The sequence below is a fragment of the Malus sylvestris genome, chromosome 1, assembly GCF_916048215.2.
Source record: "Malus sylvestris chromosome 1, drMalSylv7.2, whole genome shotgun sequence".
NCBI classification, from domain to species: domain Eukaryota; kingdom Viridiplantae; phylum Streptophyta; class Magnoliopsida; order Rosales; family Rosaceae; genus Malus; species Malus sylvestris.
Genome location: NC_062260.1, coordinates 7,484,451 through 7,556,539, shown reverse-complemented (window position 1 = coordinate 7,556,539; position 72,089 = coordinate 7,484,451). Strand labels below are relative to the sequence as shown.

At 39.9% G+C, this 72,089-nt stretch overlaps 4 protein-coding genes and 2 long non-coding RNA genes across 7 annotated transcripts; 1 reads left to right on the top strand and 5 right to left on the bottom strand.

Moving 5' to 3' along the window:
* Nucleotides 1-2,748: 2,748 nt before the first annotated feature.
* LOC126620749 (uncharacterized) lies at nt 2,749-3,648 on the bottom strand. The gene is made up of 2 exons (XR_007622647.1): nt 3,563-3,648; nt 2,749-2,868 (listed from the first exon to the last, which is right to left on the bottom strand). It is a non-coding gene; the product is annotated as an uncharacterized LOC126620749 (long non-coding RNA).
* A 5,357-nt stretch (nt 3,649-9,005) lies between these two features.
* On the bottom strand, nt 9,006-11,595 carry LOC126620742 (uncharacterized). Of its 2 annotated transcripts, none has more exons than XM_050289026.1 (5): nt 11,393-11,595; nt 10,248-11,185; nt 10,088-10,141; nt 9,659-9,843; nt 9,006-9,331 (listed from the first exon to the last, which is right to left on the bottom strand). In XM_050289026.1, exons 2-5 carry the CDS (start codon nt 11,053-11,055, stop codon nt 9,242-9,244), a joined length of 1,137 nt encoding a protein of 378 aa, XP_050144983.1. In that variant the 5' UTR covers nt 11,056-11,185; nt 11,393-11,595; the 3' UTR covers nt 9,006-9,241. The 2 variants fall into 2 exon arrangements, with proteins under 2 accessions (XP_050144983.1, XP_050144974.1); XM_050289017.1 differs by having other exon boundaries at nt 10,248-11,187; nt 11,397-11,595.
* An 18,960-nt stretch (nt 11,596-30,555) lies between these two features.
* LOC126631394 (uncharacterized) lies at nt 30,556-52,985 on the bottom strand. Its single transcript, XR_007626366.1, has 4 exons — nt 52,911-52,985; nt 40,466-40,713; nt 37,804-38,373; nt 30,556-30,841 (listed from the first exon to the last, which is right to left on the bottom strand). It is a non-coding gene; the product is annotated as an uncharacterized LOC126631394 (long non-coding RNA).
* On the top strand, nt 45,613-47,984 carry LOC126631386 (uncharacterized). Its single transcript, XM_050301533.1, has one exon. It carries the CDS (start codon nt 45,675-45,677, stop codon nt 46,317-46,319), a length of 645 nt encoding a protein of 214 aa, XP_050157490.1. The 5' UTR covers nt 45,613-45,674; the 3' UTR covers nt 46,320-47,984.
* A 9,490-nt stretch (nt 52,986-62,475) lies between the features above and the next one.
* On the bottom strand, nt 62,476-63,128 carry LOC126632704 (uncharacterized). Its single transcript, XM_050303168.1, has 2 exons — nt 62,873-63,128; nt 62,476-62,784 (listed from the first exon to the last, which is right to left on the bottom strand). Exons 1-2 carry the CDS (start codon nt 63,050-63,052, stop codon nt 62,659-62,661), a joined length of 306 nt encoding a protein of 101 aa, XP_050159125.1. The 5' UTR covers nt 63,053-63,128; the 3' UTR covers nt 62,476-62,658.
* A 3,842-nt stretch (nt 63,129-66,970) lies between these two features.
* On the bottom strand, nt 66,971-67,801 carry LOC126616150 (E3 ubiquitin-protein ligase SPL2-like). Its single transcript, XM_050284477.1, has 3 exons — nt 67,423-67,801; nt 67,179-67,317; nt 66,971-67,052 (listed from the first exon to the last, which is right to left on the bottom strand). The coding sequence occupies exons 1-3, from the start codon at nt 67,762-67,764 to the stop codon at nt 67,033-67,035; spliced, it is 501 nt and encodes a 166-aa protein (XP_050140434.1). The 5' UTR covers nt 67,765-67,801; the 3' UTR covers nt 66,971-67,032.
* Between the last annotated feature and the right edge of the window lie 4,288 nt (nt 67,802-72,089).

Below are 72,089 nucleotides of genomic sequence, written 5' to 3'. Positions count from 1 at the left end.
ATACTTCTCGACGAGACGAAGAGAATGGTATCTATTTAGATGGCTAACTCACTGTGGTTTTCCCGGAAAGTGGCTAACTCGAGACCAAGATAGCCACTTTCAAGCTGTTTTCCGGTCAAAACACGGCTATTTAGCCATCTAAAAAGATATCATTCTCTTCGTCTCATCGAGAAGTATGATTTTCGTTTTTGAATCACTTGATTTCGTTGAGTATTGAAGAAGTTATGAACGTTTAAAGTTTACCCAGTTTCCTGTGAGTTTTCAAGTTTTCACTCGGACCAGTCAACTTTGAGGCTATTTTCTGGCAATCTCCAACAACCAACCATTGGGCTTTGAAATAGGTATAATCTTATTCTATACCTTCCTATCTTCATTTTGATATATTATGAGTTGAATTTGGTTAAGAAACGATTAAGTTACGAAGTTTTGAAAATTACCCAAACTTTCCGCCAAGAGCTCTGGCACTTTAACGGAGTTTTTAACGGAATGACCAAAATGATGGATGGTAAACAATCTCAGAGACCAATTTTATTGATTTGGAATCTCAGGGACCAAAGTGATGAGTTATGCAAATCTCAGAGACTATTTTAACGATTTACCACCACAACAACAACAACAACAACAAAGCCTTTTCCCACTAAGTGGGGTCGGCTATATGAATCCTAGAACGCCATTGCGCTCGGTTTTGTGTCATGTCCTCCGTTAGATCCAAGTACTCTAAGCCTTTTCTTAGAGTCTCTTCCAAAGTTTTCCTAGGTCTTCCTCTACCCCTTCGGCCCTGAACCTCTGTCCCGTAGTCACATCTTTGAACCGGAGCGTCAGTCGGCCTTCTTTGCACATGTCCAAATCACCGGAACCGATTTTCTCTCATCTTTCCTTCAATTTCGGCTACTCCTACTTTACCTCGGATATCCTCATTCTCAATCTTATCCTTTCTCGTGTGCCCACACATCCCACGAAGCATCCTCATCTCTGCTACACCCATTTTGTGTACGTGTTGATGTTTCACCGCCCAACATTCTGTGCCATACAACATCGCTGGCCTTATTGCCGTCTTATAAAATTTTCCCTTGAGCTTCAGTGGCCTACGACGGTCACACAACATGCTGGATGCACTCTTACACTTCATCCATCCAGCTCGTATTCTATGGTTGAGATCTCCATCTAATTCTCCGTTCTCTTGTAAGATAGATCCTAGGTAGCGAAAACGGTCGCTTTTTGTGATCTTCGCTAAATTGCTCCGGTCATTAGTGTGGATAAGTATATAAATGGATAGAGATAGGAAAGCAAACACAAGATGTACGTGGTTCACCCAGATTGGCTATGTCCACGGAATAGAAGAGTTCTCATTAATTGTGAAGGGTTTACACAAGTACATAGGTTCAAGCTCTCCTTTAGTGAGTATAAGTGAATGATTTAGTACAAATGACATTAGAGTACAAATGACATTAGGAAATATTGTGGGAGAATGATCTCGTAATCACGAAACTTCTAAGTATCGGAGTGTGGTATCATCTTGACTTGCCTTATCTGTCTCATAGGTAGATGTGGCAGCTTCTCTGGAAGTACTCTTCCTCCATCCAGGGGTGGTATCTTTAACTGGTGGAGATACACAAGGTAATGTATCAATTTCACTTGAAGCTTACTTGTAGTTTCAGGCTTGGTCAAGCGCGATACAAACCATGTAGTAGGAGTCCCCCAAGTCGCCGAGCTAGGGGATTTGCTGAAAGAGGTGACAGACAAGGTAAGCAATCAGAGCTCCGGCTGATTGTTCACCTTCTCCCCATCTTGCAGCAGCATGAAGGATAAAGAGAAGAAAAATGAGAAGAGATGATATGGGATACTTTTGCTTTTGAAGAAGTAACTTTCCACAGGCTTATTCTTGAACTGAGCTGGAGGGTTTTCTGGTTTCCTCCAGAGTATAAGGCCGACTGAAGAATTTGAGGGTCAAAACAAGTCCATCAAATCTAGAGTACGTTCGACCCTGCTGATATGGGATACTTTTGCTTTTGACAAAGTAATGGATGGATCGGCACGTGTGCTGTTACGCTTGTCTCCACATGCTTCCTTGTATCCTTCGCACTTGCCCTATCTGTTCCTCAAGCAGATGTGGTATCTTCCCTGGCAACATAAGATGTTGAAGATGAGTACTCGAGAGCAATGCCAGGTAAGTAATCAGGTAAGGGGTTCCAGGTTATCAGTTCCTAGCTGGGAGCTTGATTTCAAGTGCTGACTGATTGCTCTCTTTCTCCTTGTCTTGCAGGTAAAAACAAGGCCAAAGGAAAAGACAGGGAAAAAGCATGATATGGGATACTCTTGCTTTTAACCCTGATGATATGAGATATTCTTGCTCTAGTATAGCTTGTTTGCAGAGGTATTATCGGGGGGAAAGAAAGCTGAATATTTCGAAAGGCTTCGTTGGGAGTGCCCTCTCAGATATGAGGAAGGGTTGAGCATTTTTGCAGGTCTGCCTGTCCGTTGGGGATGGAGGTCGACATATATAGGAGTCTCCCTAACAACAAGTAGTAATGTTATTCCTTTACCCTGCTTGGTCATAGCACGGTAGTGGGAGCTGCCAGCTTCACATGTTTTAACTCTGTCAGAGCACTTTGAAAAAGTGGTATGTGGTATCTGGCTCTCGAGATTCGGAGAACGATGCTTCTTCGATTTTTGAGAAAGCAATCATGGTGGGGGTCTGGCTCTCGAGATTCGGGGAGCAGTGTCTCTTCGATTTTTGAGAAAGTAATCATGTTGGGAGTCTGGCTCTCGAGATTCGGAAGGCGGTGCCTCTTCGATTTTGGAGTAAGCAATCTTGTTGGGAGTGTTTTCTCGGATGTGAGTAAAGGTTGGGCATGTTTGCTAGTCTACCTTGCCACGAAGCACGGAGGTTGACATACAGGGACTTTCCAATTATCCAGCAGTGGTACTGTTCCTTTACCCTTGTGGGTAATAATATGGTAGCTAGACCTTCAAAATTTATGTGTCTAACTTTGTTAGTGCTGTTTCTTTGCTATTCTTTTACCTTTCTTGGTCAGAGCGATGTAGTGGGAGCTGCAAGCTTCACGTGCTCAACTTTGGCAGAGACTTTGACAAAGTTATCTGTGGTACCCATGAGCTATTGTTGCGTGTGGGAAGTGGGTGATTGAACAGTAAGATTCATGTGCTTTCTACTTCACCAGAAGTCTTCGACAGAATGCCCATAATTTCCGCAAAGCTGAGTGTGCGTGTGACAGGTGCTGACAAGGCTAGAAAAGAAGGTGCCTCTTCGATTTCTGAGATCGGCCCTCGTGGTCTCTGAGCAGCCCAGCTTTTGAGAAAGCGAGCGCCTCTTCGATTGATTCGGAGAACGATGCCTCTTCGATTTTTGAGAAAGCAATCATGCTGGGGGTCTGGCTCTCGAGATTCGGGGAGCAGTGTCTCTTCGATTTTTGAGAAAGTAATCATGTTGGGAGTCTGGCTCTTGAGATTCGGAGGGCGGTGCCTCTTCGATTTTGGAGCAAGCAATCTTGTTGGGAGTGTTTTCTCGAATGTGAGTAAAGGTTGGGCATGTTTGCTAGTCTACCTTGCCACGAAGCACAGAGGTTGACACACAGGGACTTTCCAATTATCCAGCAATGGTACTGTTCCTTTACCCTCTCTTCGATTTTTGAGAAAGTAGTCATGTTGGGAGTCTGGCTCTCGAGATTCGGAGGACGGTGCCTCTTCGATTTTGGAGCAAGCAATCTTATTGGGAGTGTTTTCTCGAATGTGAGTAAAGGTTGGGCATGTTTGCTAGTCTACCTTGCCACGAGGCACAGAGGTTGACACACAGGGACTTTCCAATTATCCAACAGTGGTACTGTTCCTTTACCCTTGTGGGTAATAATATGGTAGCTAGACCTTCAAAATTTATGGGTCTAAACTTTGTTAGTGCTGTTTCTTTGCTATTCTTTTACCCTTCTTGGTCAGAGCGATGTAGTGGGAGCTGCAAGCTTCACGTGCTCAACTTTGGCAGAGAACTTTGGCAAAGTTATCTGTGGTACCCATGAGCTATTGCTGCGTGTGGGAAGTGGGTGATTGGACAGTAAGATTCATGTGTTTTCTACTTCCCCAGAAGTCTTCGACAGAATACCCATAATTTCCGCAAAGCTGAGTGTGCGTGTGACAGGTGCTGACAAGGCTGGAAAAGTAGGTGCCTCTTCGATTTCTGAGATCGGCCCTCGTGGTCTCTGAGGAGCCCAGCTTTTGAGGAAGCGAGCGCCTCTTCGATTTCTGAGATCGGCTTTCGTGGTCTTTGAGCAGCCCAACTTTTGAGAAAGCAAACACCTCTTCGATTTATGAGATCAACTCTCGTGGTCTCTAAGCAGCCCGGCTTTTGAGAAAGCAAACGCCTCTTCGATTTCTGAGCAGGCGCCTCTTCGATGTCTGAAGCTCCGTCGAGTGCAGCTTTTTATAGGGCTGGCATTAAGTTCCAAAGCACACTTGAATCTCCACCAGTAGAAGCTCCATTCTTGCACTTCTAAGATCTTGATTTGTCCGACCTCTTCTCTCTTCAATACCTTTGAAAATGTCTGGCCCCTCCGACCGTCGTTTTGACTTGAACCTTGTTGAAGAGGCAGCCCCGCCTTCTCCAGACAACATATGGCGCCCATCCTTCGTCTCCCCTACTGGTCCTCTTACCGTTGGGGATTCCGTGATGAAGAATGATATGACCGCTGCGGTGGTGGCCAGGAACCTTCTCACTCCCAAAGATAACAGACTACTTTCCAAACGGTCTGATGAGTTAGCTGTTAAGGATTCACTGGCTCTCAGTGTTCAGTGTGCAGGTTCTGTGTCTAATATGGCCCAACGCCTATTTGCTCGAACCCGCCAAGTTGAATCATTGGCGGCCGAAGTGATGAGTCTTAAACAGGAGATTAGAGGGCTCAAGCATGAGAATAAACAGTTGCACCGACTCGCACATGACTATGCTACAAACATGAAGAGGAAGCTTGACCAGATGAAGGAAACTGATGGTCAGGTTTTACTTGATCATCAGAGATTTGTGGGTTTGTTCCAAAGGCATTTATTGCCTTCGTCTTCTGGGGCTGTACCGCGTAATGAAGCTCCAAATGATCAACCTCTGATGCCTCCTCCTTCTAGGGTTCTGTCCAGTACTGAGGCTCCGAATGATCCCCCTCCAATGCCTTCTCTTTCTGGGGCTCTACCGACTGCTGAGACTTCTCCTAAGCAACCTTTGTGAAGGCTCCATCTTGTTTGTTTATTTTGACTCATGTATATGTACATATTTGTAGCTTATCGGGGATATCAATAAATAAGTTTTCCTTCATTTCAACGTATTTTGTTAAATACACCAAAGCCTTCTTCGCTAAGTTCTTTGAATTTTCTTTTGTTGAAGCTTGTATGTTGAAGCTTTCTGAGTGGAGCATGTAGGTTGGGGTAGTGTTCCCTTAATTTTTCGAGTGAGGAAAACTTCTCGGTTGGAGACTTGGAAAATCCAAGTCACTGAGTGGGATCGGCTATATGAATCTTAGAACGCCATTGTGCTCGGTCCTGTGTCATGTCCTTCGTTAGATCCAAGTACTCTAAGTCTTTTCTTAGAGTCTCTTCCAAAGTTTTCCTAGGTCTTCCTCTACCCCTTCGGCCCTGAACCTCTGTCCCATAGTCGCATCTTCTAATCGGAGCGTCAGTAGGCCTTCTTTGCACATGTCCAAACCACCGTAACCGATTTTCTCTCATCTTTCCTTCAATTTCGGCTACTCCTACTTTACCCCGGATATCCTCATTCCTAATCTTATCCTTTCTCGTGTGCCCACACATCCAACGAAGCATCCTCATCTCCGCTACACCCATTTTGTGTACGTGTTGATGCTTCACCGCCCAACATTCTGTGCCATACAGCATCGCCGGCCTTATTGCCGTCCTATAAAATTTTCCCTTGAGCTTCAGTGGCATACGGCGGTCACACAACACGCCAGATGCACTCTTCCACTTCATCCATCCAGCTTGTATTCTATGGTTGAGATCTCCATCTAATTCTCCGTTCTTTTGCAAGATAGATCCTAGGTAACGAAAACGGTCGCTCTTTGGTATTTCTTGATCTCCGATCCTCACCCCTAACTCGTTTTGGCCTCCATCTGCACTGAACTTGCACTCCATATATTCTGTCTTTGATCGGCTTAGGCGAAGACCTTTAGATTCCAACACTTCTCTCCAAAGGTTAAGCTTTGCATTTACCCCTTCCTGAGTTTCATCTATCAACACTATATCGTCTGCGAAAAGCATACACCAAGGAATATCATCTTGAATATGTCCTGTTAACTCATCCATTACCAACGCAAAAAGGTAAGGACTTAAGGATGAGCCTTGATGTAATCCTACAGTTATGGGAAAGCTTTCGGTTTGTCCTTCATGAGTTCTTACGGCAGTCTTTGCTCCTTCATACATATCCTTTATAGCTTGGATATATGCTACTCGTACTCCTTTCTTCTCTAAGATCCTCCAAAGAATGTCTCTTGGGGACCCTATCATACGCTTTTTCCAAATCTATAAAGACCATGTGTAAATCCTTTTTCCCATCTCTATATCTTTCCATCAATCTTCGTAAGAGATAGATTGCCTCCATGGTTGAGCGCCCTGGCATGAACCCGAATTGGTTGTCCGAAACCCGTGTCTCTTGCCTCAATCTATGCTCAATGACTCTCTCCCAGAGCTTCATTGTATGACTCATTAACTTAATACCCCTATAGTTCATGCAATTTTGTACGTCGCCCTTATTCTTGTAGATAGGCACCAAAGTGCTCGTTCGCCACTCATTTGGCATCTTCTTCGTTTTCAAAATCCTATTGAAAAGGTCAGTGAGCCATGTTATACCTGTCTCTCCCAAAACTTTCCACACTTCGATTGGTATATCGTTTGGGCCTATTGCTTTTCTATGCTTCATCTTCTTCAAAGCTACAACCACTTCTTCCTTCCGGATTCGACGATAAAAAGAGTAGTTTCTACACTCTTCTGAGTTACTCAACTCCCCTAAAGAAGCACTCCTTTCATATCCTTCATTGAAAAGATTATGAAAATAACCTCTCCATCTGTCTTTAACCGCGTTCTCTGTAGCAAGAACCTTTCCATCCTCATCCTTGATGCACCTCACTTGGTTTAGGTCCCTTGTCTTCTTTTCCCTTGCTCTAGCTAGTTTATAGATATCAAACTCTCCTTCTTTGGTATCTAGTCGTTTATACATATCGTCGTAAGCCGCTAACTTAGCTTCTCTGACCGCTTTCTTCGCCTCTTGCTTCGCTTTTCTATACTTTTCACCATTTTCATCGGTCCTCTCCTTGTATAAGGCTTTACAACATTCCTTCTTAGCCTTCACCTTTGTTTGTACCTCCTCATTCCACCACCAAGATTCCTTTTGGTGTGGGGCAAAACCCTTGGACTCTCCTAATACCTCTTTTGCTACTTTTCGGATACAACTAGCCATGGAATCCCACATTTGGCTAGCTTCCCCCTCTCTATCCCACACACATTGGGTGATTACCTTCTCTTTGAAAATGGCTTGTTTTTCTTCTTTTAGATTCCACCATCTAGTCCTTGGGCACTTCCAAGTCTTGTTCTTTTGTCTCCCTCTTTTGATATGTACATCCATCACCAACAAGCGATGTTAATTAGCCACGCTCTCTCCTGGTATAACTTTGCAATCCTTACAAGTTATACGATCCCCTTTCCTCATTAGAAGAAAATCTATTTGTGTTTTTGACGACCCACTCTTGTAAGTGATCACATGTTCTTCTCTCTTCTTAAAGAAGGTGTTGGCTAAGAAGAGATCATATGCCATTGCAAAATCCAAGATAGCTTCCCCATCCTCGTTTCTCTCCCCAAAACCATGGCCACCATGAAAACCTCCATAGTTGCCTGTCTCCCTGCCCACGTGTCCATTTAGATCTCCTCCTATAAATAACTTCTCCGTCTGAGCAATTCCTTGCACCAAGTCTCCAAGGTCTTCCCAAAATTTCTCCTTCGAACTCGTATCCAACCCTACTTGAGGTGCGTACGCACTAATCACATTGATAAGTTCTTGTCCTATTACAATCTTGATTGCCATGATTCTATCTCCTACCCTCTTGACATCTACAACATCTTGTGTCAAGGTCTTGTCCACGATGATGCCAACACCGTTTCTCGTTCTATTTGTGCCCGAATACCAAAATTTAAACCCTGAGTTTTCTAGATCCTTTGCCTTACTACCAACCCACTTAGTTTCTTGTAGGCACATAATATTTATCCTTCTCCTCACCATAACTTCCACTACTTCCATAGATTTTCCCGTTAAGGTTCCTATATTCCACGTTCCTAAACGCATTTTGCTCTCTTGAACTCTACCCTTCTGTCCTAGCTTCTTTACCCTCCCCCGTCTAATAGGATCAAAGTACTTCTTTTGTGTGTCCCGTGTAAAGTTGATAGGAGCATATGCTCCCAAACAACTTTGAGTGGAGTCGTTCGAAAAGAAGTTTCTACGGCCCCCTTGCTCATTTAACACTGCATCCGGGTGCCGATGGAGATACAGCGACCCTTGCTCACTTATCACTGTGCTCGGGCCACACAGCGCGCCACTTACGGGTGACGCCCTAGCTTTAGCGCGATTTTGTTCTGGATTCATTTTCATAAGGATTCGACGTGATCATGGAGTGCCGGCTGTCGACTACCTGACGCCCTCCCCCTCCTCCTTTATCCGGGCTTGGGACCGGCAATGTAAAATTACATAGGCGGAGTTATTTTAACGATTTACCCCATTATTTATTTCATTGCAGCAGACAAGACATCGCTGTTAACCGATAGCAGCATCTCTTTCATTTGACGTTGCCAACAGTAACAGATATTCAAATCTCTCGAATTCTTTCAAGTTTTTTTAATCACTCGTTCATTTATAAGCATAAGAAAAAATCTTCAATCAATAAAAATGAAAACCAGTGAATAAGAAAACTCACTACCAAGGCTTGTTCAAATGACAATTCTGAGACAAATAAGGGTCGAGGGTAGAAAATGGCAAAGTTATCATGCTTCATGACAGGTTCGTCCAAGCAAGGAGTAATCTAAATGATATTACACGAATTTGATGAACGTTTACAGTTTATTAAGAAAAATGGTAAGACAAAGAAAACAGGCTTCCTAGGTTTTGAAGTCGAGGAAGAAGCAGTCTTCCAAACAACATTACATGAACTAATGTGACGAACAATCTTACAATAACACAAGAACCCGAAACAGACTATTGTTTCTCGTAAGGCATTCCACTGGTAACTTCAAGCTCTGTCTTGCAGTTGTCCCTCAATTTTTTTAGCGTGACATAACTGTCTTGCTGCCAAACAGAAACCAGAGAATTAATCACATTAAGACCTCCAAAAGGAAAAGTCAGCAGTTAATAAAAAAAATTAGTCTCCAATATAATGATTTTACAAAATTAGGTTTACTATAGGAACTACTAACAGAGGTATACACCAAACTAATTAGTCACGTAAATCTGGGTTTTCCTCCACTGCCTTATGGCCAACAATAGGATGTGGTGAAAAGTCTATGGATCATTAGCATAAGAAAGATTCTCCAAATTAGGAAAAATAAAAACGATAAGAAAGTTTCTTCCCAAAGAAAGTGCAAGCCAGGCCATAGTAAACAAAGTTATACTCACAAGATGGTTGCTTTCATGAACAAGCACATCCTCCATGTTAAGAAAGAGTGATCTCCACTGACTTGAGAGATCATTCTCAAGTTTTGACACTTTGTTTGGGTGTAGTCGTCCCTTGGTATCACTCTCTTTTCCCTTGACACTTTTCTCAACCAATATGTTCGCTTCTTTTTTACTCTTCTTCAGTGCTAAAGATAAAATGTAGAATTAATGAACAATAAATATTTCAAAGTAAAAGGGAAAAACAACAATATCTCTCTTCCCACCACAGTTACATTTCACACAGTCTACACAAACGTACCAACAATTGAAAGGCTAAAATTGAATTACTGAACAGTAAAATATTGAAGAATGGAAAGAATAGTCGATGTCGAAAACAACTTAAGATGTTTCACCATAGCAACAATTCCTACACATTCTGCACAAACTCACCAGCAATTCGACCCTTGATATCCTGGTATTGGAGGTCCGACAAGATGTGAGCAGCTGATAATCAGATTCCAAAAGAACCAAACTTACGTTAGTCTACATTTTAACGTCCATATCACACACAATCAGGTATAAAAACTAACATAACCAAGAGTTGTAATACCTTTTAAGCAAAACGAACAAGAACAATCTTTGAGCAAGTCATCACCTACACTCAAATCAGCACTGCCACCACCCTTAAGAGCAGTGCATCTTTCCAACTTCTCAAATTCATGGACTTTCGAGCAACTTTGCGACCTAGGCAACATCGACCACTCATTAGAACCATATTTGGTTGCTCCCACTTTACCAACACCAAGACCCTTTTCGTCATTACCATGAACAACAGTGACTAATCCTTCATATGGAGGAACGCTTTGATTAATTTCTGAAATATGTCCCGCTTTCTTGTATTGACATTTCTCCCCACCACCACAACAGTCATTCTTGCACATGCCTGAGCATTTTGTAATTGAAGCAATGGACGAGGCATTATCCATCAATGCATCGCCGACTTCTAAAACACTGCTAGCATTAGCTCCACTGTCACTGGACTTTTCCCCGATATCATTAGACATAGTCAACGTAACAGAATCATTGTTGTCATTTGGGGAATCATCAATGTCACTATAAGTAGGTGAAAACACAGATTCTTGAGTGCCCTTTGGCGAAGATAAAGCTTCAGGTTTACAATCTACTCCGGTTTTTTTCTCGCATTTCTCTCTTACTAAATCCTCAACCCCTAAAAACACTTGCTTTGCAACTTTTGAAATCCTATGTTCACAATCAACATTTTTACCAACTGCATTTAGAGATTTTGTACCCGAATCAGCTGAAATCATCGAAAACCCCCTTTTTATGGGCCGGTTGGTCAAGTCACCGAGAACCCGTCGGGATTTGCAAAACCCATCGGTCGAATTATCACTACTCATAGTGCAATTCAATTGCAGAAGGATAAACAAAATCGAAATCTAACCAACCAAATTAAGCATTCAACTTCAAAATCTCGAAGCCCTAAAAACCCCAGCTCTTCTGCTCGCCAAAAAAAAAGGATTCTTCACCCTCTGATCCAAACGAAACAAAGAAAAAAGGAAAAATCCGGAAAGAAAATTAGCCAATTACAAAGCGAAAACACTCTAAATTAGAAAAAAGCTGCATATTAGTGTTAAATTAGGAAATCCCAACTGGAGATTAAACCCTAGATGCGCGGATATGATAAAACAAGAGTAATTGAAATTTAACAACGTAATTAGGGGATAAACAGATTACTGACCTTTTTTGAATCTGGGAAATGTTAGGAGATTGAGATGGAAGAAATCTGAGTGAAGATCTGGAAATGGACAAGTGTGGGCGGGTTTTCGAATAAAATCCAAAAGAGTGAGGGGAATTTAAAAACTCAAACTCAAAATTTGTTGCGGCGGGAGTCGTCGGACACTGATCCGGACCGGCCCTCCTAAGGTCATCTGCAATTGAAGGAAGTCAGAGGGCTCATTTTAGTCCTTCAAAAAATTAATATTTTAGTGAACAGTATCAGGTAATTTTTTTAGGCTATCTCCAACTGAAGGCTGACCATACTTATTTTAGTCATCTGGCCACAAAGAAATTAATATTTTAATGAACAATGCATGACCATATTTCTTACTATCTCCAAGTAAGGACCAAAGGGCCATAAGGCTCGTTTTAGATCTGTCACAAAAAACTGTCTCCAACCGAGGGCCAAACATAATTTATTATTTAAAAACTACAACTTAAATTCAAATCCAACAGCTAAGTGATGTCAACTAGCCGTTGGATTTGAATTTTTTTGGGCTATAAATAGGGTGGATATTGGGCTATAATTCACACACCTTTGAATTCAATCTCTTTCAATTCAAGTTTGCAATGAATTCCAACAGGGGGTCCTCATCCAATTCCAAATTGGAAGAAAAATGGACATAGATGAGATGAGAAGATGAGGAGTCTGATGAAGAAGACGAAGCATGGCGCAACACACAAAACAGAGCAGCAGCCATGGTTGCGGCCATGGTGTGTTAGCCAACTGCGGAACAACCTCAATGGGGTGGCTCTATTGCTGGTTGCTCTTACAAACCACGAAACAGAACGATGACACATGCCAATCTGATGAACAACTACTTCAACCCCAACTCGGTGTACACAAAAGAGGATTTCAGACGTCGCTTCTGGATGTGGCGTCATGTCTTCGAGCGTTTACTTTGTGATGTCCAACAGGTCAATCTATACTTTCTACAGAAGCGGGATAAAGCAGGCCGCTCTGGTTTCTCACTTCATCAGAAAGCTACTGTTGCACTCTGAATGATGGTCTATGGCTCCTCAGCTGATTCGATGTATGAAACCTATGTTATGTCTGAGTCAACATGCCTTGATACTCTTACTGAATTCTATCACACAATTGTTCAGCTTTACAAAGACGAGTACCTCTGCGAGCCAAATCAAGAAGATCAGGATTAGCTCATTCGCAAAGTTGAAGACCGTGGGTTTCCAAGCATGATAGGATCATTAGACTGCATGCATTGGGATTGGAAGAACTGTCCCACCGAATGGCAATGAGGCTTTTGCCGAAGGTCGAGAAAGCCAACTGTTGTGTTAGAGGCAGTTGCTTCATATAACATATGGATTTGGCATGATTTCTTTGGAGTCCCAAGATCCCAAAATGACATTACAGTTCTTGGGAGTTCACCCATCTTTAATAGGCTGACGGAAGGTAAAGCACCTCAACTTAACTACTACATCAACGATCGTCAGTACAATATGGGGTATTACTTAGCAGATGGCATCTACCCAAAGTGGGTGACACTTGTCCAAGCAATTCCAAACACTGCGAATGATGCCGAATAGTTGTTTACCTTACACCAAGAGGCATAACGGAAATATGTTAAGAGAGCTTTCGGTATTCTACAAGCACGGTGGAGTCAAGAAAATTTGAACTCCATCATGATGTTTTGCATCATATTACACAACATGATTATGAAGGATGAGCGAGATGGGTATATTGATAGAGAGTCCGATGACGACCAAGATGATCCAAATAGGTGAAGAAGGGCTTGTGCAAAAATATATGATGGGCCTAATATGCCTTTCAATCCAAGAACTGGTAATATCTCTTTAAATGAGTGCATGAGGTGCTATAGAATAATACATTTCCGTGCCACAAACAAGTACCTACAACAGGATCTTGTTGCACATATTTGGGCCAAAAGAAGCATGGAGCAGGTGTTTAAGTTTTATATTGTTAAATGTTTTTAAAAATATTGTTTAAGTTTCATGTTGTTAAATGTTTTATTTTTATATTGTTTAATGTTGTTTCATGTTACTTAATGTTATGTAATGTTTAATGGTTTAGGAAGTTAGAGGGGAAAAAATGAATTTTTACAATTTTTACAACAAATTTTGAAAAAAAAAATTAAAAATAATGGCTAGCTGATGTCAGCAGCTATCAGTTGCAAATTTGAATTTCAGCCCAGCCCGAGGCTGGCTGGTTGTGTAATGCCCCGCCCTCAAAATTTACTTTTTTCGGGAAATAAATTCAATGATAGGCCAAATTAAACTCTTATTGCTTTAACTACCATTAATCGCGATTCTTTATCTAAATTCCTTAATTCCTCACATTTCTATAACCATATTTTAAAACTTCTAAAAACATACGATTCAATTATCAATTTTATCCTCAATTTCTTCTATTAAAGCCACTTCTCAACAAAAGATTAATTTTCGAGTATTTAAGGTTGCGTCTAACTCTGCCAAACTGCCTACGTACCCTTGAGCAGGATCAAGCATTTCGTAGTTCACAATTCAACAACCAAACCAATTTTGAAAAATATTCAATTAATCAAAATAGGGTTATTATACAAAATAGTCTCTGAGATTTGTATGATCAATAGAAATGGTCGCTGAAATTGAAAATCAATAGAAATGATCCCTGAGATTGTCCACCATCTATGATTTTGGTTATTCCGTTAAAAACTCTTTGGGCAATTTTCAAAACTTTGTAACTCAATCGTTTCTTAACCAAATTCGACTCATAATATATCAAAATGAAGATAGGAAATTGTAGAATAACTATTTGGAAGCCCAATGGTTGTTGGAGATGGCCGGAAAATAGCCTGAAATGTGACTGGTCCGCGAGAAAATTGGAAAACTCACCGGAAACTGGGTAAACTTTAAACGTTCATAACTTCTTCAATACTCAACGAAATCGAGTGAATCAAAAATGAAAATCATAATGAGAATAAAATTATAAAGCGCAGAATATTAATACTAATGAGAATATTCATGTCATCAACGTAAAAACTCTACTGGGAAAACGTTTACAAACTCAAAATCTCATTCCAAATTTTAGTATTTATTAAAATCCTTATGATCTTTTCACCATTCCAAATATCATACTCAACCATAACCACAGTTTATAATTTTATTCTCATTTGCTATATCATCATGACTTTAATAAATACTAAAATTTCCAACCACAATTTTCATTGGCCAAAAGATTTTAAAACTTTTAGCCGTACTTATCATTGTCAAAACAATGATTTCACCACTATTTTCTTTTTATTTCAATAAGTGACTAGTAGGTTGGAAAAGATTGTAATATACCTGGCCAATACACATCACACATTTTTTTATCACTTCAATAATTCATTCTCACAGCCACATGTGGAGCTTCTCCCCAGAAACATTGAGTCTTTGTGCCCACTCATCCATTCCTTCACATTTCACAAGTCATTTCACCCAATTCATCGTTCACGGGCCACTTTGCCCCAATCACACATCCTCGGTCCTTTTTTTGCCCAAATCAATATCCACGGGCTCTTTTTGCCCAACCAAACCTTTCTCCCATTCCGCGGGCTATCAAGCCCAAATTGACATCCACGGACCTTTTTGCCCAAATCAACATCCATGCGCCTTTTCACCCAATTCAATATTTCTCAACTGCACAGGTATAATACAATTTTTCCATCTACTTATCACAATTTCACAAAAATCTTAGCTTTTCAAATCTCTCAGAATGCATAATATAATATCAATCCACTTCAAGATTAATCCGAGACTTTAATCAAACGCTCATATTCAAGCTATAACATGAATATAATATTTTAAAATTTTCCCACTCCCATTCAAATCAATTCAATTCATTACAATTCACAATATATTTATGCATTCCACAAAACTTACTCATTAGTCATAGAACTCAGGGAATAATGCAATATCAATGCAGTCATAATTCCCACTAACCAAATTTCATAATCACCATGGAAATTGCATCACAATCACAATGCAGATCATGTCACATCCTGACCTAGGCCCCCACCACATCCCGGGCTAGACTCTACTGTAGCACGATATTGTTCGCTTTGGGCCCCGACCACGCCCTCATGGTTTTGTTTATGGAAATTCACACGAGAACTTCCTAGTGGGTCACCCATCATGGGGTTACTCTTGCACGAACTCGCTTAACTTTGGAGTTTCAATGGAACCTGAAGCCAGTGAGCTCCCAAAAAGCCTTGTGCTAGGTAGAGATGGGAATATACATATATGGCTTACAGGATCCACTTCCTTGGGTAATGTGGGATGTAACGTATTATATATGTATCTCATATATATATATATATATATATATATATCACATAAATGCCACATTATTCATAAAAATTATGACATAATGCAACCACAATGCATATCATAATTCACAATAACAAGGACTCGAGAAATTACATAGTGTAAAGTTGAATCATTTGCTCTGATACCATTTGTAACGCCCCATCCCGAAAATTTACTTTTTTAGGGAAATAAATTCGGTGATAGGCCAAATTAAACTCTTATTGTTTTAACTACAATTAATCGTGATTCTTTATCTAAATTCCTTAATTCCTTACATTTCTATAACCATATTTTAAAACTTCTAAAATATACGATTCAATTATCATTTTTATCCTCAATTTCTTATATTAAAACCACTTCTCAACACAAGATTAGTTTTCGAGTATTTAAGGCAGCATCTAACTCTGTTAGACTGCCTACGTACCCTTGAGCGGGATCAAGCATTTCCTAGTTCACAATTCAATAACCAAACCAATTCCGAAAAATATTCAATTAATCAAAATATCCAACATTTGTGTTAATAATAAAAAAACGTCAAATAGATTCCAAAAACATAATTGGAATAACGAAATTCACATAAAAACGTAATGTTAGCTCACTGACCATGCGCCGCCGCACGCACTGTCGTGGGTGGTAGGCGGCAGCTTCGACTCATTGGAAAATTTCACAATTTCTAAAAATTTCCAAATTTTACAACAATGTAGAGCAAGTTAAGGGGAACAACTTTTATACCTAGGCCGAAGTCCAACTCGGCCAAGAAAAGACCCAATTTCACTCAAACCCGCCGGATACCTTATAATTTGGGTGGTTCAATCCGTTGCCACCGGTGCTCTGCCACCCCAACCAAGGCTTAGGACATGTTCCTGGGTGTACTAGTAGTTCATTTGTAGTGGTGGTGGTCAGAGTTACCTTCAAATTTGGTGTATTGCCACCACGAACCCGCCGCACCCACCCTAAGGGTTTTTTGTAATTTCAAGGCCAATTTTCATCGTTCCATGGGTGGACAACGAAGAAGAAAAGTCGTGATGATGGATGCATGTGATGGGGTGTACTAGTTCGCCAGATAAATGGTGCAACACCGTCGAAAAATCACACGGGGATGCCGGGTCACGAAGGACAAACAGGTGGAAGGGAAGGGACCGGTTTCCCCTCCTTCTCACCTCCCTCCTTTCCCCTCATTGTTTCTCATACTCATTGGTCCACTCTTCTTCTCTCTTTCCTCCATTGGTCACCACTTTTCTTCTTTCTTTTCTTATTTTTCCTCCCCTTCTCTCAGCCACTCCCGTGGCTTCCGCCCTTTTTTTTTTTCATGACAAGGCTCCCATAATTATTGAGCCTTCCAAAAGTCATAAAAATGACTATTTTGCCCCTATATTCGTTCGTATCTCTTTCATTTGTTATAACTCTGTTTGGCGAACAGTTTTTGCCTACACGCTCTTGAGATCGAGTTTTATCCAAAAATGCCAAGAAATAGTCCGGAATATATGAGGATAAAATATGTCCTCGTATAATTACATTAATCTTTTAAACTTAATGATAAATTTCACAACATCATTTATAATAATTTCCGGAAACAAAACTTTAAAAGTTCTCAATTCAATTTTTCATACCCATAAATTGATTTATTTTCGATTTTTCTCTGCATTTTCATATATTTAAATTTTCAGGGTATTACAGGTTGGCCCTTTGGCCATTTTTTGTCTAGTGGGGCCTACTAACCCTTTGGCCTGACCCTCGGTTGGAGACTGTTTTCGGCCTTCTGGCCTTCTGTGTCACATCCATTCACGGTTTTGTTTCTGGAAACTCACACGAGAACTTCCCAGTGGGCCACCCATCATGGGATTGCTCTCGCGCGAACTCGCTTAACTTCGGAGTTTCGATGGAATCCGAAGCTAGTGAGCTCCCAAAAAGCCTCGTGCTAGGTAAATATGAGAATATACATATAAGGCTTACAAGATCCACTCCCCTGGCGATGTGGGATGTTACAATCCACCCCTCTTAGGGGCCCGACGTCCTCGTCGGCACACTTCCGGCCAGGGATTGACTCTGATACCAAATTGTTACATCCCGGCCCGGGCCCCCACCACATCCTGGGCTTGACTCTACCGTAGCATGATATTGTCCGCTTTGGGCCCTGACCATGCCCTCGCAGTTTTGTTTCTGGGAATTCACACGAGAACTTCCGAGTGGGTCACCCATCATGGGATTGCTCTCGCTCAAGCTCACTTAACTTCGGAGTTCCGATGGAACCCAAAGTCAGTGACCTCCCAAAAGACCTCGTGCTAGGTAGAGATGAGAATAAACATATAAGGCTTACATGATCTACTCCCCTGGACGATGTGGGATGTTACATTCTGGACCCTTTGGTCCTACCATCTCCGATCAACGGGCTAGAGGGCCATAGGCCAAACATAGCTCCTATGACAAAAAAACCATCTCCAACCGAGGGGGCCAAAAAGCTATAGGGCCAAACATAATTTATTATTTTAATTGAATTAATATGGTTACTTAAATTAAACTACATCAATAATTTTTCGAGATGGAATGTCAATAATTTTTTGAGTTGGAATCTTAATAACTTTACGTCTTGAATTTCGAGTACCACGTGTTGATATGTGAGTAACTTTGCAGAACTTTGGGCCAAAAGAAGTGTGGACTAGGCGTTTAAGTTTTATGTTGTTAAATATTTTTTTTAATGTTGTTTAAGCTTCATGTTGTTAAATGTTTTTTTTAATGTTGTTTAAGTTTCATGTTGTTTAATATTGTTTAATGTTGTTTAATGGCATAGGTAGTTATAGGAAAAAACTTAGAATTTTTTATTTTATTTTATTTTAATTTTGTCCCAAAAAAAAAAAATCAAATCCAACGGCTAACTAACGTCAGCTAGCCCTTGCATTCAAATCCTGGACCAGCTCGGGGCTGGCTGGCTAGTTGGATTGGGCCAGTCAGTTGGCCTAATTTGCTATTTTTGGCCCAGTGGTGCCCACGAGCCCTTTGGCCTAGCCCTGGGTTGGAGATGGTTTTTGTGTCATTTCGGGCTATTTTCGGCCTTCTAGCCCTCTGGCTAGATCAGTTGGAGATGGCCTAAGGTAATCTCCCACTGATCCAGCCAAAGGGCTATGTGTAAAAATATAATCTGTTTTGACATAAAATTCATCTCTAATGGAAGGTTGAGAAAAAAATTTGGAATCCATCGCGACCAAAATATAGCCAAATTTGGGCAAACATAGCCAGCCTTGAAATTAATTCAAATCATCTCCAATTACTGGGCCTAAAATAAGTTTTGGGATACACCTAAAACCTTTGACCTTTGCAAATCTTAAAGCATCACGAATAGCCAGAGCTTCAGCAACAGAAATTGTACTTTCTCCAAGATTGCAGGACCTAGCAACAATATGAGAACCGATGGAGTCTTTTATGAGGAACCCAGTAGCAGCCTTAGAACCATCCACAGAGCCATAAAAATTAATTTTGAGTTTAGAAGCATGAGGCGGCTTCCACTTAATAGTTTGAGATTAGACATGAGATGCATTATGGGTATGAATTGTTCTTAATTTTTTATTTGCAACGTAATATTGCCTGCCAACTGTAGCAACAACCATAAGAACCCTAGCAGGATGGGCCTTACGATCACGAAAAACAAGATTATTTCTATCATTCCTCACTTGCCAGCAAATTAGAAAAGCCTTACTTAAATCAGAAAGATCAGACTCATCATTCGCATTTAGCTGGGATAGCCAAGAAATCAAATCTGAACTAGCATTCACGAGCGTTGGGCCATTGGAGATCCTCCAAACATCTTGAGATAAGCTGCAATTAACAAATAGGTGTTGTTGATATTCTTCATCACTATTACAAAAAGGACAAACAGGGTTAGTATTAGGAAAGAATCTATGCAATCTCTTTCTTGTTTGTAATCTACCTCGAATGAAAAGCCAACTAAACATTTTTTATCTTTTGAGGGATACAAAGTTTCTACATTCTATTTAGAAGCACTTTAGAAGGATATGTTCTTCGTTCATTAGTTTGCAACCAGGTGGCCGATTTAGCATAGCCATTAGCAGTAGGTCCCTATATAACTTCATCCTATCTTTCCTGTAATGGAAGTGGGCACTATAAATTTTTCTTACAATGTCAATATCCAAAAAACTCATTAATAAGGTTTTGTTCCAACTATTGTTTCAATAAGATCACTAACCTTCATATTTCAATCAACACTTCGTCTACAAGACTCGGGTGAGAGAAAAAATAGTGGGAAAAGAAAAATCCAATTATAGGTCCAGTACTAAATGTCTTTGTCATTTCCCACTATCCATCTCATATGGTTTTGCTTTATTTTCGCAGTAAATAAATCTTCATGTCTTAAATGTTTTTGTTTTCCAATTTGAACCCACCAAGTATGTGTATCAGTGACAATCTTTCATGCTAGCTTTGCTAAGAAGGCATTATTAAAGTGATCAACTCTACATATCCCTAATTACCCCCACCCACACCCACACACACAAAATGACTTAGGAGGGCAAACACAATAGGTGCCAATTTAGTTTCTTTGCCCCATAGAAAAGTCTACATTCCTTATTGAACACATAAGTTATTTTATTAGGACATTTGAAACAAGCCATGATATGATTAGGCATACCAGATAAGTTGGACTTAACCAGATAAGTTGGACTTAACCAGGGTAAGCCTACCGGCTTTTGAGAGTGTATTTGTCTTCCAACCTACAAGCTTCTTTAATTCTGAGAACAAGCTCTTTAGCATTAGCAGGGTCCTTCCAAAAAATTAGATTATGAATTCTTAAAGCAGTCGTAGTCCCATGAACTGAACTTCGTTGCCTTCCTACGTGTGAAGCAAATGGGCGATGTGTTGTGCATCAGTTTTAGGGCAAATGGGGCAAATAGAGTTTATGGGCTCTTCCTCCCCTGTCCCTCCTCCGATTACAACTCCCTCACTCGTTCGATGGTCCAATCTGAAGCGGGTATCTTAAAGATTAATGTTGATGGTGCTTGGGATGAAAGGAATAGGTTGGGAGGAGTGGGTATTATAATTCGAGATTACTTGGGATCTTTTGTGGCTGCACGGTCCACCAGATTCCCCTTTGTCTTCTCCCCCCAACAAGCGGAAGCCCTTGCTACCAGGGAGGGCGTGTTCCTAACGTCGGAAATGAGTTTTAATGATATTGTTATCGAGGATGATTCGCTCCAGATCGTGAATGCTCTACTCGATAGTACTCCCAATACATCACTAATTGGACCTATCACTACTAAATTAAACAGTTTGCGTGACGAGGGAGCTTTTGTCGTGCAAAGCATTCTTAGGTCGCACAAAAACTATGGCAACTAGAAAATTGTCACTCAGATTTTGTTGCGCAAAGGTCGTGAAAAAAGACATTGTGTGACGAACAATTTCAAATTTGTCGCACATCTAAACAATTGTGCGACGCTTTATTACTCGTCGTGCTAAAGTTATACGAACAAAGGTTTTTGTCGTACGATATAAAAGGGTACAAGTGCGCTTTGTGCTAGTTTGTCTCAAAAGGTTACGCGATGAAAAATGTAAGAGGGGCGTGGTAATGTGCGACGAAGTAGTAAGATGCGCTTAATTTTGCGCAACGACCGGTCGGCGTAGCGCAAGTGTAATTTTTAATAAAAAAATAAATAGAATAAAAGGAAAAAAACAGATTTCATACTAATGAAAAAGAAAAGCAAATTAATGAATAAAAAAACAAATTTTATTTATAATATAAATAAAAACGTATGTACAAATATAAAGTTTTAAAATAAAGTGGGAACAAAACTATGAAATAAAAAGCGGAAAAATCTATAGGCATGTCGTTCGAAGGTGCTTGGTAATCTTACTGCTGATTGAGGGCAGGGTCGGAGGTCGACGGGCCTGATTGCTGTGCTTGCTCGAAGTGGAAGGGCTCTGAGGCTAGCGACTTTCTACATCAAAGTCGTAATCTGGCTCTTTGACTATGAGGATGACAAGGCTCCACTCTCCCGTCGCCTGGCATTTCCCATCCCGGACAATATATCCCTGGCCTTCGACCAAAAGTTTGGTCCAACATCTCTGTGATGTGTGAAACCCTGCATCCTCAGTGGGATCCACATATTCGATTGGCGTGTTAGAGGGAAGCTGGGAGGCAGACTCTTGAAGCACCGACTGACTCTTCTCCACCATAGTCGCTTGTGAATAAAAACATGGATAATTAATAGAAAACAATTTGAAATAATTAGTATAAATGTTTAATGCATAAGAAATTACTTACATGAAGGGACTTGGTCAACTCATCCCCAGGCCGAACATAAATGTTAGCAAAGATGTCGATCTTCGAAAATTTTGAACCCTCCTAAAATCGAAAAAGATAAGGAAAATGTTAGTACGAAAAAAAAAAAATATTAACGACATTTAAAAATTGGAAATGAAAGTTGTAATATATACCTTCTGTCGCGCCTCCATCCTATAGGAGAAAGGCCTCGAACCTGAATGGTGGAAAAAAGTCTTCTTCTTCTGATTAATCTTGTTCGCCTTTGCCTTCTTCTGTTATACAAAAAATAAACATATTAGTTGTAATACTTAAAGAAAAGTAAAAAAAAAAAACATTAGTAAAAATTAAAAAAAGTAAAATGAAAGAAGTCGTAATTAAAAATGTACCACATAGCTCGGCTCCTGAAAATGACCGCAAAGCCAAGCCCAACTATCTTGTCGGTCCTCCAACTCCTTCATCGGTCCTCTAACATCTTTGGACAACCCTTTTTGAGAGTGACCTATGGATCATCAAACTGCTTGAAAACATTGGTGAAAGTCACTCTTCCACTGCTTGTAGTGTTCGGAGAAGAGCCGATTGAGGTACGCAAACATGTCCCCCAAATTGTAGTTTGTCTGCAATGTAACAAATATTTTGAAAGTATTAGTAATAAAAGACAGTCATAAATATAAATATATAAATTTTACATGAAAAGCATTAAAAAGGCGGCGATATTGATTGCGCACCATGTTCTTCGTCTCCTCTGGCATCGCCTTCCAAGACTTCCACCTCATAGGGCAAAAGGTCCACACGACATGTCCAATGTTGTGGACCAATGCACTATGCTGTTCCATCGTTGGTGCTGCCTGATGTCGCTCATCATATCCGATTGGGATATGACCATTGGTCACCCGAGTGACCTTCGCCGATAAGGGCCCCAGGTGTTTTTCTTTGCTACAAAGAGATGAAAAAATTAACCCAAAACTAATAACAAATCCTACTAAAATTTCGGCATAACTTCCCCTATAATTAAAACATTTCCCAAAACCCTGAAAATAACATAAACAATATATGTATCCAACACAATGATCACAACAGTTTAATAAAAGGTTCGGAACGATGACAACTTTTTAATCCTTACATGACATAACTTAACAAATTGAACCTAAAATAATAAAACTCAGTTAACATGGGAATGAGGGAGTGAATTAGGATTTTATACCTTGTCACGCCCCGATCCCGATATACATCCAGGATCGACATGTGACGTCATCAAATAACCATATATCTAACATACCCACCTCCAGGATATGTACCTAGCACATCCCATGCCTCAAATTGCGTAGTACAAAAAAATTTGGGTAAAAGACTGTTTACTACCCTCATGTTTCATGGTTTTCAACATTTAGTACATCAAGTTTTTTTCGTCTCAGAGTCATACCTAAAGTGTAAATTTTGGGACAATCTCATACATCCGTTAGTCAAACTGTTAAATTTGCCGTTAATTGTGACGTGGCGCCCATGTGGACAATGACTGGGCGCCAGATGTCAACCACGTTTTTTTTTTCTTTCTTCTTTTCTTCTTCTTCTTCTTCCACCCGACTGCAACATTTTTTTTTTCCTTCCTCCTTCTCCTTCCTTCCCCTTCTTCTCCTTCTTCCTTCTCTTCCTCCGAATCTGGGGAAGTTTTTTTTTTCTTCCTCCTTCCTCCTTCTTCCTTCCTCTTCTTCTTCTTCTTCTTCTTCCTCCGAATCTGCCCAGATTCGGTTTTTTTTTTTTTTTTTTTTTTTTTTTTGAGGAAGGAGGAAGGAGGAAGGAGGAAGGAAGAAGGAAGAAGAAGAAGAAGAAGGAGGAAGAAGAAGAAGAAGGAAGGAAAAAAAGAAAAGAAAAAAAGTTGCAGTCGGAGGAAGAAGAAGAAGAAAGAAGAAAAAAATAAAAGCCGAATCTGGGCAGATTTGGAGGAAGAAGAAGAAGAAGAAGAAGAGGAAGGAAGAAGGAGGAAGGAGGAAGGAGAAGAAAAAAAAAAAAAAAAACTTCCCCAGATTCGGAGGAAGAAGAAGAAGAAGAAGAAAAAGAAGGAGAAGGAGAAGAAGGGGAAGGAAGAAGGAAGAAGGAAGAATGATGAAGAAGAAGAAAGAAGGAAAAAAAAAACGAATTTGGGCAGATTCGGAGGAAGAAGAAGAAGAAGAAGAAGAAGGAATAAGGAGGAAGGAGAAGGAAGCAGGAAAAAAAAATTCCCTAGATTGAAAAAGGAGAAGGAGAAGGAGAAGGAGAAGGAAGAAGAAGGAAGAAGGAGAAGAAGGGAAAGGAAGAATGAGGAAGGAAGAAGGAGAAGGAGGAAGAAAAAAAAAAAGTTTGCAGTCGGGTGGAAGAAGAAGAAGAAGAAGAAAGAAGAAAGAAGAAGAAGAAAGAGAAAAAAAAAAATCCCCAGATTCGGAGGAAGAAAAAGGAGAAGGAGAAGGAGAAGGAGAAGGAAGAAGAAGGAAGAAGGAGAAGAAGGGGAAGGAAGAAGGAGGAAGGAAGAAGGAGAAGGAGGAAGAAAAAGAAAAAAGTTTGCAGTCGGGTGGAAGAAGAAGAAGAAGAAAGAAGAAAGAAGAAGAAGAAAGAGAAAAAAAAAAAAAATTCCCCAAATTCGGAGGAAGAAAAAGGAGAAGGAGAAGGAGAAGGAAGAAGAAGGAAGAAGGAGAAGAAGGGGAAGGAAGAAGGAGGAAGGAAGAAGGAGAAGGAGGAAGAAAAAAAAAAAAGTTTGCAGTCGGGTGGAAGAAGAAGAAGAAGAAGAAGAAGGAAGAAGAAGAAGAAGAAGAAAGAAGAAAGAAGAAGAAGAAAGAAAGAAAAAAAAAAACGTGTCACAAAAATAAAACGTGGCTGACACGTGGCGCCACGTCATTGTCCACATGGGCGCCACGTCACAATTAACGGCAAATTTAACAGTTTGACTAACGGATGTATGAGACTTTCCCAAAATTTACACTTAAGGTATGACTCTGAGACGAAAAAAACTTGATGTACTAAATGTTGAAAACCATGAAACATGAGGGTAGTAAACAGTCTTTTACCCAAAAAATTACTACACAATTTTTTGTATGCTTTATGGCTGCGTCTAACCTCCCATTAGACTACCTACGTACCCTCAATAGGGATCAAGCCATTCGTAGTTCGTCATTTTACTACACTCAAACATCCATCACATAAATCGCTAAGTCTTAACAATATATCACAATGCAAACCATGCGATATGTCAACCAATGACGAAGCACAATATTCTTCTCAAGCCACATTGATCAACTAAAATAATCGTAATAATAACATCCATATCCAAAGTCATTCTGCAATCCCGTCAATTAATCAATTCATGAATAAAAAATCCATGATCTTAGCATTTATTTATGTTAATCAATTAATGCGATAACTTATCATTTCACGAATTTAACTAAGGGACTATATAATTCCCTACTTGGATTATGAGTAATAATCATGGTAATTGTAATTTATATTCATAACACCGATTAGGGATAATTCTCATTCATTCGAATCTAGGGTTCTAGACTAACCTTATGGAAATGAGCAAGAGCAAGGATTCCGGACCACTCAACGGAATCCAACAATCTTGGGTTTCGGACCACTCAATGTAACTAAAATACCAAGCCGCTTCTCGTAATCACCCCAAACCTGTCATATGTACAATCATGCCTACATCAAGGAGATGGCACACTGGGCAAATCAGACACTCATATAAGCTGTGAAGCTCGGGTGAGTGACAATAATACAAGTATGTGATATCCAATAAAAACAGGCCATCGATCACAATCTATAAACATCAAATATAGAATCATGCTTTATGAAATCATAATCATGTCGCTAAAAACTCTGAAGGAGTCACCCAGACATCCAACGACTTTTCTAGGGCTAGAGGGACGCAGTTTAGCCGAAGCCTACATAAGTAACCAAACAGGAGTGACCCCCATAACGGATTAACCAAGCAAAGCCACCCCTGAGTAACCATGTAGGTAGTGATCCCCCATTGCGAAATTAACTAAGCAGAGTCATTCCCAAGAATCTGTTAGGCAGTGATCACCCATCGCGGATTAACCAAGCATGATCACCCCTAAATATGTATGGCCATAAGGATCGCCCATCAAGGATTAACTAAGCACGATCCATAAATAATATGGTCCCCCATCGCGGATTAACTAAGCAGGACCACTAATGACCCCCATCACGGATTAACCAAGCAGGGTCAAGATAACCAAGTAGGTAGTGACCCACCATTGCGGATTAACCAAGCAGAGTCACACCTACAGAACTGTTAGGCAGTGATCACCCATTGCGGATTAACCAAGAGCGATCCATAAATAATATGGTCCCCTTTGGCGGATTAACCAAGCAGGACCATCCATGTACCACTGTTACATGGTGCATACTCGGTAGACCCGGCAGTTTCTGACACGACACGAAAACGACACGAAAATAATGGGTTTCGGGTTAACACGATAACTTATCAGTCATTATTGGGTGACCCGTTAAGAGCCCGTTAATAACAGGTATACATGCGGGTAACACGTGGGTAACCTGTTTCGACCCGTTAAGAAAAAATTATTTTGATAATTTTAAAGTTTAATTACTAAAAGATGTATTATAAAATACAATAGCCATATTAATATATACAATATATTTTATATTAAATATATAGTTTTGTATTATTATTCTATAGAAGTTTAAAAAAAAAAAGTTTTTATCATTATTTATTTTTATTATGATAGTTCTTTATTATCATTACCAGGATATGGGAGCTCTCCTTCCTTGAAGTAGGAAATTCCATAGGTTATCAAGCAAAGGGTTAGGACTCTTTCTCTCTCTCTCTCTCTCTCTGACATGCTGCTTCTCTGTTCTCATAGTTGAACATAAAACCATGCGCATGTTGCACGCATATGGATATGGCGATCTCTACCATTTTTGCTACGATTCAAAACCTATTTTCTAATGTCTTCCAAAAAAAAAAAAGAACCTATTTTCTAATTTGCCACATAGTATTAGTAGTACAATCTAATAGCATTTTTCTTTAGTTATAAGTGATAGGTGTTTGATTCTCGCTAAAGGCGATGTTGAACCATATTATTATAGTTAGCTCAGTATGACTGCATGAGGCTTAGCCCACCTCTCTATCCCTTACTATTGATTGTTAAAAATAAAAATAAAAACCTATTTTCTAATTTAATTAAGTGCCAAAGAATAAAATAAAAAAAAGAAATAAGTATGTTGGAGTCATGGGTCAAAGGATCTTTCTTTTGTTCATGTAATAACTTGCTGTGCTTTTAAAATGATGACCACAACAAGACCAGCAACAGCCAAGGAGCCAGCTCCCGCAGCAGCATAGGGCCAGTCTTGACAAACAGGCATACCAGAAGGAAACCGTGGGCCAGGCCCACCTCAATACCCCCGATAAGCCTAGGATAATAAATTTTACTTAACATATTGTTGTCCAAAATTAAAATATATAAACACTTGTGATTCATCATTATTCCTCTATGAGTAGATAATGGTTACAAATCCTCCAAATCCTCATGAATAATGTTTTTTATTTGAGAGAAAAATTAATAAAATTAATAATAATTATTGTAGAAGTGTAAAAATGTAAAATAAATATACAATCACTCATAATGACAAGCTTTACAATTTTGATGTAGGGGTCAGCTTCGAAATCCAACATTATAATCCATAAACCTTAAATTTATATTTAACCGTCGATTGTCATTTACGCCTTATTCTTGTTACTGAATTTCATTTTTTAAATTTTCTTTTTTGAAAACATGATCATCTGGCGGATATAAGAAGATGAACAGTTTAGATCTTTGATATCACGTTTTGATATTTATGGTTAACTGAAATATGAGTCGATGTCATATAGTTTGTAGAAACTTTATAAACATCAAGCAATATTGTCACTAACCGTAAAACTCTGAACATAATATCAATGATCCAAACCGTTCATCTTCTGGCATCCTCTAATAGATCATGTTTTCAAAAAAGAAAATCTGAAAAAAAAACAAAATTTGATGAGAAAAATGAAGCGTAAATGTAAACAACAATCAACGGTTAAATTTTGATCTATGATTTATATGATTATAGTGGCGAATTTCGAAGTTAAGCTCTTCACGAAGTTGTAAAGCTTGTTATTACGAGCCTTTATATATTTTTTCTATATTTTTTTATACTTCAACATTAATTTAAAAACTATTAAAGACTTTACTTAAATAACAGAAGTAAGATAAATGAGAGTAAATCTGTACTGTTGGATTCTATTTCACTTATATTATTTGAACTTTTTTGGACAAAAAACCCCTTATATTTTCCATTATTTCCATTTGACTCTGACTGTTCAGTGACTCAGTGATCACTGACTCATTGATCTGATCAAATTAAAACAAAAGCCACTAGTAGTCTTCAAAAAAAAAAAAAAAAAAAAAACAAAGAAAAAAAAAAACAAATGCCACTAGCAACACTCAGCCAGCCCGCTGAGCCCAGACCAGGCTACCCAGCCCTAAATAGTAAATTCTAATTCCTTTCCCTTTCCCCTCCCTTAACCTTCTCGGCTCTCTGTCTCTCCCGAGTCCTGACCCGTCGATGCCGTCTGTTCTTCCTAGCCCCTCTCTCCCGCCGTCTGTTCTTCCAAAAAGCTCTAATCCGACAGCCACAATCTTCTCGTCCTCTATTCGTACGACCACTTCCTCTTTATTTGTCTACGTAAGTATTTCTCCCTCTTTATTCCTCCATTCATGGAAATGAAAAAATGTAACTGAACTGAAAGCAGTGGCTGCTTTGGAGAGTACTATTTTAGATCATTGTTGTGACCCTAACGAAAATGAGGGATAGAAATTAAATCTTGGAAAATTGTTTTAAGTGTTCGGGTTAATTATGAATTAATTATAATTTATTAGGAAGAGGAATTCTGGCAAAACTTCAAGCCCCAGTTTTATACTTTTATTCCTTTTTAATTTGTATGCCTACTAAATACTTAGCCAATTGTACATATTCCAATTTCTTTCGGATTAATCTCCCTCATCGTAATATATTTTTATTTTATTTTTATACATTTTGTTTGAATTTTTTTGTCTCTCATTGCTTCTTTTTAATTTGGATTCAAGAAATAAGGTATGTCCTGTGTGTATGACCATTTTGACTTAGAGAAAAGAATAAGCTCAATTTATCGATTTAATAACTTTCAAACTTTATCTTCAAGCCCTTGACACTGCCAAAGGAGCAGCTGCACAGAAAAATTGAAGGGTTTGATTGGAAGAAAATGTGCAAGATGTTCTAATGTTCCAATGTCCTTAATTTTGCAAATCTTTTGAACATTTGATATTTTGTAATGTTTTAATGTTTTTTTTATTATGCTCTTATTTTGGTTATGTAAATATATACTTAAAAGAAAAATGCGTTTTTATGTTTTGGTTAGATGTGACAATTGATGTGAAATATATAAGCACACAAATTAAACCCTTTTTTTTATCAATTGTAGTAAAGAATGTAAGTAGGGTTCGTTCTAGGCTGGGGATTAGGAGGGATTGCTAAATCACTTGAAAACTGACTCAAAAACGTAAAAACCAAGTTTAAAACACTAAACTAGACTCAAAGAATGCAAAACTAAACTCTAAAACACTAAAACAAACCAAAAGACTCAAAACAGCTCATAAACACTCAAAACTGCCTTAAAAACACAATCTGGGTAGTTTTGAACACCAAACACAAATTTGGACGAACATAGGTTATAACTTGACTCAAGACACTTAAAAACACAAACTAAATTGATTTCTAACTAATCTAACACTTCAAAATAAAGGGGGATTTGATTTTGACGAAATTGAAAACAAAACAAAACTTTGTAAACTAAAACAAATTTTAAAACGAATTTGATTAAAGTGAATGGATGGAAAGCTAGATAAGGGGTTCTTCTCCACACATGTCACACTTGCATACAAAACGATTTCCAATTGCTTTTCAATAAATTATGAATTCTCAACACCCCAAGTTAATTAGATACACTTAAATTAACTTTCAGATTTCCCTTATGTCAATGAATTGGATGGAAAAAGCGCATCGCAATCAAATTATTCCTCAAAAGCTCCCTACATGAAAGCGCATAATAGAGATACAATCAAAGATCATTACGTTCAATGAAAATCATAAGTATTGACGAGGCACTCATAACTATGAAAGCGCATGAAACTTATGCCAAGAATCTACTTAACGCGATTGTGATTAACAACCTTTACTACTTGTGAATATAAGTGCATAACGATTAGGTGAAACTCCTTTATATCCTAGCATCAGATTTATGCATGAAAATTAAGCGTGCGCTCTCAACCAACACACACAAATCAGTTTTAATTCATATAGATGAGCAAATTGAAGTCACAACTTATGAAACACAATTGAAAGTAATCAAATCATACAGCAAGCATAAACATGGTTTCGAATCCCCCTAGCCAAGGGGGGTTTAGTTCCTCATACGCACAAAGCAAAGATAAATAAATTTAGACATTGAAATCCAAAGAAAGAGAACACCTAGACACTCTAACTTGGACAGCAGGTGCATCCACGAACTTCTCCTTCCTCCTTGCTGCGGCACAAAGCTTGGAGACAGGTTTTTGGGGTTATGAATGGTGTAGAATGGATGGGGGATGGTATGGTAGTGGTTAGGATTGATGGGTGGTACGGCAAAGGGTGTTTAGGATCAGGAATTATGGAGAATGGTGATAGAAGGTTGCGGCAGAGAAGGGGGTTAGGTTTCTGGCGTGATTTATGTATATGGGAGGTGGTAATTCGGCCAAGGTTGAAATATGAGTATATATAGACACCTAAAACCCTAGGGTAATCAGATGTGGACTTGGAGAACCCAAATCCATCAGGAAAATGGCTTAAACAATCAGGATTCTAAAGGGAAAAATTCCAATAGGTGCGGCAGGTATGGGGGGAAAAGGATAGAACTTCTAGAAGCCCAAAACCAAGGGGAAATAGGACATAACCCATGGCAAGGATAAGGAAGTGTTCTAGAACCTTTCTTTGTGTCCAAAAACACTTAGGAAACCACCAGTGTTGCTGAAACTTAAGGCCATTTAGGTTTAGGAAAGATCAACCCAAAATAGGAAACTTTAGGCTTAACTTTCCTACTTCAAGTAGAAAACCTTGTTTAAGTAGGAATCTTCATTCTTCTAGGAATCCATGTTCAACTAGGAATCCTTTGTTGATTAGGAATCCTTCTACAATTAGGATTCCTTCTTGGACTAGGAATCCTCAAATCTTCAAGTCTTCAAATTCTTCAAATTCGTCCAAACCTTTTGTTCCAAGCATGTGCTAGTCAACCCAAGCTCACTTTTGCTCCAAAAAGCTCCAAATTGCATCTTTTTGTATAATATGCCCTTAAAACCTGAAAACACACAAAAATGGCTTAAAAGACTACTTTAACTAAGAAAACACCATGGAAATGCATAAGAACTAGCTAACTAAGGCGCATAAATATGCTCCTATCAAATTCCCCCACACTTAGCTTTTGCTAGTCCTCGAGCAAAACAAAGAAACAAAAGAAAACAAAACGGAACAAAACAAACAAACAAAACCTAAACCTTCCAACGTTTGCCTCAGGAATTTCCAATGCACATGACATATTAAAAATCACCATTCCCACAGATTTTAGTCATCTTCACACTTAAGCACATACTTAACCATAGTCACCACTTACTAGTTCACATTTAACCAATTAAAACGATGTTTTGAATGTAGTAACATGCCTTAGAGAATTTGCTCAATTCCTTACAAGATATGCACTCAATTTTCACTCAGATTTTCTAACTACACACCCTATACTAGTTATATGTGAGAAAATTGATGTAGACATAAAAACGAACGCTCACATACATGTATAACATAGAAAGCAGTTTCTGGAGTTAGTAAGCATTTAGATATAATCTCATGAATGAAATGCTACTACTTAAATGCGAGAACCAGTGACACCATATGCTCATACCAACTTCAAACTCCACAAATTGAAACACATAACACTCAAGATAGAAGTCAAAGGTTGTAACGGGGCTAAGGGTAATGGCTTAGCAAAGAAAGGACAGAGATAACAAACGTTCTTAAAGCAATAGCAAGCAAAGTAATGAAATTGAAACTTAGAGTTCACTTTAGAATGCAGAAATCAACTTTTAAACATAAAGGGAAGATTCATGCACACTTAGGGTCAAATTCAATGTTTTGGACCCTTTCTTCAACAATCAACACTTCAGAGCTCTTTTTCACATCTTTTCCAACTCTTTTTCAAACTTTGCACAACTTTTTTTTTTTTCTTCACGAATTTTTTCTTCTTTCTTTTTTTTCTCTTTTCTACCCATGCCACATTAAAGACTTTGGCACACACATACATCCCTTCCCCCACACTTGTTTTCTGCAATACATTGATCAAAAGGAATTCATCTTGAGTCATGCTTAACTATGCTTCAAGAACAAGGGTATGGATGGTCCTAATCTAGGCTAGGTGAGGATATTGTGGGCTAACAAAGGACATAGGCTACAAAAGGCTCAACGGGGTTAAACCCTACAAAACAAATGAACATGGGGGACACGGCAATGTGGCTTAAGTGGTGGTCACTACACAACTTCATCTTGAATATGTGTTATGCAAATCAATAGCATGCTTTGAATGAAATGGGCATGAGTTCTAGTGTTTGGAACTAAATGATGAAACGCCTTCTAAGTAGCAACCAAGCAAAAAATAATGAGATCATGCAACGACTTAAGAAAACAACAATGCATAGATTATTAACTCTCCAAATAAACGTTTAGGCTCAAGTCTCACAAGGTTGTAGCGTTAGTTTGAGTTCCTTCCTTCAAGCATGTTACAAAAACTAATTTTTCCTTTATGATTGCATGTGAATTCATAAGTTATAACCACAACCAAGCATAAACCAAAGAGTAAATCAAACTTTCATCCATGTTTATAACTCTCTTTAACAGTCATGCAATTAAAAACCGAATCCTCATCATTGTGTTGGAAGGTACCCTAAGACACAAACAAATACACAAAAACAAATCAAAACAACTCTTTTTGGTTTTTTTTTTTCAAACAATTTTTCAATTTTTCTTGGATTTTCGGATTTTTTTGTAAAACACACTAAAATGCATCAAAACAGCTTAAAAACCACTTAAAAACAGCAAGGAACAACATTGGAAGTTATGGGTGATAAAACCCTACGAATTTGCATCAAAAGCACTTATTTACCCCCCCACACTTAAATCAAACATTGTCCTCAATGTTTCAAGCATAAACTAACACAAATAACAAACCAACAAACAAATAGCAACTAACACACTAAACATGGCAGAAATGAAACAACAACAAAGAGAAGGGTTTTAGGAACGCAAATATGGAATTGTAGTGATTCCTAGGTCTTCCTTTGTTGAATGCATGGGTTGCCTCCCAAGAAGCGCTTGCTTTAACGTCGTACAGCCGGACGATACTCCTTTAAGGCTTTATTGGACCCCACGGCATGCAGGGATGCTTCTTCTCCAACATGTCTTACGAACCATTTCATGCTTTAGATCTTTGAATGGAAGGGGATAATGATCCTTCCTGATTTTTGTGCTTTGCTTCCCTAAATCAACATGAACTCTCCCACCACGTTGAATGCACCTAGGTACCTGCACCAAACAAGGTAACAACCTATTATTCGAAATGGGAATTGAAAGTGGAGAAGATGGCTCACCCATGTGCTGCAATGAAGTGGCAACACATTGAACAGATGCCTAAGGAGTACTCTTGGCTAGATTTGGTGATTTTGAGGTTGGGGCGTGCTCCTTGTGCTTTAATCCAAGTCCCTCCTCGATTGTGATGCGATAAACATCCTTCTTGATTAATGTTGAACATTCCTGCCCTATATTTTCCATTACATCAATGGCACAACAAACACGAACATCATTAGTCTTCTCAACAGATTCAAAAATCTTAAAGTTAATCATATCACCACCAAATGCCTTGGTTACTGCTCCCTTGGCCACGTCAATCTTGGTTTGAGCCATTTTCATGAAAGGTTATCCCAGTAAGAGCGGTGATGGTGAAGAGTGGCCTGAATCTTCCATATTAAGCACATAGAAATCTGCAGGAAAAATCAAGTGGTCTACCTGCACCAAAACATCTTCCAATACTCCTTTCGGATATGTATTAGATCGATCGGCTAATTGAATAATCACACCATCATGTTTTAGTTCTCCTAGATTCATAGATGCATAAACAGAATATGGCATGACATTAATTGATGCACCTAAATCTAGCATAGCATGCTCAAATCTTGTATTGCCAATTACACAAGGAATTGTGAAACTACCCGGATCTTTGCATTTAGGTGGCAACTTTCTTTGCAACATTGCAGAGACATTTTCGCTTGCATTTACCACTTCTTTCTCCCGAATACGTTTCCTTGTTGTACAAAGCTTCTTAAAAAACTTGGCATACTTTGGGATTTGCTTAATAGCATAAAGGAGTGGGATATTGACATGCACATTTCTAAACGTCTCCAGAACATCTTTTTCCTCTTCTTCGTTCTTGGCTTGCAAAAATCTGCTAGGAAATGGTACATTTGGAGGAATAAAGTTAGAATTAATTGGAATTGGAACTTTCTTACCTATGGTGGACAGATTGGATGGATGAGATGATGTAGGAGGCTGCGGCAAGGGTGCTTCCTTCCTTGCCGTGGCCTTGACTTGATCCTCCTCTTCGAATTGCAACTTCTCGTCCTCTCTTTGGGCTGATTTAAATGGTTGTGGGTCAGTTCCAACTTCCTTTCCACTCTTTAGCATGATTGCCTTGGCAGATTCAAAGCCTCATTTCGGATTTACAATGGTTGAACTAGGAAGTTTTCCTTGTTCTCAGAATTGCCCCATGAACTCCACAATCTGCCCTACTTGCTTCTCCAACTCGTCCACCTTTTTGTCCCTAGTTTGCATACCCTGTGCCATAGAAGTTAGTAATTGAAAAATCTGATCATTATCAATAGAAGAACCTGATTTATTTTGGGCAGGTTATGCTTGGGGTTGAGTTGGTGCAAACGGCTTTTGATAGAAACCCGGGGGTTGTTGCCTAAATGCGCTTTGTTGTTGGCCTTGTTGGGGTTCTCTCCATTTGAAATTTGGATGATCTCTCCATCCTGGATTGTATGTGTTAGAGAAGGGATCACTTCTGGGTTGATTTTGATCTTGAAAACCAATGGCATTTTCACTTTCCCAACCTCCATTCTCAATCAGTTGAGGGCATTGCTCCGATGGGTGTCCTTACATAGAGCACACGCCACAAACCTTTGGTCCTTGCATCTTGTTTCCTTCAACAACCTGTGACACAAGAAGAGTAAGATTAGCCAATTGAGATTGTATTTCGGAAATTGCACTTACCTCATGCACTTGTTGTTGCCGTGGGGTGCTTTTTTGTCCAACACCTTCGTATTGTTGAGCATTCAACGCTCGATTAGCAATTAAAGTCTTTGCAATCGTGGGGGTCTTGTCCACCAAAGCTCCTCCCGCTGAGGTATCTAGCATTTGACGTTCAATTGGTAGAAGCCCCTCGTAGAAGTATTGTAGAAGAAGCTCCTCCTTCATTTGATGCTGTGGACAAGAAGCAACAAGAGATTTAAAACGTTCATAATAAGTAGGAAAAGATTCACCTTCATCTTGCTGAATTCCACTTATCCTTTTTCGTAGAAGAATGACTCGAGAAGTTGGGAAAAATTTCTCCAAGAAGGCCCGTTTCATGTTCTCCCAAGATGTGACGGTTCCGGGAGCTAATTCATACAACCAATCTTTCGCCTTTTCCAAGAGAGAAAAGGGAAAGGCCTTCATCTTCAATATGCTCCCATCGACGTTGATTAGAGTCATGCTTGAACACACCACCTCGAACTCTTTCAAATGCTTGTTGGGATCCTCCATGGACAATCCATGGTACTTTGGAATATGGTGCAGCAAGCTTGATTTTAACTCGAACTCCTCGGTCTTGCCTTGAGCAGTCGCGGGGTATTGGATGCATAGGGGTGCGGCATTGTCCAATCCCGAAGCCGAAAGCTCCTTGATTGTACGATTGTCTTGTGCCATGACTTCCTCTACTTCACCCCCTCTTGCTGTGGGTTCCTCTACTTCAAACTCAACTTCAACTTCTGAATTTGAACTTGATTCACTAGGTTCTGGATTCTTCCTTTTCCGTCTCAATTCTCGCTCGAAATCGTCGTCAAAGTCCAAGATGTGTTCACGATTCGGATGAGAACTCCGAGTCATAAACTAGTACCTAAAGCAAAAAACAAAAACAAGGTCAGAATCTGGAACGATTTAAACAAACTGAAATAAAACAATCCAAGGGATTAGCAAAGTTGCTAATCCCCGGCAACGGCGCAAAAAATTTGATGTGAAATATATAAGCACACAAATTAAACCCTTTTTTTATCAATTGTAGTAAAGAATGTAAGTAGGGATCGTTCTAGGCCGGGGATTAGGAGGGATTGCTAAATCACTTGAAAACTGACTCAAAAACGTAAAAACCAAGTTTAAAACACTAAACTAGACTCAAAGAATGCAAAACTAAACTCTAAAACACTAAAACAAACCAAAAGACTCAAAACAGCACAAATTTGGAGAAATTTTCCAGGTTCTGTTTTGAACACCAAACACAAATTTGGACGAAAATAGGTTATAATTTGACTCAAGACACTTAAAAACACAAACTAAATTGATTTCTAACTAATCTAACACTTCAAAATAAAGGGGGATTTGATTTTGACGAAATTGAAAACAAAACAAAACTTTGTAAACTAAAACAGATTTTAAAACGAATTTGATTAAAGTGAATGGATGGAAATCTAGCTAAGGGGTTCTTCTCCACACATGTCACACTTGCATACAAAACGATTTCCAATTGCTTTTCAATAAACTATGAATTCTCAACACCCCAAGTTAATTAGATACACTTAAATTAACTTTCAGATTTCCCTTATGTCAATGAATTGGATGGAAAAAGCGCATCGCAATCAAATTATTCCTCAAAAGCTCCCTACATGAAAGCGCATAATAGAGATACAATCAAAGATCATTACGTTCAATGAAAATCATAAGTATTGACGAGGCACTCGTAACTATGAAAGCGCATGAAACTTATGCCAAGAATCTACTTAACGCGATTGTGATTAACAACCTTTACTACTTGTGAATATAAGTGCATAACGATTAGGTGAAACTCCTTTATATCCTAGCATCAGATTTATGCATGAAAATTAAGCGTGCGCTCTCAACCAACACACACAAATCAGTTTTAATTCATATAGATGAGCAAATTGAAGTCACAACTTATGAAACACAATTGAAAGTAATCAAATCATACAGCAAGCATAAACATGGTTTCGAATCCCCCTAGCCAAGGGGGGTTTAGTTCCTCATACGCACAAAGAAAAGATAAATAAATTTAGACATTGAAATCCAAAGAAAGAGAACACCTAGACACTCCAACTTGGACAGCAGGTGCATCCACGAACTTCTCCTTCCTCCTTGCTGCGGCACAAAGCTCGGAGATAGGTTTTTGGGGTTATGAATGGTGTAGAATGGATGAGGGATGGTATGGTAGTGGTTAGGATTGATGGGTGGTACAGAAAGGGTGTTTAGGATCAGGAATTATGGAGAATGGTGATAGAAGGCTGCGGCAGAGAAGGGGGTTAGGTTTCTGGCGTGATTTATGTATATGGGAGGTGGTAATTCGGCTAAGGTTGAAATATGAGTTTGTATAGGCACCTAAAACCCTAGGGTAATCAGATGTGGACTTGGAGAACCCAAATCCATCAGGAAAATGGCTTAAACAATCAGGATTCTAAAGGGAAAAAGTCCAATAGGTGCGGCAGGTATGGGGGGAAAAGGATAGGACTTCTAGAAGCCCAAAACCAAGGGGAAATAGGACATGACCCACGGCAAGGATAAGGAAGTGTTCTAGAACCTTTCTTTGTGTCGAAAAACACTTAGGAAACCACCAATGTTGCTGAAACTTAAGGCCATCTAGGTTTAGGAAAGATCAACCCAAAATAGGAAACTTTAGGCTTAACTTTCCTACTTCAAGTAGGAAACCTTGTTTGAGTAGGAATCTTCATTCTTTTAGGAATCCATGTTCAACTAGGAATCCTTTGTTGATTAGGAATCCTTCTACAATTAGGATTCCTTCTTGGACTAGGAATCCTCAAATCTTCAAGTCTTCAAATTCTTCAAATCTTCAAAATCTTCCAAACCTTTTGTTCCAAGCATGTGCTAGTCAACCCTGGCTCACTTTTGCTCCAAAAAGCTCCAAATTGCATCTTTTTGTATAATATGCCCTTAAAACCTGAAAACACACAAAAATGGCTTAAAAGACTACTTTAACTAAGAAAACACCATGGAAATGCATAAGAACTAGCTAACTAAGGAGCATAAATATGCTCCTATCAACAATATGGTATGTATTATTATCTATCATTATAAACTATCAATCTATCACAATTTGACATGTTGGTAGAAGATCAAATTTGAGGAATGGTTTAGGGTTATTAGTAATAAGTCGGTTTAGGTTTAGGGTTATTAGTTTGGGCGTGCAACCTTTTTTTCACTCAAAAAAAGTATTATGTTTTTTATTTAATTATTTATTGGTTTAAAATATATTTTCCTTAACGGGTAACGGGTCGGGTTATATTACCCGTTAATATTATCGGGTTGATTTCAGGTCGGGTCATTTTTCCCGTTTATTTTAACGGGTGTTACACGACACGACCGTTAAGATATCGGGTATGACACGAAAACGACACAAACACGGGAAACACGACACGAATTCCAGGTCTAATACTCGGTGTCACCTAACCCCGTGACACTAGGGTAACGGTCCCCTACTAGCCCTCGCATTTCTCAACATTTCAAATGTATATTTATAACACAATTCATAAACATTTCAATATGGACTTCAAATCACCTTTTCACAAATATTTCCAATCTATGAATCAAATCACATTTAATAGAAATAGATCGATGACCAATTATAAAATCACATTTTAACAGAAAACACATTATAAAACCAAGCCATATCCACAAACGATACTAATATAAGAAAACATGGTAATAACCATATCACATATATTAAAGTCACTCACCAAGACAAGTCCGCAAAGCCTCACTGAGTCGCTAGTAATACTAATTTTAGTAATTTAAATGGTTCAATACCTATTGACCAAAAGTCAACTTCCGATCAACGACGGGATCCATATCCCTACGTAATTTGATCTGGAAGATCCGCACATTGGATTTTGGATCCATAATCTTCTAAAATCCACACTATGCCTCTAGAACAACATACTAAAATTTCATTACGATCCGACGATCGGATCGTCGATTCATATTTTGATCAAGTAATGTATCATAATGAAATTAGGTTCAAACGATCATATCACGTCATATGAATATCAAATGCAAATTCAGAATATCTAATTGAACGTAGAAAGGCATCGTCGACCCACTAGCCAAAGCGCTGCCGCCCCGACTAGTCGAAAAATTCAACAATTTCCAAAAATTACCAAATTTTACAAGAAAGTATATCTCAGTGAGGGGAGAAATTTTCATACATGTGGGCAAGTCCAATTTGGTTGGGAAGTGTCTCAATTTCATCCAAACCCTCTGGAAACCTTAGAAATGGGTGTTCCTCGATTCATCGCCAAAACGAACTCCGACGCCACATCCAATGCTTGGGCATTGCTCCAGGAGTTGAGGGGAGTTTATTGGTGGTGGTGATAGACGGTAATCATTGTCAGAATCACTGTAAAATGAGAAAACTCGCAGGAAAACCCTCGACACTTTGTGGTTTCGACCTTGAAAAATGGAAAATAAAAATGAAAATCTAACACTACATAGATGTAGGATTCATCAAGAGATTTCCATGGACACCAAGATCACCCAAAACAGAAGTCGGATGAAGGAGATATGGCTGGATAAAAAATGGGGGTTCGCATGTTAAAAATGACCCATTTCGGGTCTTTCCTCTTCCTTCCTTTCTCCCCCTTCCATTCTTCACTCCTCCCCTCCTTTTCTCTCCCACAACATCATCTTCTTCTCTCTCCCGCTGCCACCTGGCAGCATCCAGTCCCTTCTCTCTCTCATTTTTATTTTTTAAAATACCAAAATGTCTCTAATTTCTTTGTTATAGCTCCGTTCCACAAACGGTTTGCGCCTACGCGTTCGTGAGATTGAGCTCTATCCAAAGATATGAATTGTGACCTCGAAATGCCTATGAGTTTTAAATAAATAATTTCCAAACTTCACTTTTCGTAACTAGTTTAATAAAACAAATCGAAATTCAAATAAATTAAGATAAATTCTCGAAAAATAATATAAAATCTCAATAATACGAATATGTAGATTATAACAGTGAAATCCAGGAATGAGATTTCACATACTTGGTCGTGTACTTGAGGCATCGGTTGTGGATCCCGATGGCGACATCTGGTTTGTAGTGCGGGGCTACCGGTGAGTACATCGGGCGCTAATAGGTAACACCACCGAAGAAGTTGACGATGCTTACATCTATGGGATTGGAGGACCAACTAGGTTAACCAGATTGATTGGCCTATGGTCCATCTCTAGGTGAAGCCGTCGGACTAGGTGTAGAAGTCATCGCCCTCCGGGTTCTAATGAGGTGTGACATCTACAAAATTGGAAATCAATTAGTTTCGTACACAAAGATTTAACTTACCATACGCATGCTAATAATTTCAACTTAAATTTAAAACGAAATTTAAAAACCCTAATTCTAAACACAATTCAAGTTTAGCAAAAACAAAACTTAAAATTGATATACTATACACAAACTAATCAATTCAGATAGGATATAGACCCAGCAATTTTAACTTATAAGAAGAAACTAGCATAAAGGAGTAGTTGGAGGCAAAATCATAGCCTATGCGTGTATGCGTACGTTTGTATGTATGTGCTATGTATGTGTGGATGTGTGTGTATGTACTCTGTTTGTGTGTGTGTCCATATATATATATATGTTGATTTTGGGTGTGTGTATGTACTCTGTCTGTGTGTCTGTCCATGTATATGTTGATTTTGGGTGTGTGTGTGTGTGTGCGCGCGCGCTGTGTGTGTATGTACTAAGCAACATAATTTCAAACAGTTTCCACCATAATTACTTAATGGTTTCATAGGTAGTAATGAGAAAAGGGACCATATAAAGTGATTCTCGGTCTCTTTAAACATCCACATTACATATAGAAATGATATGACTATTGGATATAAATAGAGCTTGCTAATTGGAATAATTAACAATGCAATATATTTATAAAAGAGTGAGTAGCAGCAGATAACATTTTCTATCTATTTAGGAGTCAAGACTTTCGAGAGAGAACCATTAGTACGCTAATTAAGCTATCTATGTTCTTCAAATTAAAAAACCCTACAACCCTATTGTAGACATCGAAATTTCGGTAAATAAATGTTGATCGATAAATCAAAGTTTCAACGCTCATGTATTACATAAATTTTACACGTAGTGTGTGACTCGACGAAAAATTGAAATGAGTTGGAAAAGTCATCAAACAGGACACGTGTCAACACTTGGCAGAAACGACTTATTTCATCTGGGATATTATATTCAAAATTAGGCCTTGGAAAATTCTATAAATACAAGCCCATTTCATTCATTTTAGGGGAACGAGAGGAACCAAAATCATTAGGCAAAACTCTTGAAGCTCTGAAGCTCTGAAACTCCGAAGCTCTCAAGCATCCAGGTTCCCGAAGAATCAAGAAAGCGTTCTTCGTTCATCATTCATCCTAAGATCAAGCCCCAACGGCCCTTTGGATCAACAATCATCCACCAATTCAAGATCAAGCCCCGACGGCCCTTGAAGAAAGTGTTCTTCGTTCTTCGTTCATTGTTCTTCCAAGATCAAGCCCCGACGGCCCTTGGATCAACCATCCACCAATTCAAGATCAAGCCCCACGGCCCTTGAAGAAAGCACCATCGTTCATCATCCGTTCATCCAAGATCAAGCCCCAACGGCCCTTTGGATCAACAACGTCGACAAATCCACACATCCAACCGTTCTTCAAGATCAAGCCCAAAAGCCCTTGAAGATCCGCTCATCACCGTTATTCAAGATCAAGCCTTAACGGCCCTTGAAGAAACACTCATCCTCAAGATCAAGCCCCAACGGCTCCTTGAAGATCCGCTCAAATCCACCTTCAAAGATCAAGCCCACGGCCCTTTGAAGAAACGTCCAACTGTTCATCCAAGATCAAGCCTCGACGCCCATTGGATCAACGAAACATCCACAAATCAACACCTTACGGAGATCGAATCAGAGGATCAAAATAGAGAGAGATTGTAACCCAAAATCATCTAAATACAAATATTTGTTTGTGCGCGTTTGTTCTTGTCTCTTTCGTTTCAGGAATTTTCCTTGTTCACAAATTGGCACGCCCAGTGGGACGATCTCTGCCTCTCATCTCTTTCTCCGTTCAAGAAATTCAAGCACACTTCCAAAATTAATGGCATCAAGGAAGGCTCAAACTGTTCCCGCAACCGGTGCAAAGAACAAAAGCGTCCTCGTCGCAACTGGTGTCACTTTGGGCATCACGACTCGAAGCATGGCAAGAGCTACTTCTGCCGCCTCTTTCACCTCTGCATCAACTCTGCCAAGGGAACAAAAGCACCCAAGGCACGAGCCTTTGATCACCTTAGCCTCACTAAGGGCACCAAGGGGGGAAAGCCCAAGGAAACACTCCGAATCCATGCTCTCCGATGCCGATTCAAGCGACAGTTCAGCCATGCAAGTCATGACCATTGGAGCAACTTCAATCGATGAGCAGCTGGCTCAAATGAATGAAGCAATCGCAAGGCTAACCCGAACTGTGGAAGAAAAAGACTTGCAAATTGCAGCACTAGTCAACCGACTGGAGGCGCAGGACGGCGATAAACCCGACCCAGAAGATGATCCACTAAAGGGAGGAGCTGGCGGAGACGAAGAACCCCCGGTGAAGAAAATCGATGGGAAGCCGGAGCCAGACCAAGCAGCGGCACTCATGGGATCTCTTTCTATCCAGCAGCTGCAGGAGATGATCACCAACACCATCAAGGCACAGTACGAAGGGAGCTCACATACCTCCTTGTTCTACTCGAAGCCCTATTCCAAGAAGATTGATGCCCTAAAAATGCCGAGGGGATATCAACCACCAAAGTTCATGCAATTTGATGGAAAGGGAAACCCGAAACAGCACGTTGCCCACTTCGTTGAAACTTGCAACAACGCAGGAACCGAAGGGGATTACCTCGCCAAGCAGTTTGTGCGCTCGCTGAAAGGAAACGCCTTTGAGTGGTACACAGACCTAGAGCCTGAGTCCATCAACAGCTGGGAGCAGTTAGAGCGGGAATTCCTCAACCGCTTCTATAGTACCCGCCGCACTGTGAGCATGCTAGAACTAACGAGCACAAAGCAGTGGAAGGACGAGCCAGTCATTGACTACATCAACAGATGGCGCACTCTAAGCCTCGACTGTAAAGACAGGCTCTCGGAAACCTCTTCAATCGAGATGTGCATCCAAGGCATGCAATGGGGTTTGCAATACATCCTTCAAGGCATTAAACCACGGACCTTCGAGGAATTGGCCACTCGCGCTCATGACATGGAGTTGAGCATCGCTCATCATGGGAAGAAAGAACCGATCGCCGACTACAAGAACGACAAAGTTCTTGGGACAAAGGTGGAAAAGGCTGCATGGAAACCCACCAAGGAAGCGATGACGGTCAACACATCTCCCGTCAAAATATCCACACGAGGCAAGGCGATTCAAACCGAAGCTTTTCGTGATCAAGAGACGCGTAGACGCACTTTGAAGGAGCTTGAGGAGAAGACTTATCCATTCCCCGACTCTGATGTGGTTGCCATGCTAGATGACCTGTTGGACAAGAAGGTGATCAGTTTGCCTGAGTGCAGACGGCCGGAAGAGATGAATCGTACTGACAGTCCAAGATACTGTAAATTCCACCGCTTCATCAGTCATCCGACAGAAAAGTGTTTCGTGCTGAAAGATCTCATCATGAAGCTGGCTCAGAAAGGAATCATCGAGCTAGATCTTGACGAAGTGGCGAAGTCAAACTATACCACCTTCACTTCTGGCTCTTCCGACTCAAAGTTTTCACCTCAACCGCTGGGGGCATCCTCCAAGACAAGCAAAGTTGAAGGATGGACTCAAGTCACTCCTAAGAAATTGCACAAGAAGCATACGTCTCCTCCACAAGTCCGCCAATCGGAAAGGGGGCAAAACAGCTCTTGTCAACCTTCAAAGCAACGTGAACGTGTTGAAGATGATGAAACTTCGACACAAAGATCGTCCGTCCCCATCACGATGCGCGACTTCTTGCCCGAAGACTTCTTCAATCACGCGGTCAAAGCTCCTTGCTATGAAAATTGTGAGGAACGCCTCTCCCGGATTGCTTGACAAAATTCATAAATGCTCCTCGCCTGCACGAGCCTAAACTGCATGGCACAATTCTCCTTGCCCGCACGAGTCTAAACTGCATGGCACAAAGCTCCTTGTTCGCACGAGCCTAAACTGCACGAACCAATGCTCCTTGTTCGCACGAGCCTAAACTGCACGAACCAAAGCTCCTTGTCCGCACGAGCCTAAACTGTAGGACACAATGCTCCTTGTTCGCACGAGCCTAAAACTGCATGAACCAAAGCTCCTCGCCTACACGAGCCTAAATTGCATGGCACAATGCTCCTGGTCTGCACGAGCATAAAAGGCAACACCAACGCTCCTGGTCTGCACGAGCATAAAATGCGACAACCCAAAGCTCCTTGCCTGCACGAGCTGAAACTGCAACACGGCACCAAATGCTCCTTGTCTGCACGAGTTGAAACTGCAAACAGCACAAAAAAGAAAATACCAAAAAATAAAATAAAATATGTATGTATTTGAACTACGTTATGACTTGATCTCTTCTTTGGAGGGGTACGTAGGCAGCTCGAATGTTCAATTTTTCGAGTTCAGTCACATCAAAATATAAATAAATGTTTTATTAAAGAAAGTCAATCTTATTAAAAAAAAAAAAAAAAAAAAGGGGGTTTGATTAAAGTCTCATTAATGAAGGTCAATTTTATTACAAATTTACTTGCAATTTTCTTGGTACAAAATTAAATTACAATTTCTTTAAAAAAAAAATTATTAAAAAAAAAAATTAAAAAAAAATATATATATATATATATATATATACATATCTGAGCCCAGCTACAAAATTTGGCCCATCTCCATCTCTCCTCAGACCCAAACCGTGAGCCCGGCTACAAAATCTGACCCACTTGGCTCCTTTCCCCATGTCTTCAGCCTGATCACTAGAGCTCTCCTTTCGGACCGACGCTGACGACCTGAGAATCTCACCCTGGAGCACCGATGGAGTGCGCTGATGCTGGTCTGCAAGCCGTGGCTGCAGGTGTGCAAGGATCCCTGCCTCAACTCCGCCTTCGACCTTGAGCGGCGGATCGATTCCATACTCCGATCTGTCGTCCATTGGAGCGCGGGCTCGTTGGAACAGATCCGCACCAGGCACTGCTCCAACCAGTCCTTCCCACACACTCCCCACTGAGAAAGCGAGAGACAACAATGGCAGTCTCGATACCCATAGTCGCCATCGTTACCTCCCTCCATCTCATCGCCTTCATCTTCGCCGTCGGCACCGAACGACGCCGTAGCACGGCAAAGATAGTGCCCGATGAGTACGACGAGCGTACCTACTGCGTGTACGGCACGGATGCCTCCACGGTGTACGGACTAGCGGCGTTTGGGCTGCTTGCCGTCAGCCAGACGGTGCTTAACGTCGTCACCAGGTGTCTCTGCTGCGGCAAAGGTCTAGTCACTGGCTCCTCCACCACTTGGACCGTCTTCTTCTTCGTCTTCTCCTGGACAACCTTTTTGGGAGCGGAGGCGTGCTTGTTGGCTGGGTCGGCAAAGAATGCATACCACACCAAGTACCGGGGAATCTTCAAAGTAGATGACTTGTCCTGTGCTACTCTGCGCAAGGGCATGTTTGCCGCCGGCACTGTTCTTACGCTGTTGTCACTGGCAGGGTCAAGCCTTTACTACTGGGCGCATTCCAAAGCTGATACTGGAGAAACGGAGAGTGTTTTCTCAGATCAAGGGCGAGGTCGGATTGAAGATTTTATCCTGTCTTTGCCGTTCCCCGACCATCCATGCTCATCATCATCGTCCTCTCAAGCCTCCTCGCAAGGTCCCCAAGACACCCCATAAGGTTCTGGATGCTCCATCACTACAAGATGACTTTTACTTGAACCTTGTGGAATGGTCTTCCCAAAATGCTCTGGCAGTTTGACTCGGCACCAGTGTTTATCTTTGGAGTACATCAAACAAGCAAGGTGACAAAATTGTGTGACTTGAGGCCTAATGACGGTGTGTGCTCTATCCAACGGACACGGGAGGGGTCAGACTTGTCAATTGGCACAAGTCTTGGTCGAGTCCAGGTTCGGGATGGGATGCAGTGCAAGAGGGTTCGAACGATGGGTAGGCACCAAACAAGGACTGGAATTTTGGCGTGGAACTCGCGCATATTAGCTTCAGAAAGCCGAGACCGGAACATACTTCAACATGATCCTCGAGTCCCAGACAATTACATCAGCAAGCCTGTTGGCCACAAGTCTGAGGTATATGGGCTGAAATGGTCTAATGACGACAGGGATTTGCTGAGGATCTTCTCTCTGTCAGAGCTCCGTAAAGCTTTCAGAGAAAATGGTGGATCTGCTGTCGTCGTACCCTCATCCACTTCAAGGCCGAGACTTCCTGCATACGCCACGAACTCCACTCCTCCGTCTTCTTCCTCCACGGCTGCGTCAAACTCCAAGCTCTCCACTTCTCTTCCTCGGCTGCCCAGCAATGGAAGCAGCAACCCAGCTTCTTCTTCCTAGCTGATCATCCTTCCCCAACAGCACCGTGTCGAGAGTAGCAGCAGGCGGAGCGAGAGAGACGCCAACGGCAAGGATCTCGACCTCGAGAGAGACGGCTCTCGTGGCATCAGCGACGAAAAGAATGGCGAGACGTGCAGGAAGAAGCTCAGGCTCTCCAAGGATCAATCTCCGCTGTCTCTGCGACATCCAGCCCAACCCCTCTTCACCATTAGAGCTCCACATTCGAGATGCTGGAAGGTGGTGCCAACTCTGTCGCCGCGTCGTCTGAATCTCCACCAAACCCCACCTGCTGTATATGGTGCGCACACCCGGAGCAAGTTGGGCTGCGCTCTCGGCATCGACTCCTTCCACCGCAGCGCTTGGCCTCCATCTAATAATTTGCACCATCCAAGGAACCTGCACATCCTCACCAGTACCTGCACCAGTATCTTAAAACTCCTCGAGGTCCTGCCATGGCGTCTCTGTCCGTCACAGCTGCCCTGGTCACCTCCACCTCCACCGTCTCTTGCCTCGCAGCTGCCAACAACTTCAAAGACCGCTGTCAAACGACTAGCCGGTCGAGAAGCTCTTCCTCAAACTCGAGCTCCGCTCCCTGCAAATTCCTCTACCCACTACCCAAATTTATACAGAAAAAATATATTAAAAAAAAAAAAAAAAAAAAAAAAAAAAAAAAAGGATGGTGGAGCAAAGTGGTGATGGCACCACGTGAAAAAAGGAGAGGTGCGTCTGGCACCATGATTAAAGAAAAGAATTGTTTGATATTTGGTGCTCAGGCACCATGTGCAAAAAAATAAAACAGAGGAAAAGAAAGGAAAATAAAAAATAAAAAAATTAAAAAATAAAAAAAATAAAAAAATAAAAAAAAAAAACATTAAGAGAAATAAAAGTCCATTTTATTTATTTTTCTGGAAATTTTACATAAATTTGCATTATACATACCTAAAAAAAAAAAAAAAAAAAAAAAAAAAAAAAAAAAAAATCAAATCAAATCAAATTTACAAGAGGGGATATTCAAGGACGATCAGGTGGCGCCTCACAACTCGGCAGTGCTCCAGGAAGAGAAGGCGCCGGAGGTTGACTGTTTGAAGCCTCAGCAGTCGGTACAGCCCCAGAAGACGAAGGTAAATGCTGCTGGAACAAACCCACAAACCTCTGATGATCAAGTAAAATCTGACCATCAGATTCCTGCATCTGGTCAATCTTCCTCTTCATGTTTGTCGCATAGCTATGTGCGAGCTTATGCAACTGTTTATTCTCCTGCTTGAGCCCTCTAATCTCCTGTTTGAGACTCATCACTTCAGCCGCCAATGATTCAACTTGACGGGTTCGAGCAAATAGGCGTTGGGCCATATTAGACACAGAACCTGCACACTGCACACTGAGAGCCAGAGAATCCTTAACAGCCAACTCATCAGACCGTTTGGAAAGTAGTCTGTTATCTCTGGGAGTGACAAGGTTTCGGGCCACCACCGCAGCGGTCATATCATTCTTCACCACCGAATCCCCAACGGTAAGAGGACCAGTAGGGGATATGAAGGATGGGCGCCATATGTTGTCTGGAGAAGGCGGGACTGCCTCTTCACCAAGATTCAAGTCAAAACGACGGTCGGAGGGTCCAGACATTTTCAAAGTGTTGAAGGAAGAAGAGATCAGACAAATCAAGATCTTAGAAGTGCAAGAGGGGAGTTTTCACAAGCGAAAATTCAAGTGTGCTTTGAAACAAACTGCATGCCTCTATAAAAAATCAGCACTCGACGGGATTTCAGAGATCGAAGAGGCGAGCTCAGAATTCGAAGAGGCCATTCAAAAATCGAAGAGGCAAGCTCAGAAATCGGAGAAGCATCTTGCTTTTCCAGACGCGTCAACACCCGTCACACGCAAACTCAGCTTTGCGGAAATCACGGGCAATTTGTTAAAGCGCCAATCCCAGATATCGAAGAGGCGCCAGTCTTTTCAGCCTCGTCATCACCTGTCATATGCACACTCAACTTTGCGCAAATCACGGGCAATTTGTCGAAGATTTTCGGTGAAGGAGAAAGCACGTGAAATTTTACTGTTCAATCACGCGTTAGTTGTCGACACGAGTGAAAGAATAGTACATCTACAAGTATTAAAGAACTTCCTATAAACTGTCTACCTTCACCCTACATAGTAAGGCAGACATACATAACATTTCTTCATCTCCAAAAATGCTTTCCCAAAGAAACCTCTCGAGTCATTCAGTGTTCCTTATTCCTTGGGGTACCTCTGCAAGCCAATGACTCCAAAGCAAAAGTATCTCATATCACCAGGGTAGAAAGCAAGAGTATCTCATATCATGCGTTCTCTCTGTCCTTTCCTTTGTCCTTGTTCTTACCTACAAAGACAAGGATAAAGAAAACAATATGCCGGAACTTCCACTCAAACTCGGGTAAGGAACCGACTGCTTGGAACCCTTCCCTGATTGCCTACCTAGCACTGCTCTCGAGTACTCGTTTCGCACTGCTGCTGTACTTCCAAAGAAGCTGCCACATCTGCTTGGAGAACAGATAAGGCAAGTGAAAATGATACCTTGCAGCATGTGGAGACAAGGTGCAGAAGGAACAAGCAGAGAAGAATGCGGTTTGCACAGTCAACTCAGCAGAAGGAGTCCGAACTGAGGAACTCGAGAAGCTGCCATATCTGCCTGAAGAAACAAGCAGAGAAGAATGCAGCATGCACAGCCAACTCGGCAGAAAGAGTCTGAGATGAAGAACTCGTTTTGACCCTCAAATTCTTGGGTCGACTTACTAGGCGTTGTGGGCTGCACGTGCCGATTCACCACCCTTGAATCGAATCCTTAAAGATCAAGTCACCAACTGGAAGAAAAGCCCATCAATCTTGAAGATCATACCGTTGACCAAACTGCTCAGGTGTGAATTAGAAAGATTGAACAAAGAAACAGGTTGTCACCCTCACCTCGTGCCTGCTTGCCATGTGTTCGAGTCAACCTTCAAGAATCAAGCCTCAACGGCCCTTGAAGAAGTTTCCGGCCAAATTCAAGATCAAGCCTCGATGGCCCTTGAGGAAATCACAAGTCCGATTCAAGATCAAGCGTTCACCATATTTGAATCAAATCCAGTTCAAGAACAAGCTGTGGAAAATCAACAATTGGAGGAATCCAGAAAATCCTCCAACCCAGTTCAAGACCAAAGCTGTGGAAAGTCAACAAGCGCAACAAAATACGTGCCGATTCATCCACTACCAAAGCCAAATATCATCTACCACATGAAGCTCCTTGTGGCCCAATTTCAACCTTCAAGATCAAGCCTCGACGGCCCTTGAAGAAATTTCAAACAAAAGTTCAAAAACAAGCCTCAACGGCCCTTGAAGAAATCTCAAGCCCAATTCAATATCAAGCCTCAACGGCCCTTGAAGAAATCTCCAGCCCAATTCAAGATCAAGCCTCAACGGCCCTTGGATCGACATCTACAGTAAGGGACTTCAAAACGCATCTCCTACACGTGACAAGCACATGTATACGACGTGCCTTGAAGTGGGGGCATTTGTAGACATCGAAATTTCGGTAAATAAATGTTGATCGATAAATCAAAGTTTCAACGCTCATGTATTACATAAATTTTACACGTAGTGTGTGACTCGACGAAAAATTGAAATGAGTTGGAAAAGTCATCAAACAGGACACGTGTCAACACTTGGCAGAAACGACTTATTTCATCTGGGATATTATATTCAAAATTAGGCCTTGGAAAATTCTATAAATACAAGCCCATTTCATTCATTTTAGGGGAACGAGAGGAACCAAAATCATTAGGCAAAACTCTTGAAGCTCTGAAGCTCTGAAACTCCGAAGCTCTCAAGCATCCAGGTTCCCGAAGAATCAAGAAAGCGTTCTTCGTTCATCATTCATCCTAAGATCAAGCCCCAACGGCCCTTTGGATCAACAATCATCCACCAATTCAAGATCAAGCCCCGACGGCCCTTGAAGAAAGTGTTCTTCGTTCTTCGTTCATTGTTCTTCCAAGATCAAGCCCCGACGGCCCTTGGATCAACCATCCACCAATTCAAGATCAAGCCCCACGGCCCTTGAAGAAAGCACCATCGTTCATCATCCGTTCATCCAAGATCAAGCCCCAACGGCCCTTTGGATCAACAACGTCGACAAATCCACACATCCAACCGTTCTTCAAGATCAAGCCCAAAAGCCCTTGAAGATCCGCTCATCACCGTTATTCAAGATCAAGCCTTAACGGCCCTTGAAGAAACACTCATCCTCAAGATCAAGCCCCAACGGCTCCTTGAAGATCCGCTCAAATCCACCTTCAAAGATCAAGCCCACGGCCCTTTGAAGAAACGTCCAACTGTTCATCCAAGATCAAGCCTCGACGCCCATTGGATCAACGAAACATCCACAAATCAACACCTTACGGAGATCGAATCAGAGGATCAAAATAGAGAGAGATTGTAACCCAAAATCATCTAAATACAAATATTTGTTTGTGCGCGTTTGTTCTTGTCTCTTTCGTTTCAGGAATTTTCCTTGTTCACACCTATTTCTATAACTATCTCTGTCAGATTGTATGACTAACTAATTAAGCTACATCACTATTTCTTTAACAGAGTCATACATTCTTCACATTGAAAAAAAAAGTTACTGCAGTTAATAAGAAAAATTCAATCAAGAGCGAAACAAGGCCCACTCGAAAACTGAGGAACACATCTAAAGATAAGTAGCATAAACCCCAATTTTGCAACCAAAATTTTTAACCAACATCCAATTCCAAAATCCAACACCAAAGTAGCAGAAACCCCACTCGAAAACTGAGGACTACAACTAAAGATAAGTAGCACATTGGTTGTTTAGTTACTAGTACATTCTTTGACTTATATTGACTGTAACAATACTCTACTTGTCTGAGAAATCCATAACCAATTTTCTAACTTTGGTTCCTTTCCAAGAAGGAAGGAGTTACAAATTTTACAGATTATGCATTTTACAGAATCCAACAATTATATCCAGCAACCAACATAAAAATTTTCAACAAATATCCAAATCAAACACCAAAGTAGTAGAAACCCCAAGTGAAAAACCAAGGAACAAAGCTAAATTGTTGTCTTCATGATTTCTTGTTTAAGAACAGCGGGCCAAGCAGCAGGTTGTTTGTTTAGTTACTAGTACATTTAATTTAATTGTAACAATACTCTACTTGGATAAAGAAATCAATGTCATTGCATTCGTTTGTAGGAAAGGGAACTGCAACTTAATTACCATAACGGAACGACTGAATAAAAATTATTATAGGGTGGGAAACCAATTGTCTAACTTAGGTTACTTTCCAAGAAGGAAAGAGTGTAAACATTTTCCAGGTTTTGCATTCCGCAAATTCCACCTACATCTAGCAACAAACATCAAGTTTTTCAACCAAAACTTCAACCAACATCCAATTCCAAAATCCAACAGCAAAGTAGCAAAAACTCCACTCAGAAAACTAAGGAATAAAGCTAAAGATAGTAGTAAGTTCATTTAGTTCCATTATTTCTCAACACACTGAATCACTTTGCATGGTAATAAGAAAAATTCAATCAAGAGCGAGACAAGGCCCTACTTCTAACCCTTTACTTGGAATTATAAAACCCCTAATTTAAGAACCCTAATCTAACCCCCAGTGAAGCACCCTAAATCTAACCCCCAATTTAAGAAAACCTAATCTAACCTCACTGCCCAAAATCGTTCCCCAAATTTAAGACCAAAATCTAACCCGAATTAAGAACCCTAAAAACTCTAATTTAAGAACCTAAATGTAACCCCCAATTTACGAACCCTAAATCTAACCAGACTGCCCTAATTCTAACCCCCCAATTTGAAAACAAAAAACAAAAAAAACCCTAATTAACATGGTAAATAAAGAGAATTGAAAATAAAAATTGAAGAGGAAATTACCTCTTGGAGACGAAGACGCGAGAGACAGATGGAGATATAGAGGAAGGAGAGAGAGGTATCACACGGGGAAAAAAGGTAGAAGAGGGAAGTGAAGGGAGGAAGGAGAGACACGGGTTAAAATATAGAATCTTGCACGACTGAGTCTTTGTCTTGCAAGGCTAAAAAATTGTCATGCAAGTTTTTTAAAATTTCCACGAAAAAAAGAGCCTTAATTGAATTTTTAGACACTTGCGCAAAATGAATACATACATTTCGTCACGCAAATATACTTTAAGCAACAAAATATATGTATTCGTCGCACAAGTGGCTGAAATTTCAATATTCCCTCGTAAAATTAAAACACTTGCGTGACCAAAAATTGTTATGCATCGTGCAATTATGTTTTAAAATGGTTTTAAATTTTTTTTTTAATTTTGTTTACAATTTATTGTAAAATACAATAAAACAAATTTATTTACAAAGTAATTCACATATAAAATAGGAATCATTCATACCATTTTTTCCATCACTCTATATAATGCATTAACCATTTCATGTGTTTTACAAAAAAAGTTACAAATAAATTGCCTTAATCTTCATCCGAACTATAATAACTTTCACTTTCGTCGCTATCATCATTTTCAATGTCCCATTCCTTATCATCGATAGGTACATCACCATCATCGTTTGTGCGCACTGGACCATCGTATCGTGGAATATTACCGAGGGTAATTGTGATCGACTGAATCGGTATTTCAATTGAAGATACTCCTTCTATCTGAAATGGTTCTTGCATAAGATTAGTATCTCAGAGTGTTTCCGCACCACTTTCCATCGAAGATTCAAGACGTTCGTCAGCAACATTGTCGATGTCGTCATCAGTATGGTCTTGTTCTGGTATAGCATACACGTTCCTATGATCCATCTTCTGAACAATTTTCCAACCCCTCCTGGCTTTAGGGTTAGCTAGATACACAATTTGTTTTGCCATGGTTGCTAAGATGTAAGGGTTGTCATCATACCAAGTTTTGGTGGTGTTCACTGATAGTAATCCATGATCTCTTTTCCCACTTCCATGCCTATTTGGGTTTGTATCAAACCATCGACACTTAAATATGATCACTTAGCACCGGTCTTTGTAAAGCAATTGCACAACACTTGTTAATTTGCCATAGAATTCAATGTCTGTACTTGCTTCTCCCCCGGGGACATGAACACCGCTGTTTTCAGTGCATAACTTGTCATCTCGTGCACCCGCTAAGAACTTGACGCCGTTGACATGGCAACCTGAGTACAATTCAACGCGAATCGGTCCGAACGCCAAGTTATATAACTCTTCACTGTACGCGGGGGAATTCGATGCTTTCAGTTGATTCACCTAATATTAGACAAACATTTAAATTTTTTAGTTCGAGCAACTTAATTGGTAAAATATATATGTCCAATACAAAACACTTCAAACTTACATATTCAAGAAACCACTGCGGAAACAATTCACGGTGTTTCTTGGCATACACATGTGAAGGATGTGCTTGCTTCATCATATTTTCATGCTCGTCTAGGTATGATAGTGTCTCATCACAATTGTTGAGTACGAACCAATGTGCTACCTCCATGTCCTTTTTGGAAAACGACTCACCACAAATTGGATTTCCGAATGGTCGAGCGATTTGGGCAAAAACTGAAAGTTTCTCTTTTCTCACACTCCTGTCATTATTGCGAGGATGACGATTGAAAGTTGTCTCAACATCCTTTAAATACATTCCACAAAACGTAAGCACCTCATATGCCACCCAAGCTTGTATAATGGATCATTCGGGCTTCGCTTTGTTTTGTACACTTTTCTTCAAGTCTTTGAGAAGCTTGCCAAAAGAAAACGATACGATACACACATTACTAATTGTAATATATTTAATATTGATTAATAAAAAAGACGAGGAATATATACCTTTCTATTGGATACATCCATTGAAAATTGACTGGTCCAGCAAGCAATGCTTCCTCTGGTAAGTGAACCATCACGTGTATCATAGTTGTGAAGAAAGCTGGAGGAAATATCATCTCAACCTTGCATAGAACTTGCACAATGTTGTGGCGCAACTGATTAACTTTCGTTTTTCACAACCTTCTTGACTTCGAGTGCGAAAAAAAATTGGACAACAACATGATTGGTTTCACTACATCGGCTGGCAAGAGATGTTGAATACCCATAAAAAGTAGGCATTGCAGAACCACATGGTAGCCATAACTCTTTAGGCTGACTAATTTACCCCCGTCAACATTCACACAATGCGCGATATTTGAAGCATACCTATCAAGAAACTTTACAGACGATAAAAACTTTAAAAATTCTTCCTTGTCATTCAGTTTCATTAAAAAAAAACGCAAGATCCCTTCTGGCTTTATCATTGTCCCTATTCATCCATAAACCCTGTCGTATTTCCATTCGTTCCAAATCAAGACGAGCTTTGATCGTGTCTTTTGTCTTGCCCTCAATATCTAGAATTGTGTCGACCAATGTGTCAAATACATTTTTCTCAACATGCATAACGTCAAGGTTATGTCTCAATTTTAGTTTGGACCAATACTGGAGCTCAAAAAACATAGACTTGTGCGTCCAGTTCATATGTGTAGAAGGTCTTATCCTACTAACATTGGTCCCGAAAGGAGCAAAATCCAAACGGTTAAGCTGTTCCAAAATCTGATCACCAGACCATTCTCTGGGTCTGAGGCAATGCTCTTTCTCCTAGTCAAACTCTTTATCCTTCTCTCGCCACTCGTGGTCCCAAGGCAACCATCTCTAATGACCAAGGTAACAAACTTTTTCGGCGTGCCACCTAGATGTTACGTATTCTTTGCATACAGGGCATGCCATATAACCCCTAGTGCACCACTCGGAAACCATTGCATATGTGGGGAAATCATTCACAATCCACATCATTATAGCCCGCAAAGTGAACATCTTGCCAGTACATTTATCATATGTGCACACACCGTGTGTCCATAAATCTTTTAGCTCATCCACCAACGGCCGTAAGTATACATCGATTGATCTACCAGGATCCTCAGTTATCAATAGAGTCATCATCATCTATTCTTTTTTCATACATTTCCATGGCGGCAAATTATATGGAAATACGAAAATCGGCCAAGTACTGTGGTGTTGGTTTAAAACCCCAAACAAATTAAATCCATTAGTGGCAAATCCCAATCTAACATTACGAGAATCAGTAGCAAAATCAGGGAACGTTCGATTGAACTCTTTCCATGCCTCTCCGTCTGCAGGATGCCTCAAGACATTGTCATCAACCCGTTTTTCCTTATGTCATCTCATGTCATTGGCAGTATGCGTTGACATATACAATCGCTGCAACCTAGGTTTCAATGGTAGATAATGCATGACTTTTTGTGGGATCTTAGTTGTTCTATTCTAAGATGTCATTTTGAACCTTGACTCATTGCATACAGGGCATTTATCCAATGTTTTATTTTCTTTGTAGAATAAAATACAATTGTTTTTGCAAGCGTGAATTTTTTCATGACCCAATCCAAGACCATTCAACACCTTTTGCACATGTCTCTGGTCTTTTGCACCTTAGGTATAACTCTTGGTTGGCATTTTTTAATAGTTTTTCATATTGTTCGAACTCTACACTATCCATTGGTGTAGGCACGTCATCTTCCCCTTCCTGATTGGTGTTTGTAGATGCAAATAGAAAAGCATCATTTATAATATCCATGACTTGTTCATTAGGATCCCCAATAGGTTCAACATTGTCCACTCTTGTGGCGTTTGAAGACAAAGCATTGTCTAATTGTTCCCTATGATGGTGCCAACTATTATATGTCTTAATCATTCCATTCCTTACTAAATGAAGTCAAACATTTTCAATTGTCTCCCTTAATGTGTTGTTACACCTCCTAAAACGACACCGGATTCTAATTGCACCCGGGTTGTGTGTAAGTGCAAAGTCAATAAAATTCTCGATTCCATCCAAGTATTCATCCGCGCATCTATTTGGGTTCTGTATCCATGTCTTGTCCATAATCCTGGAACCATTAACAATACAACAATCATAACAACTTCATACAAAATGATAATGTCACCTTATGCTCTGGTAAAGGCCCTATCCCATTCGAGAATGCATAGTCATGTCACGTAATTTACGGCTACATCAAATTACATTTCAACGTGGATGAATTTCAGCAACATCTCGATACAGTTCTTCTGGTGTACGACCCGAAGAACGTACAAAGATGACATCGAAATCTCTACAACCTAAACCTAATCCTTCACCATAAACTACAAGTCATAATTGTGCATTCCCAAACTGTCCAAATAATGGGACAATTCAAGAATTAATTGGACTGCATCCATGCGTGAAATCCAACTAATCCCCGAACGGGAAACTAAGTTTTACTAAAAATAAAAAACAAGTACGAAGTTAATTTCAATTAACTCCGTACATCACAACACATGTTTGTACGTCACGTAATTTAACAACATAATATAAATATAATTTCACAACACAAAACATAACAAACTAAGTTCAACATAATTTAATTAATTTTATATGTTTAAAAAATAAAACAAAGAAAATACCTTCTCAATTGTTCTCCACCAATCGCTAATCGCACACAATATCAGACATTTAGTATGAATTTATATTAATACTTTTACCCTAACGATAAAAAACGCTTACAGACACACTGAGATAGCTCGATCAACCTAGAGAAGAAGATGGAGGGAGTATTAGATGATGAAATTGAGAGAAAATGGAAATGACGGATGTTGGATTGAGAAAAATCGAAGGGATGAGTGCAGAGGCACAATCTGCAATTTTTTTTGCGGTTTGCCTCTGTACATGGCTGAATCCAGGTTAAAAGGTTCACTTTTGGACGAACGATTTTGCATGACGAACCAGGTCTTCGTCGTGCAAACACCCATTGAGCGATGTCATTTGCGCAATGAAAAAAGAAACATTCGTTGCACAAGTTTACCATTTTTTTAATTTTTTGTCCTTTACAATTTATTCTTTTCAACACATTGCGTGACGAAAGAACGTATCGTTGCGCAATGCATATTTTTAAAAAAAATTTATGTGTTTCTTTTTTATTTGTATGTATTGTAAATTTTTATTTTATTATAAATCAAAAACTCAAAACCTAATTAAACATTAAATTAATTAACAAAACTAATTTACTATCCCAAATAGAAATTATAATTAATGCAAATATTAATACTCATCCACATAACATATATTTATTCTTTTTTTTTTTTAAAACAAACGATAGCATTCTATTCAGAGAATGATAAATCAAACTTCATGGAAGAGGGCCTCCACAATCACATCTGGAGGCTCCTCAGACCAACAAAAATCACTAGAAAAGGAAACATCCAACTTGGCCATACTATGTGCCACAACATTAGTAGTACGACGCACATAACACACCTGTGAGTCCACAAAAACCCGTAAAAGAGCATGGATATCTTCCATTAGAAGATCAAACAGTGAAGACCCCTGGACGCTATTGCCAATAGCCTGAACCACCTTCAATGAGTCACTCTCCACAATAACTCGTGCCAAATTCCTATATGCAGCCCACCGAACACCCTCACGTACAGCAAATAGCTCCACCACAATAGGGTTCAATGCATGGGATATTTACAAACAAAACCTCCAGCATAGCTAGCGGCTTCGTCGCAAAATACCCCACCCACACCTCCCATATTGGATCCAGCAAGGAAAAAGCCATCAACATTAACTTTAACCCATCCAGGTGCTGGGGGACTCCAACATGTTGGACCTAGAAGAGAACAAGAAGAGGAGACAGGTTTGGCTTGCATGAAATCCTGCAACTGCAACTTAGCAAATTGAGATACCAAAGACGGACTACTGACTTGTTTTCCCAAAGTAATAGGTTTCAAGCACGCCAAATTCCATGAAGAATCATGAACAACAACTCGACTTGAGTTTTAAATAAAATTTCCACACACAGTGCCAACCAATCACACATAGTTTCTTGACCCGAAAGCCTAGAACCCATTCTCAATTGAGAGGAAGCATAAACCACACGAGCGAAAGGACAATCTCTAAACATGTGTAGCGCCAACTCCGAAAAGGAACTACAAAATACGATGTTGTCCACTCCAACTCCCTTGGTTTCCAGATTAGAATAGCTAGGCAAAATATCTTGGCAAGTTCTCTAGTTACACATCTTAACCTTACCCAGAATATTTGCCTTCCATATAATCTTCCACACCGATGCTCCCCTTGAGCTAGACTGTGAAGACGAAACCTCAAAATGACAATTAAAAGCAACTTTATAAGCACTTTTCACAGAAAACAAACCTTTCGCAGCATAGTGCCATATTAATTTATCAGACGGAAGCCAACAACTCAATGGAATAGCTAAAATCAATACAGCCTCATCAGGAGGAAATAAGGTAGTGACCAAATTGCTATTCCAAGATGCTATTTCTGCAACAATCAAATCACAAACATATTCCACTCCAACAATCGAAGAAGAAGGCATGAGAGGTCTAAAAAGATAGGGGCGATCCAGCCAACGATTATGCCATATTCTAATCGAGCTTCCATTGCCTACCCATCAGCGATACCCCATTTCCAGTATTGAACGGGCTTCCACAATGCCTCGCCAACGTATTGATGGGGAAAAACCAATTGAAGCATGCCAGAAACTATTATAAGGAAAGTACTTAGCCTTTAACAAACCAGAAGCCAAGGAATCTGGATTTTGAACTAAACACCAACCTTGCTTGGCAAGGAGTGCAAGATTGAACTCATACAATGATTGAAGTCCAAGACCACCCTCCTCTTTAGAATGACACATATTTTCCCATGACATCCAATGAATACGGCAGGAGTCATCATTACCCCCTACCAGAACCGACAAAGAATACACTGGAGATCCTCACAAAAGGTCTTTGGTAGAAGAAAGCAGTTCATTGAATAAATTGGAAGAGATTGACCAACAACCTTAATAAGAATCTCCTTCCCAGCTGCACTGAGCAATTTTTCTTTCCAACCTTTCAATTTTTTCCAAAGTCGATCTTTGATATAGAAGAATTTTGAAGTACGATTCATCCCAAGGATAATCAGAAAACCGAGATACCGGTTCTACACATCCACCCATTTCACACCTAAATAAGCAACCATTTGATCCTGAATATCCCGCCTAATATTAGGCGAGAAGGATACCGCACATTTTTGAAACCAACTATCTTTAAACGAGGCTTTCAGAAACACAAAACTATCATCCTCAAACAGCAAATGTGTAATACCTGGTGCTTCGCGGCAAATAGAGACTCCATGAATGAGTCCAAGTTGCTTATATTGGGTAATTAAATTGGTGAGACCTTTAGCAAAAATAAGAAATAAATAAGGGGAGAGGGGATCCCCTTGTCTGAGGCCTCGAGAGGGAGAAATGTACCCGATAGTAGAACCATTAACCAAGAAAGAGTACGTAACAATAGTAACACAACTCATAACCAAATTTGTCCAACAAGAATCAAAACCAAGTTTCAACATAATTTGTTTAAGAAAAGACCATTCCACAAGGTCATATGCCTTACTCATATCGAGTTTCAAGGCGAGTTAGCCCCGTTTTCCCCGTCGGAGATTATGAAGATAGTGACCCAATTCAGAAGCAACAAGGGAATTATCAGAAATTAGACGACCTGGGACAGAAGCACATTGATGTGTCAACATAATGGCATCCATGATTCCTTTTAACCGATTCACAATTACTTTAGCTCCAATCTTGTAGAGAACATTGCACAAAGCAATGGGACGAAGCTGAGTCATGTTGCTCGGCTCCGGGACCTTAGGAATTAAAGAGACCATGGTGTATTAAGCTGCTTGTGAATTCGACCGGAAGAAAGAAAAGATTTAACCGTAGCAATCACATCCGATGCTACTATGTCCCAAAACTTCTGATAGAAAAGAGGGGGTAACCCATCAGGACCCGAAGCCGTGTACGGATCCATATGAAATAAAGACTTTTTTTTTATCTCAATATCTGAATATTCAGCATAAAGCAAACGATTCATCTCCGGAGTAACCCGCTGAGGGACCGCATTCAAAATTGCATCAAAATGAGCCTTACCATTTAAGGTAAACATAAAGGAAAAGTACTTGACAATAAGCTGCTCAATGTCTCCATAATGGGTAAGCCAGTTACCAAATTCATTAGCTAAACCCTTTATTCTATTTTTTCGACGCCTGTTAGAAGCCTTTTGATGAAATTATCGTGTATTGCGATCACCCTCTCGAAGCCAAGTGGCCTTTGATCTCTGTTTCTAATACGCTTCCTCTTGCCCAAGAAGGGATTGTAGCTTATAGTAAAGAGAACTACCTATCTCCCAATCCATCCCAACATAAGAGTGTTGAAATAAAACCTGCATTTGATCGCGCACCATCTTGATCTCTTACTGAACAGAATGCAGAGAATGCTTCCATTTTATAAGTTCTACACTGGTTGCCTAGATCTTCTCACAAACACAATACGAAGGGGTGCCCAAAACATTTTTGGCCTAACCAACTGCAACCACAAGAGCACAATCCTCACGCTGGAGCCAAGCTTCCTCAAATCGAAAGTGTCTACGATGTCTAGGACTAAACATATATTTATTCATTAAATTAAATATAAAGTCCACAAAATCTTATTAAAAAAAAAAAAAAAACAGCCCTCATCAACTTCAATCCTCCCTTGCCCATAACACATCAAACTTCCACTGCTGGAAACTCTACTTGAAAAGCCCATCCACATAAATCCGTTGCTTCTCATTGGTTTCATCAACATCCCAATGAACCTACATTAATGCCAATAACATTAAAGTAGTAATTTAAAAAGTATTACGTTTTAACAAAAATAATTGTTCATTATTTACCACAAACTTACCGATAACTCTCCCAGCATGAACTTCGTCAACTCTCGGCATAACAATCCCTCAGCACCAAATTCCCAATGTCATACTTAAATTCGGCACTTGCTTCAACCAAATTTTTGCCTTCAAATTACGGCACTTGCTTCAGTCGATACCTCTCTAATCACATTACAAGTTTCTTTTTGCCAAAACCTTCTCCAGAATTGGCCATTCTTTTTTAAACAAAAAAATTTTGAAAACTAGAGCTATGAAACTGTGTATATATAGCACTAGGACACCTTTGTTTGACAAACATATTCGTCGCGCAAATCTCCAAGTTCGTCTCGCAAAGTGCATCATAAATGCGCAATGAATTGGAAGGTTTGAACACAGTCTGACCGTGCTTTGTGTGACAAACACATGGATTCGTCGCGCAAAGATGTCTTATGCGACGAATAAAATAATTGTAATTATAAAGTTTACGTAAATATAGATATCTATGTTTACGTAAACTTTATAATTACAAACAAATATTCAAAAAATATTGAATGCCTTAAATATTTATTCTAAAAATAATTAACACTTTAAATATTTATTCTATAAATAATTAATACCTGAAATATTATTCTATAAATAATTAATAACTTAAATATTTATTCTGTATATAATTAATGCATTAATCCATACAATTATTTTTAGCATAAGTACTATATTCATTGAAGATTGAAAACACATATAAACTGAGGATAGGGTGCTTACATTAGGTTTCAATAAAAAAACCCAACAGGAATTGAAACCTAATTAAGTCCAAATACATAACTTATAAAAAAAAAACCCTTAAATTTAAATATTGTCATAGAAAACATAAATTTAAAACTACTATTTGGATGGTTTTGGTCCATTCCGCAAGACTTCATAACGCCATCGATTGTAACCTCCCTCCAACGCATTATCCATCAACTTCATCAGCTGTTCGTTCGTATCATCATCAAGAGTATACTTATACTGTTACACATATATGCAAATAATTAATTCCAACATATAACTAAAAGTTTCACAAACTTAATTATTAATCCATCAACAATATACTTACTAATAGTTCATCCATCACAACCTTCTTCACATTCCCAGGCACATCTTTCCAAGAACGCCACTCAGCAGTGGGACAATTATTCCTCATGGCTACAGCGATCGCATGCACAAACTCAAAATGTTCCCTCAAATCATGTGGGTTGGCGTTGCGTACACTCTTATCCTTGTTTTTATCTGCCATCCCAACACGAATAGAATTTTGAAGAATAAGGATAATAGAATTGTGAAGAATCAGAATAGCAGAAACACATATTAATAGGAAGGTTAGGACTTTTGCGCGACGAAGCCTTTGTCGCGCAAACACCTATATTAAATGCGGTATTGATTCCTCGGATTAACCTGCAGTAAATGGTCAAAGCTAACAGGAACTTGCGCAACGAATCATTGGTTGCGCAAATGCCCCCTTTTTGTTGCGCAAGTTTTTCGCGCCAAACAAAATTACCCCGCGTTTTCTTGCTGACTTTTCGCAACGCCAACAATTATTCGTCACGCAATTTTTTTTCTCCTATCTTTTCTATTTTGCACGATGAAGTATACTTTTCATCGCTCAAGTACGTCTTGCGCGACGAAATACTCTTCGTCGCGCAAGCTGTTTTTTCTACTAGTGTATTGTGGAAGACTCCAAGGCAGCCATGCTCAGGATCATTGGAGTTTCTGCTACTCACACCCAACTTCAAGGAAATTCAATCGCCCACCGCCTGGCTCGCCATGCGCTGCATATGAGTCCAACTACCTGTTCTTGGTTTGAAGAGCCCCTAGATTTCATTTCAAATTTACTCTTTTCTGATTGTAATTCTGTTGGTGAATGATGGGTGTTTAGAACCACACATGTAATGATCGAACATTATCTATGAAATCTAATGTCGTTGCTTTCAAGAAAAAAAACGTATAAAACTTTGTAAAATAGTATAACTCACAAGACAAGAAGTTAAGGTTTCAAGGAAAATTGTACCTGGCAACAGAATAGCCAAGGATTCCGATTGATACTGCAACAACAACAACAACAAAGCCTTTTCCCACTAAGTGGGGTCGGCTATATGAATCCTAGAACGCCATTGCGCTCGGTTTTGTGTCATGTCCTCCGTTAGATCCAAGTACTCTAAGTCTTTTCTTAGAGTCTCTTCCAAAGTTTTCCTAGGTCTTCCTCTACCCCTTTGGCCCTGAACCTCTGTCCCGTAGTCACATCTTCGAACCGGAGCGTCAGTCGGCCTTCTTTGCACATGTCCAAATCATCGGAGCCGATTTTCTCTCATCTTTCCTACAATTTCGGCTACTCCTACTTTACCTCGGATATCCTCATTCCCAATCTTATCCTTTCTCGTGTGCCCACACATCCCACGAAGCATCCTCATCTCCGCTACACCCATTTTGTGTACGTGTTGATGCTTCACCGCCCAACATTCTGTGCCATACAACATCGCTGGCCTTATTGCCGTCCTATAAAATTTTCCCTTGAGTTTCAGTGGCCTACGACGGTCACACAACACGCCGGATGCACTCTTACACTTCATCCATCCAGCTCGTATTCTATGGTTGAGATCTCCATCTAATTCTCCGTTCTCTTGCAAGATAGATCCTAGGTAGCGAAAACGGTCGCTTTTTGTGATCTTCGCTAGATTGCTCCGGTCATTAGTGTGGATAAGTATATAAATGGATAGAGATAGGAAAGCAAACACAAGATGTACGTGGTTCACCCAGATTGGCTACGTCCACGGAATAGAAGAGTTCTCATTAATTGTGAAGGGTTTACACAAGTACATAGGTTCAAGCTTTCCTTTAGTGAGTACAAGTGAATGATTTAGTACAAATGACATTAGGAAATATTGTGGGAGAATGATCTCGTAATCACGAAACTTCTAAGTATCGGAGTGTGGTGTCGTCTTGACTTGCCTTATCTGTCTCATAGGTAGATGTGGCATCTTCTCTGGAAGTAATCTTCCTCCATCCAGGGGTGGTATCTTTAACTGGTGGAGATGCACAAGGTAATGTATCAATTTCACTTGAAGCTTACTTGTAGTCTCAGGCTTGGTCAAGCGCGATACAAACCATGTAGTAGGAGTCTCCCAAGTCGCCGAGCTAGGGGGTCTGCTGAAAGAGGTGACAGACAAGGTAAGCAATCAGAGCTCCGACTGATTGTTCACCTTCTCCCCATCTTGCAGCAGCATGAAGGATAAAAAGAAGAAAAATGAGAAGAGATGATATGAGATACTTTTGCTTTTGAAGAAGTAACTTTCCACAGGCTTATTCTTGAACTGAGCTGGAGGGTTTTCTGGTTTCCTCCAGAGTATAAGGCCGACTGAAGAATTTGAGGGTCAAAACAAGTCCATCAAATCTAGAGTACGTTCCACCCTGCTGATATGGGATACTTTTGCTTTTGACAGAGTAATGGGTGTATCGGCACGTGTGCTGTTACGCTTGTCTCCACATGCTTCCTTGTATCCTTCGCACTTGCCCTATCTGTTCCTCAAGTAGATGCGGAATCTTCCCTGGAAACATAAGATGTTGAAGATGAGTACTCGAGAGCAATGCCAGGTAAGTAATCAGGTAAGGGGTTCCAGGCAGTCAGTTCCTGGCTGGAAGCTTGATCCAAGTGCTGACTGATTGCTCTCTTTCTCCTTGTCTTGCAGGTAAAAACAAGGCCAAAGGAAAAGACAGGGAAAAAGCATGATATGGGATACTCTTGCTTTTAACCCTGATGATATGAGATATTCTTGCTCTAGTATAGCTTGTTTGCAGAGGTATTATCGGGGGGAAAGAAAGCTGAATATTTCGAAAGGCTTCGTTGGGAGTGCCCTCTCAGATATGATGAAGGGTTGAGCATTTTTGCAGGTCTGCCTGTCCGTTGGGGATGGAGGTCGACATATATAGGAGTCTCCCTAACAACAAGTAGTAATGCTATTCCTTTACCCTGCTTGGTCATAGCACGGTAGTGGGAGCTGCCAGTTTCACATGTTTTAACTCTGTCAGAGCACTTTGAAAAAGTGGTTTGTGGTATCTGGCTCTCGAGATTCGGAGAACGATGCCTCTTCGATTTTTGAGAAAGCAATCATGCTGGGGGTCTGGCTCTCGAGATTCGTAGAGCAGTGTCTCTTTGATTTTTGAGGAAGTAATCATGTTGGGAGTCTGGCTCTCGAGATTCGGAGGGCGGTGCCTCTTCGATTTTGTAGCAAGCAATCCTGTTGGGAGTGTTGTCTCGAATGTGAGTAAAGGTTGGGCATGTTTGCTAGTCTACCTTGCCACGAAGCACAAAGGTTGACACACAGAGACTTTCCAATTATCCAGCAATGGTACTGTTCCTTTACCCTCTCTTCGCTTTTGAGAAAGTAGTCATGTTGGGAGTCTGGCTCTCGAGATTCGGAGGACGGTGCCTCTTCGATTTTGGAGCAAGCAATCCCAAGTCCATAACAGTATTTTTGCGTGTAGTGTAAGATCTACAACCATCTGATCCTTAGACATCTCAGACCTGCAAGTCATACAAAATCAGTTGATGCACATTTGCCGGAATAAGAGTAATGACTTTTCGACATTTAACAGCGACACTGAAGATTCAAAAGAATGTACTGAGAACAAAGTCACTTACAGAAAATAGGGAAGATCCTTGCAGGACTTGACTTCCGGCACTCCATTTTTGAAACTGTAGAGACCAACAGCACTAATTTCCTTTCCCAAGGGAAGAATCTTCACTTCATCAAGCACACTGGCCTTCGAAACCAAAAGCAGATCAACATAAAAAAATATATATATATTATTAATACTACAGAAGCTAAAAACACTACCATCTCCAGTTTTGGTCCAAAGGGCTCTTTAATTGGCCCGAAAATGCCAAACCCTAGCCCGAGCTGTATTCTTTTGTTCTAAATTTTTCTTCATATGTTTAATATACTAAAAATTAGTAAAGTAGTAGTGTGTGGCCATCTATTACTGGTGAGGTAGAGTATATCGTCCGACCTATACATTTAGGAAAAAAAAAAAAACACTAAGAGCCAAAAGTTTGCAAAACTTACTGGGTATTCATGGCCAAAATGTGTCTTCAAGGATGAATAGGGAGAAGCGTCGACAGGATGAACATATCGATAAACTGTAGTAAGAGGTAAAGGGTGCCTTGATCCATCCACATTCACGCTAACAAAACCAGAACTTGACTTTCGGGCACCACCACGGTCAACAAGAATGAAACGAAACTACACAAATAAATATAGATCAAAATTACCATAAATATTTTTGCATGCACACGTTCAAACAAATTAAATAAGGGTATGAACCCTTTAAATAAGCAATCAAAATACAGAAAGAAGAATAAAACCAACCTTTTGTAAGGATCTGGATCCTGGCTCTGTCAAAGCCCTCCACAATGCTTTCCAATATGCTCCAAAACCAGACCGCGGCAATCACAAATGTTCCTTCCTCCAGCCATCCGATAAGGGCCATCCAATCGTTAAATACACACTTGACCAAAAATTTCAATTTCGCCAATTCAGTATCATCATCCAAATAGAGTAGATGGAAAAGAGACCCAAAAATAGATAGAATAATACAAAACAAAAAACGCACCCTTTGGCTTCTATGAACAAGGACGGCTTTCGTTCCTTGAGGTGGGACTACGCCGGACTTGAAAACATTCCATCTACCGTCGAAGACGGACTTGGCTTCAACGGTGCCTCGGACGATGACAAGCTTTGCGTCGGACTGGCCGAGCTGATCGAACGCGAGGATTGAACGAAGATTTGAGACTTTGACGGAGGGAGCGTTACAGATCTTGCGTAGGGCTGAGGAATAGGAGCTGAATTTCTGGAGGGTGCGGACTGCGGCGTATGCCAGGGTTACACCCACAATGGGGCTATCGAAGGAGAAGGCGAGTTCGGGGACTAGGGAGATTAAAATTTGATCGGGCATTGCGCGCCGTGGTTGTTGTCAGGGTTTGCTTACACAAGACGGGCCATGGATGAGATGAGAGAGAGTACGGAGAGAAATTGTGAAATCAGAATGCGTATTTATATATATATATTTTTCTCGTAGGAGCTAGATACCGGACTATCTCGTAGACAGGCATTACTTGCTCCGCAAGATACAGGATCCTAAATACAATCGAATTAGGAGAACGTTTCCTGATATCTTAGGGGTTTCTAGATTAGAATAATGGACAAGTAATGGTAACAAGATAACTCATTATATATAGGGCCCTAGCTAAGACAAATAATATATAGAGCCCTATATATTTGATATTGTTAGAAAACCCTAAGATATGTTGGAAATTTTGAGTAGAATTTCATTGTCCCACATTGCTCATCACCACAAGGTTTCCTCACTTTATAAGGTTTTGTCCCTTATAGAAAGTGATTGGAGTGATGGACCTTAGAGAATAAAATTGGGCTCACCCTTGGTGTTGGGCTTTGGGATGTGCTAATTAATTCATAATTAATACTTTAATTAATTATTTTTGGATTTAATTAATTATTTTTAATTAATTTTGAATTTAATTAATTCATTATTTTATTATTATTTTATCAACGGACTCATTCTTTCAGATGAAGTTTGAAGTGTGAAAGAACGCAGAAAGAAAACACCCATCTGAGAAGATGTCTCCGAACAGATGCATCCCTTTCTCATACCTATTGCGAACAGGCATAATCATATTATATACATCCATTTGCATGGCATTTAGAACACAGAAAATATCAAATTCTTCTTCCACATTCCTAAACCTTCTTACTGAGAGAACTACACAGAAATTTGCCAGAAGTTAAGTTTTCCGGTGCTGGAATTCTAACTTGGTGAAGCAAACGTCCATAGAACTACAAGCACTGAGTAGGGACGAAATTTCTATTTCAAGGACATTGCGGTACACAAGCCTCAATCTTCAAGTTGTCTATTTTATATTTTTGTTTTGTTCATACTCTGTTAATTTTTCGATTCACATTTATTATTTATTAGCATATATAATTATATCATGGATTGTTGACTTATATCCAACAATCTTGAAACAAAAATTTATGGATCAACAATCTGTGAATGTGAATAGTGTTGTGCCAAAATACTTTGAAAAGCCTGAGAAGTTCAAAAGCTGGACTTCAAGTGATGGCAACAGAAGATGTTGTTCTTCTTGACAACAATGAATCTCGCTCATGTTGTCAAGGAAGAAGCTCTGAAGTCTAATGAGAATCCAATGACAAAAGAAACTGTCACGACAACTGAAGCTTGGAATCATTCCGAGTTTTGTTGCAGGAATTATATTCTGAATAGTTTGGATGACAATCTCTACGACATTTATTCTTTGTGCAAGACAACAAAGGAGTTGTGAGAATCCCTGGAGAAAAAGTATAAAATTGATGATGCCGGTTCAAAGAAATTTGTTATCAGTAAGTTTCTCAAATATACAATGGTGGATTCAAAATCTGTTGTCTCTCAGGTCGAAGAAATCCAGAAATTGATCTATGAACTGCACTCCGAGGGATGCTAGATCAATGAGCATTCCAAGTTGGGGCGATAATTGAAAAATTGCTAACTTTGTGGAATAACTTCAAAATTTATCTCAAGAACAAGCGTCATGAGATGAATATGGAGGATTTGATTCTAAGGCTATGAATGGAAAAAGACCACAGAAAGGCAGACCGTTCTTATGGGTTTGCTGCCATTAAAGCCAATGCAAATTATGTTGAGGGAGGAAACTCCAAGACCAAGTTGAAGAAGAATAAGGCTTCGAAAACCAAGCAGTTTGTACAATCTTTCCTTGCTCCCAAAGGCAAGAATCTGAAGAAGATTAAGGGCGCATGCTATGTGTGTGGAAAATCTGGTCACAAGGCATAAAATTGTTATCATTGCAAGGATGTAATCATGCCAACGGAAACAACAACAACCATGCTCACATGGCAACCACCAATGAAGAATTAGCTACTGTTGTGTCCGAGGTCAACATGGTCTCAAATGTGAGTGAATGGCTGTTGGATACTGGTGCTACTAAGCACATCTGCGCTAACAGAAATCTTTTCACGGAATACCATCCTGCTGCCCATGGAGAAAAGCTATATATGGGCAATTTTGCCTCATCTGTGGTGGAGGGCAAAGGAAAAGTGGTACTCATATTCACATCTGGAAAGAGTCTCACCTTGCTGAATGTGTTGCATGTTCCTGAAATAAGGAGGAACTTGGTTTCTGGACCTATTCTGATTGCTAAAGGCTTTAAACTTGTAATGGAATCCAACAAATTTGTACTTACCAAGGGTGGGATGTTTGTTGGAAAGGGTTATATGGCTGATGGCCTTGTGAAACTCAATGTAATTGCCATTGATGATACTAATAAAATAAATGTTTCTACTTATATTGTTGAGTCTTCTAATATTTGGTATGCTAGGTTAGGACATGTTAATTTTCGTTCCATGCAAAGAATGGTTAAATTAGAATTATTACCTAAATTCGAAATTGATTTTAATCATAAGTGTGAAACATGTACTGAATCGAAATTTGCTAGGAAAACAAGAAAGTCAATTCTGGAAAGATCAAATGAATTACTTGGATTAATTCATAGTGATCTTTGTGACATTAAATCCACACCAACTCGTGGAGGAAAGAATTATTATGTCACTTTTATTGATGATTGCAGTAAGTATTGCTATGTTTATTTGATTCATAGTAAGGACGAAGCTTTGAATATGTTTAAGACATATAAAGCAGAAGTTGAAAATCAACTAGAGAGAAAAATCAAAGCACTTAGATCCGATAGAGGAGGAGAGTATGAGTCTACTACCTTCTCAGATTTTTGTGCACAACATGGAATTATACATCAAACAATGGCTCCATACACACCACAACAAAATGGTGTTGCCAAAAGAAAAACTAGAACATTCAAAGATATAATTAATTCCATGTTAAATAGTTCAGGGCTTCCACACAGTTTGTGGGGTGAAGCTTTACTTACTGCAAATACCATATTGAATAAGGTTCCTTTAAAGAAGATTGATGAGTCACCTTATGAACTATGGAAAGGACATAAACCCACTTATAAAACCCTCAAAGTGTGGGGTTGCTTAGCAAAGGTGCAAGTTCCGTTACCGAAAACAACAAAACTAGGACCTAAAACTATTGATTGCGTATTCATTGGATATGCAAATAATAGTTCTTCTTATAGGTCCCTTGTTGTAAAATCATTGATTTCTGACATACATGTTAACACTATATTAGAATCAGCGGATGCAGAATTCTTTGAGGATATATTTCCTTACAAAGATAAGGAATCTGGTTCCAATACAAAAAGGGTTCATGATCATAGTCATGATGAAGCCTCTTCTTCTGGTGTCCAAGATGTGGAACCAAGAAGAGGAAAAAGAATCAAAGTTTCTAAAAACTTTGGACCAGATTTCATTGCTTTCTTGTCTGAGAATGAACCTAGAACTTTTTAAAAAGCAATGTCTTTTTCCGAGGCTCCTTTATGGAAGGAAGCAATTAAAAGTGAAATGGAATCCATTTTGGAAAATAAAACATGGGAATTGGTTGATTTACCTCCCAGTAGTAAACCAATTGGCCATAAATGGATTTTCAAGAAGAAACTTAAGGCGGATGGAACCATTGATAAGTTCAAGGCACGTTTAGTAGCCAAAGGTTATCCCCAAAAGAAAGGGTTGGATTATTTTGACACCTATTCTCCAATTTCTCGCATAATGTCAATTAGGACGTTAATAGCGATTGCGACTGTATACAACTTTGATATACATCAAATGGATGTATAAACAACATTTTTAAATGGAGAACTAGATGAAGAAATATACATGGAACAACCTGAAGGGTTTGTGCTTAAAGGACAAGAAAGCAAAGTGTGCAAATTAGTTAAGTCATTATATGGACTTAAACAAGCACCAAAACAATGGCACGAGAAATTTGATCATACTTTGTTGACACATGGGATCAAAATAAATGAATCTGATAAATGTGTCTACATTAAGAGTAATGATAAAACTTGCATTATTGTCTGCTTGTATGTGGATGGTATACTCATAATGGGAAGCGATAAAGATGTAATAAATAAAACAAAGAAAATGTTGAATTCAAGTTTTGACATGAAAGACTTAGGTCAAGCCGATGTCATTTTAGGAATTCAAATTAAGAGAAATAGTGAAGGGTATGTCCTTACACAATCCCATTATGCAGGAATATATTACGAAGGTTTGGTCAATTTGACTGCAAACCTGCTGCAACTCCTTTCGATGCTGGATGCAAGTTGGAGAAAA

Bases quoted from the DNA above. Each gene is read 5' to 3' on its own strand.
- LOC126620742 (XM_050289026.1), bottom strand. From the start codon at position 11,055: ATGAGTAGTGATAATTCGACCGATGGGTTTTGCAAATCCCGACGGGTT. The intron at 10,142-10,247 runs GTATTACAACTC...TCTGATTATCAG, and splicing joins TTGTTCGTTTTGCTTAAAAG to CTGCTCACATCTTGTCGGAC. The intron at 9,844-10,087 runs GTGAGTTTGTGC...TTTTATCTTTAG, and splicing joins TATCAAGGGTCGAATTGCTG to CACTGAAGAAGAGTAAAAAA.
- LOC126631386 (XM_050301533.1), top strand. From the start codon at position 45,675: ATGGCAGTCTCGATACCCATAGTCGCCATCGTTACCTCCCTCCATCTC.
- LOC126632704 (XM_050303168.1), bottom strand. From the start codon at position 63,052: ATGGCAGATAAAAACAAGGATAAGAGTGTACGCAACGCCAACCCACAT. The intron at 62,785-62,872 runs GTAAGTATATTG...TATGTGTAACAG, and splicing joins TTGTGATGGATGAACTATTA to TATAAGTATACTCTTGATGA.
- LOC126616150 (XM_050284477.1), bottom strand. From the start codon at position 67,764: ATGCCCGATCAAATTTTAATCTCCCTAGTCCCCGAACTCGCCTTCTCC. The intron at 67,318-67,422 runs GTGCGTTTTTTG...TTTTTGGTCAAG, and splicing joins TTGTTCATAGAAGCCAAAGG to TGTGTATTTAACGATTGGAT. The intron at 67,053-67,178 runs GTTGGTTTTATT...TTATTTGTGTAG, and splicing joins GATCCAGATCCTTACAAAAG to TTTCGTTTCATTCTTGTTGA.